The sequence below is a fragment of the Lissotriton vulgaris genome, chromosome 1_1, assembly GCF_964263255.1.
Source record: "Lissotriton vulgaris chromosome 1_1, aLisVul1.2, whole genome shotgun sequence".
In the NCBI taxonomy this organism is placed as follows: Eukaryota; Metazoa; Chordata; class Amphibia; order Caudata; family Salamandridae; genus Lissotriton; species Lissotriton vulgaris.
The window spans coordinates 31,601,775-31,673,863 of NC_141685.1; the positions used below are offsets into that span (position 1 = coordinate 31,601,775).

General features: G+C 44.6%; 1 protein-coding gene across 1 annotated transcript; it reads right to left on the minus strand.

Moving 5' to 3' along the window:
* Positions 1 to 34,608: 34,608 nt before the first annotated feature.
* Positions 34,609 to 37,166, minus strand: LOC147737054 (uncharacterized). The gene is made up of 2 exons (XM_086922684.1): positions 35,531 to 37,166; positions 34,609 to 34,745 (listed from the first exon to the last, which is right to left on the minus strand). Exons 1-2 carry the CDS (start codon positions 37,014 to 37,016, stop codon positions 34,609 to 34,611), a joined length of 1,623 nt encoding a protein of 540 aa, XP_086778810.1. The 5' UTR covers positions 37,017 to 37,166.
* Positions 37,167 to 72,089: the final 34,923 nt, after the last annotated feature.

The following is a 72,089-nucleotide window of genomic DNA, read 5'->3' on the forward strand; positions in this document are numbered from 1 at the left end:
TGTTGTTACAGCAAGCGTATCCGCCGCGTTCTAATCAGAATGCGTCTCAGCAGAATAGATCACAGTCGCAATCGAATCGATCGCAGTCGCGTAACGATTCCTCTTTTCAAAGATCTTCGCTGGGGTACAATCAATGTGCTTACTGTAGACAGGAGGGACACATTAAATTCAATTGTCCCGCTTTGAACGAACGTATGAGTGGTAATTCGTCTAGAGGAGGCCGTGGTGGTTCACAGAATGCATCACGTGGTAGAGGTCGTGGTGCTCAGAACGATCGTTCTGACAACTCATCAAATTCTAATAACTGTTTTGATCAACGTGGATCATCGCAAGGACGATCTGCGCAGTACAATGTAGACGATTATTACGTCGATCAGGGGACTGACGACAGTAATTACTAGGACAGCCGAAGACAAGGAGAGGGAGTGGTATCAGTTCCGGTTGATCAGAGAGGGCCTTACGTCGCAGTTGCTACATCGGGCGTCGTTGAGCCTTTTCTGTTGGACACTGGTGCAGCGAAAAGTTCCATCATGCATTCGAAACTCCCTGGCGCACCTTTGTCTGGCTTAACAAATGTATCCGTTGGATTCTCTGGCGCCCCCGTTAGCAATCCAGTCTCGCGCCCTTTGCCCCTTAAAATTGGGCCTCGTGAGCTTCAAGCTCCGTTGATTTTGACCACTGGTTGTGGCGAAAATCTTTTGGGTCTGGATTTTCTTAAGCGATTGTATGCAACTTTGTATTGTTCTCCTGCGGGTGTAAAGCTTACGTTCGGAGAGAGAGTAGTCTCTCCCATGTATTTGTCTCTCGATAAGCTTCCACCGGAATTGGATTCTCTTCCTGCGTCTTTGTGGGCGACGGGTCCAAATGATGTGGGCCTACTTGATATCTCCCCTTATGTTGTTCAGTTGAAATCGAATGTGCGATTGCCACGTATTCCCCAATACCGTATCTCCCTTGATGGCGAGCGAGCTTTGTTAGCGATCATCTATGACTTGATCGAGAAAGATGTTATTGAGGAGACTCGGGGAAACGTGTGCAATAGCCCTGTACTGCCCATTCTTAAACGTACTGATCCTACCAAACCGCCTGTTTATCGTTTTGTTATCGATTTACGGGAGGTAAATAAAATTGTGGTTCCTCAATTCCCTGTTGTGCCTGACATCACGGCGCTACTGACTCTGATTCCAGCTACTGCTTCATGGTTTTCGGTGATTGATTTGAAAAATGCGTTTTTCAGCATCCCGATTGCCGAAGAGAGCAGGGACCTTTTCGGTTTCTCTCTTGGTGGACGTAGCTTCCGGTTTAAACGCGCTCCTCAGGGCTACTGTGAAAGTCCATCGATTTACAGTCAAGCTTTGAAGGGTCAACTGGATGCGTTTAGGTTGCCGGTTGGTGCGGCTTTAATCCAATACGTCGACGACTTATTGGTGGCTGCTGATACTCAGGACATTTGCAAAATTGCTACGGTGTCGTTGCTGCAACATCTCTGTGAGTTAAATCACAAGGTGTCACCTTCTAAACTCCAATATTGTTGTCAAGAAGTAACCTATCTAGGTCACTTATTGTCAAAGGAGGGAAGGAGATTGACCCCAGAGAGAATTGCAGCGATTGCGCGAATGGCTGTGCCACAAACCCAAAGAGATGTGCGTGCCTTTCTAGGTATCACGTCGTACTGCAGGCAGTGGATTCCTAATTTTTCATTGCTAGCGAAACCATTGGTGGCTCTTACGTGCAAGGATGTTTCAACTCCTTTACCATGGACGGAAGAATGTCAGAAAAGTTTTTCTGAATTACGTGATTCATTGTGTTCGGCTCCTGTGTTAGGTACCCCTGATTACAGCAAGCCGTTCACGTTATATGTTCACGAGAGAGAAGGTTGTGCGTTGAGTGTCTTGACGCAACCTTTTGGTGGTAAGCAACGTCCATGTGCATACTTTTCCTCGACCTTAGACCCGGTAGCCTGAACACTTGATCTATTGTGCTGATTTTGGTTCTAAATCCCGCTTGGAATTTGGAAAGTACATTCCCTTCTTCGATCCATAGGTTAATTCTATTTAAAAGGTGCCTAGCGTATATGTTTTGCAGTATATCTATCAAACTGATAGGACGGTAATTTGCTGGGTCTCTCCTATCCCCCTTTTTGAAGATACAGATAATTACTGCCTCCCTCCATGAAGCAGGTATTTCAGCTCCCGCAGCTATAAAATTAAACAAGTGTTTAAGATACGGCCCCCAGATGCTCGGCTCGTGTTTATACAAATCTCCTGGAATGGAGTCTAAACCGGGGGCTTTACTTTTTTCACCATATTTATTGCTAAAATTGTTTCCTCCAGGTCAAACTCCAGGATACTCTTTTCCTGATTAGATACTGGGTGGCAGTCCCACTCGACCTCAGAATCCGGGGCTGCATATAGGGAAGTGAAGTGGTCTATCCACGTGTTTTCTTCCAGATATACTTCCCGGGTACCCTTTTCTTTGTGGTTTTTATTAGCCACTAATTTCCAAAATAAAAAAAGAATCTTTGTTCCTTGTTGCTGCGAACATGATTAAATCATCCCAGGCCATTTGGCGTTCACAAGAACTTTCTTATATCTTTGTCGCGCTTCCCTTACCTTTGAGCTTTTATCCTTGGTTTTAATTTAGTTTATTAGTTCAGATTTGGCCCTCCGGCAGGCTTTATTATACCATGGTTTCCCCATGGGCCGCCTATTTCCAGTTGCTGAATCTGCTTTAACTGTCTTTGTTAGCATTGGTACTATTGCACTAAAGAATCCCTTATGTAATTCCAGAAACAAATCCCTATCCATTGGAGCATCAGTATATGTAAGGGAGGAATAGGTTAAGACTAATAAGTTGTACATGTTGGCTAACTTAGTTCCATTGTCCAGAATCTGTACCCATTTGACTGCTCGACGGTTGTTGGAAACAATTACATTATCGGTTCTTGTAGGGTGGGGACTAATGGGGTCTGCAATATTAGGTATTATCGTACCTTTTAATAGTAATTCAATTTGTCGGTGGTCACTTTCCAATCTTAGCTCTACCTTGTAATCAATCGCATATTTCCAAAGGTCGAGGGACAAAACTATATAGTCTAACTTTCTATGGTAGTTATTGCTATAAAAGGTAGGAGCCATCATTTTATCCGAAGGGAGACGGCCACTACATGATCTTAGCCCATTGATCATCATTACACTCATTATTTGAAGTGCAAGAGATGTGCAAGAGACCGATTTTAAACTGGATATTTCAGGTATCTCGTTTACCATGTCTTCCTCCTCGTGAATATGTTCCAGTCCCTTTATTGGCTCATATTCGCATTTAAAATCAGCTCCAAATATTACACCTGCACCTTTACTATTCTCACTGATGATCTTTTCCAATTGGGCAAATACTAGCGATTCTTTTGATACCAGGCAAGGTCGGCTATAAACATTATATACATGCAGGGCCCAGTCACTATTTTAATGCCAAGTATGTCGGGAGAGTGCGTCTCTAGCTGCTGCACTGTTCCATAGATGGTGATTTTAGTCCAGATAACTAAGCCTCCGGATGGCCTACCTCTGGGTGAAGGGGTGGCTGCAATAAAAAAAACTCTTGTAACCCACACGGTGTACATTCTTAATAGCCCACGTGTCCTGTAATAGACATATATCAAATTTCTCAATGCATTTATTCCACCCCGGGTCTATAATGTTCTTCCTTAAACCAGCTATATTCCATGACATAATGTTTAAATAAGTGTCAATTGGCTCAGTAGATAAAGTGGAATTAATAATAGTATCTGGGATCATTTCAATTGAAATGGCTACATCTTTGCCATACATGTTATCCTTAGTCACTTCTTCCATTATTTACACATATGGTAGATTTATTGCCTATACCTGTATTAGATTCCACCCTTGCCTGATTCCCCTGGGTGTGTAGTGGATGCAGTCAATCCACTGCTTCCAACTGGGATAGCTCTTGGAACCTATTGGACAGAGCAATCAAACTTATAATATTGGGGAAGGCTATAGTTTTAATGTGATGAGGTTTGTAGAAATAACCCAATGGAAGAGCATGAATGTTTGTTTGAGGTGTGGAAGTTTCTTCTTGGGATCTTAACAGGGATCGAGCCAGATGTGGGTGTCTAAAGTTGATGACTATACAGTCCCCAGTGAAGTCTTTCAATGAGACTCCCACCCACCCTACCCTTCGTACCATTATGATATCGTTGGCTGCCCTATGATTAAAATTTTTATGTTTGGCTAGCAACTCGATGGTTTTATTTTTTAAATTACTCCAAGATTCCAGTTGGTTTCTTTTTAGTACCGGAACACCTGTCAACACTATGACATAGGGGCATGAGGCGGGAGGGAGGTCCAATACATCCATATTAGGGACCAAATCTGTCCCTTTAGGGCTGTATTGTATATCGCTACCTAATTTGTGTGGGACACAATATATATCCTTATCTATAATTGGAGTTGGTGGGATCCTCCTCTTAGGTGGAGACAGACCAACCAACTCCTTGGTGGCATTAGGGCATGGTCTATCTAGATTAGTAAAATTGATTTATAAACTGTGCACTGCTGGATAAATCAAAGATTAACTTCAGTAACGGAAGCGGGGCTGAATTTACTGACGTCCCGTGTGCGGTTCAAAGTTTCATATTGGGAACAACCCTAAGTGTCCAGCACAAGATTTCCCTGACGAAGCCCAAGGGGCGAAATGCATTGGAAATGTCAAGAATGGGAATGTTATGGATTGTACTTCATGATTGAATAATGAAGGGAACAGTTTATAAGAACGAAGAAGAAATAAACTTGAAAGCATGAATAAAAACATTTGAAAACGAATAACACGCAAAGTGTTTCATTATCTTTGTTTTTGAAAAAACTTTATTGACAAACTTCATTCATAAACTTTGCTGAAGATTTCAGCCCACAACCAGTGCCCTAGGAGCCACTCTCGCACGTGTTGCGCCAGTGCTATCTAGATTAGTCCCACCTATATCCTTTGTGTTACCCACTGGTGCTTGTACACCAATATGCCCCCCAATCTTTATTAGTGGAGCTTTTAGTGTAGTGATCAGCTCTTGACCTTTTGCTACTAGTGTTTTCCCTTCATCTATGCTCTTCCCCAAATGGATAACAGCGGTGTTAAGTTAGACAATTTCAGCATTCAATCAACAGAGTTTACTGTTCAGTGACTCTTCTTTTTGTTTATGAATTAAGGATAGAGCTGTTTTTAAAAAGACTGTCATTGACTGTTCAATGCCTTCTAATACTCCTGTATCCCTTAAAGAATCATTAAAGCAAATGCCTTCAGTTTGTGTACCCATGGTCCTAAATATGAGCCCTAAAGTTACAGTTTCCTTTGGTGTGACCCCCCCTTTGGTAACAGGTTTCTTTTTTTTCTGGCTGATTTCCTTCTCCCTGATCGAATTATCGCTCTTCTCACTATTAATTTGACCCCTAGCCCCTTGAGCCTTCGCAGTCCGTAATCTACTCGAAATGCCCGGGCTTGACGCTAAGTTGACTATAGCCTGATTTATGGTTGAAAAGGAATCGCAGAAGGGCTTTCATTATTAGGATTTTGCATAACTTGGGCCGTTTGAGATAATGGATGCTCCAATGTTGACGTGTCCATATGGGTAACATAGGTCGGCAATGTAGAAGGGTCCAAGGAAAATCTTCTCTGTACAAGGTCCATCTCACGTTCTACAAGTGCCTACGCTCTTGAAATAAAATCTTCCAAAGTACCATTACGTTTAGACACAGATATTTTACTCAGTGTAGGTCCAGACATAGTCAATGATTATAAACCGATAGCACAATATATAAGGGAGTAATGAGCAGGGCTATGAACGGCTCGCCAGCTCAATGAGGGGGATTAACGACAAACGCTCACGACCAATATGAAACAGTACCTTTACTCTGTTTAGATGAACTTCAAAAGGAGTGGGCCCAGCCCGGCCTCCTTTGGCCTGTGACGGAGTAGGACGGCCCGCCCTTTGCCCAGGCTTCGCCCGGCTCGTCCCGCGCGCGTTCCCGTGACGCGGGAGGCAAGTGGATTTTAAATCGCCTCCGGGCGCGGTGATTGGCAGGGGCGGCGTCAGCCGCTGAGGAGTCTGGATGCTGTAGTCCTCCTCACTACGGCTGCGGTGACCTGTGCGACGGTGGGAGGACAAGACAGAGCAGGGCAGCAGCGTCGGCTCAGGACCCTCCAAGATTCAGGAACCACAAAGTGAAGAAAGAATGCCCCAAGCGTTTACTTGCTCGGGAAATTACTTGAAAGAATGAAATCGGGGTCGCCCCTGGATCCCTGCACCTCTTAAGGTCTTGAAAGGAGCCAAGGGGGCCCTTGTCCCCTTTCTTACCATGGTCCTGAATCTAGCCATCTCACAGGGCCAGTATCCCTGAAGATGGAAGGCGGCTGTGGTCAGCCTCTTTTGAAAAAGCCTTCGTTAGACCCGTCTAACTTGAATTTGTTTTGCCCCATTTCCCTTCTGCCAGTTCTAAAACTCCTCGAAGTCCATCTGAACTCTCATTTGAGTGCCTCTCTGAGGGAACATCAGATTTTGGATAGCTCACAACATGGCTTTAGAAGGTTCCATAGCACGGAGACAGCCCTCACTGCAGTTGTGGATAAGATTCGAGTACAGGTGGATGCAGGGTACACCACCCTCCAGGTCTTACTTGACCTTACTGCAGCTTTCGATACCCAGTCTCCCCAGAGACTGGTGGAGCGTCTTAGGGAGATAGGGGTCGGGGGCTCGGCCTTGGATCTTCTAACTTCTTTCCAGGAGGAGCGGTCCCAAATAGTCAAATTGGGCAGCTTCCACTCGGAGTCCTCCCCTCTAGTCTGTGGGGTTCCTCAGGGCTCCACTCTGAGCCCCACTTTATTTAATATCTACGTGGCCCCTCTGGCAGGGGTGGTAAAGTCATTTGGGTTGGAAGTTTTGTCCTATGCAGACAACACCCAAGTTATGGTGTCTATCACGCGTAATGTCAGGGATTCCGCACAGAATTTTAAGAACTGCATGTTAGCAGTCTCGTCCTGGATGGTGCAAAACTATCTCAAATTGAACGGTGAGAAGACAGAGGTCTTGGTCTTTGGAGATAGCCTTAACATTTGGTCTAGGGAGTGGTGGCCTGATGCCCTGGGTGCCTGCCATATCCCGGTCTCCCAGGGGAAGAACCTGGGAGTTGTGGTAGATGATTCCCTTTCCATGAATCTACAGGTCTCCAGAACAGTGGCCACCTGTTTCGGGCTCATCCGTATCATAAGGAAGATCTCTCAGTTCCTCTCACTGAAAGCTCGTAAAAACGTGGTGGTTGCGTTAATACTGTCCAGACTGGATTATTGCAACGCCCTATATTTAGACATCAACAAAGGGCAGCTGCGACGTTTACAACTTGTGCAAAATGCGGCTGCCAGGTTGGTGATGGACATCCCTTCACTAAATACACAATTAACAAAGGGTCCAAGGGGAAAGTGATTAGAGACCAAGTAGTATTATATCCCCCATCCACAGTATGCCAAAACAAAAATGGATACTACTGGTCTAACAACAAAGTAAGATGCAACCAAAAACTGAATCTATAGTAGCTGAGCATGTGTTAAACAGGAAAAGAAACCCATCAGCCCAGATTCTTGGGCTTTATCGATTATAGTCCCAGTATTTAAAAAGGGAGATCGGGACAGTACCTATTGTTATAGGCCTATTTCTCTTCTGGACTCTATGGTGAAGGTGGTGGGCCACATGTATCCTGGGTTGATGAAAATAACTTTTTATCCGATTTCCAAAACAGCTTTCGCTCAGGTCGTTTAAACCTGTACATGGTTCTGAACAAATACACTGTGGCTCGTTCCAGCCCCATATACCTAGCCTTCATGGACCAGTTCTCAGCATTCGACTGTGTCAATAGGTTCAAGCTGTGGCAGCTGATGTCCTCCATTGGTATTGACAGTAACATAATTTTATTTCTGAGGGATCTTCACCGTGATTCAACTGTGGTTGTCCGCTATTCAAAGGATATGAAAGTGTCCAGTCAGCTTGACATCAAGAGAGGGGTGTGTCAGGGGTAATTTTAGCACCCTTTCTTTTTAACCTATATATTAATTCCTTAGAGAAGGCCCTTTTGGCCACAAATGCTGATTGTCCCCAGGTAGACGAGCGTAGCCTGCCAGTCCTATAGGAGGGAAGCTAGGGGCCTACAACTTCTTCTGAATTATTTTGCCCTTTTTATGGAGGACTTGGACCTTTCGTTTAATCATGCCAAGTTGTTCATTAAGCAGGTGGGACATCGTAAAGCTAAGCAGTTTACTTTTAAACTCGGACTTTCGTCAATGCCGAAGACAAATGTTTTCTCCTATTTGGGAGTTGTGTTTGACGATTCCCTCAGTTGGTGCCCTTTGCTTACTTGGAAGAAAGGGGATCTAGGGAAAGCTTTTGCAGCTGTTTTTAACTTTGCCAGCAAAGTAGGAGGGAAGCCAATGGGGTCTCTTTTGAAGATATATGAAGCCAAAAATATCTCAAAGGTTAGCTATGGGGGTGAGATATTGGGCCATATTGGGGTAGGGGCAGTACAAAGTGCTGAAAACTCTTTCCTGCAAAGGCCCTTTCTGTCCCACAAAGCACCCCATTTTATGTTGTGCACGAAGAATTGGGGATGCCTTCCCTATCAGATTTACTGGCTTTCGCCCCCTGGATTTGTGGCTTAATATTTGGGCTAAGCAAGAAAATACACTTAATAAAGACGTCCTATGGGAATGCCTTTCACTTGACCATGTCTCAAGCATCCGATGGCTCCAGTATATAAGAGTTGTGAGGAAATATAAATTTTATGGTCAAGTTGTGCTCCCTAGCGTGTACCCCACCGTCTCCATGTACCAGCTTAAAGTGCATGTAACTTCCCTCCTGAGCCAGCTATGAAGACGCAAATACATTTGCGTCCAACGTTAACATGTCCTCTTTCAGACCCACCCTGAATGGGTTGAATAGTCCGTTCCTAAGTATGCTATGCCAATGTCTTTCTGTAGTGTACTTTACACGTTTTTCAGCTCTGGCAAAGTAGGCCCTGAATTCTGCCATCGAGCCTTTTCCTTCTGCCTTCTGACTCTGAAAGCCTCAGCCCAGGCTGTCTCTGTAACCGTGACCTCTGACTTACTTCCAGCGCGGCCCACCGCGCTCAGCTCAGCCTGCTGCCTGCCAAGACTGACTTCAACCTTCGAATTATCTGTTCCGCTCCTCGAAAATACATTCCTGCCTACTAGTTTAAGTAAACATCCTTCCAGCTGCAGGGCGAAGGGCCCGGCCTCACTGTCTCCTTGCAAGTAATTCATAGCCCCTGTTACCATGGAAGGCCCATGCCCCTCGCATTCTCATGTAGACACTCAGGCGCTTATACACGTACTCACAGTCAGTATAGAATAGCTTCTGCCCCAGAGACCTTTTCCGTTTAGATAATATGGTTCCCAAACATCAGATATCAGATATGATAGAAGTACGAGTTGATCTGACATGCCAGACTTCTGTCTCTTTCCGCCAGTGTAAATGTCAAGTCCCCTGCACCCTCCAGTTTCCACGTCAATCACACGTCATGCAGCTGCGCGCGCATCCAAGCCTCAGATTTCTGCTGACATTGCAACATTTCTGCTTTGTGCCACCCACTCGTGACACTTACATGTGACGTTTCTAGCCCACACCTCTAGTTCACGCCTTCTGATTACGTATCACTACCACGTGAATGTTGTTATCTTGTCTTCTCTCAGCTGTTACGCCTACTATATTGGTTTCTATGATGTGATTTAAGTATATAAGCTATGTATTGTCAATAAAATATTGCTCTATCCCTTCCTGAACCCTCGTGGTTGCAGGAACATGATATCCAGTTCTAGAACGATTCCTTTTTAAGGAATAAAACCCCTAAGAACTCTAACACCACGGACTCTGTTTTTTTCTTTCCGATTGAGTTATTATTGATTAAGTACTTACCTGCATAGAAATTAAGACGGTAAATTAAATATTTACGACATTTTGGCGCCCGAATAGGGACCCCTCCCCCACCCCACGCGCCGGTTGGTGCGTTGCAAGCTCTGTCCCCTGCCATCAGTTAGACGGAAACTACGCGTACCGGCAGGATTTCCTGTATCTCCCTCTGGCCCACGGAGGTGACGAAGACTGCAATCAGCACCCAGACGAGGCGGTGAGGAGTGCGGAGGATCCCGACCAGAGCCTAGCCGAAAGAAGCAAGGTCCGAGGTGTCAAGAGGCCCACCAGTTTCCGAAGTATCCACGTGTCGAGTTGAGTCGAGTCCGGTCCAGTCCAGTCGAGTTTTCCGAGGCCTTCTGTTTCCGTGCTTCCCGGTGAGTACCATTGCTGGGACGTATCAAGACGGGTTTGGGTACACAAATTCGGTCTGCACTGTTTTAGACAGTGTATCTGTACTGTTTAGCAGTACATCAGTTATTCAAGTTTTTGCATTGTCTCTGACAGTGTATCTGTGCTGTTTAGCAGTACATCCGGTATAGGGGGGTAGTCATATATGTCTCAAATGTCTTTTATGTGATTAATGTCGTGGTATGAGTGTGACTGTTTTAATGTGCATTATTGTATTCTTGTATAACTAGCTGTATTCAGAATTTAGTAGCAAGGATTGAGCGTTCAGTATTAAGTAAACAAGATGCCGTTTTTCAACAAGTTAAAGCAGATAGGAACTAGGAAAGGGATACTAGAGGAAGAAATTCCTATCCCCCCTAAGGACACTCCTGGAAATTTTATGTACCACAAGCATGGCTTAGATGCCATATTGTATCTAGATTTATGGGCCGATTATACTAAGCATCTAGGCGAGAGACACAGATGGCCTGTTACCGGAACATGGGATGCAGAGTGCATCATGAAGGTAGAGGAAGCACTATGGAAAAAGAAAGCCAGACAATCTCAGAAGGACGCCATAGAATTTTGGCGTAAGGAATCACATAAGCGTGCTGAAAAAGCACTCCGTAGAGAGGACAGACTTAAAGAATCAGGTAAAGCCCAGGAAAACGAATTAGTTAATGAAGGGATCCGAGTAAAATCAGAACAAGTAGACTGCGCACGAAACAATCTTGTAAATGGTATGTATCTTGTGGCCGAGGGTTCGCCTGAGGCCACGTCAGAAATACCGAAAAATCTGCCGCCACCATTAGTTCCAACTAAAGTAAATCACAGGACTACTAAAGACATATTTCTGAATTCCTATCTAGAGGATGTAGCACCCGCTTACACTAATCTGCCTGTCCGCGTCCCGCCTACTGACGGTGACGGGGGTGGCAACCCGCCTCCAGACCCTATCCCGCCATTACCGCAATTAGGTTTCCCCGTTCGACAGCCCATCGCTCCTCCACCTCCACCACTTCCCGCACCTAAAATTGATATACCGAAACCGCTTCTACCTGATCCTACTAAAAGACAAGTTCAAGTACAGATACAGACTCCACAGAGAGATAATGTCCAAGCTTCCGCCTCAGGAGGTGCGATAGGGGGTCTTCGGACCCCGCCATTAACACACAGATTACACCTTAGGGATATGCAGAGTCCTTTCACGTTCAAATCACCCCGTCTCGACATACTCAAAGAACCGCTTGCAGTTTGCAGATATGATCCAGTACCCGGCAAAGACGATAGAATGATGATGGCATCACTACGCTTACGACATGCTGCAGATTACCTACTGTTATTCTCAGGAATGAAAGAGCACCTAGATAGAATATATCACTTTGTTCAGACTGGGAAAGACCCTGAAAGTATTAAGGATGCCATGGCACATCAGAAAGTTGACACTCAAGCATATATATTACGTTTTTTCATAAATTGCCTAATAAGAGAACGAGACAGGCCGGAGACAGAACAGGAGGAATTAGATGGACTAAACAAGTGGGGTCAAAATATATCCGAAGGAAAGCATGATAAAGGGGGTTGCATAGCCAGTATGTACAAGAGAATAAGAAAAGCAGTGATAGAAATACACGAAAAAGAGAAAGAAAGGGCCTCCTCCGAGGAGGAGGAAGAACCTGAAGAACCAGAAAGGACTACAGATACGATAGCGTATGTAGGTAAGGGGTCTTACCTTAGGAAAGGCATTCGTCCAGAAAGCAAGAGAGTTTTTCTCTCTGGCATAACAAAACCGAATTCTCCTGAACACCAGTTCCAAGAGACTGATAAAAGGCTCCGAGACCGAATAGGGTACCACGTACTCAATTCTATGGATGAACAAGAACTAGCTCGGTCAGCAGTATTATGGGCTGACAATCCGAACATATACAATGATGACACAGTAGCACAGACATTTCTGAACCTTTCCCCAGACGAGCAGAAATTAGCAGGTGTATACATGATTCAGCACCTTCTCACGTTATACAGAAACCAACATTCTGATCCAGGTCCCTTACACGATACGTTAGAAGCACTACTCATGGATAGATGGAGAGGTCACACTTCTCCACTCATGGTTGTGGAGAAGTGTGGCTCACGGTGTAGAGCAGGCAGACCCAGAAGCTGAGGTCAGACCCGGGACCAGGGTTCAATTCCCGTCGCGGCAGGGTCTTGAGCTCAAATGTCCACGGACTCGATAATTCTCGCTTCGGTGCCTGCTCTAGTCATGGGTTCTCACTCTGCAACTCTGGGCATCAGCTTGCTTAATCTCCACAACGGCCCCCCGCGGCGGGATGCCTGGCTTTCACCTTGGGGATGCCCTGTAGGGGCTATCTCACAGGGAAAAGCCAGGACGGGTTCCCAACGCAAAAGCGCCGGGACACCCCGTTAGGGGTAGCCGTGCGCTATATAAGTGTCGCGAAATTTAAATTTAAATTTTAAGTACCAAGTTAATACAAATAATTCTAGAACAACGACATAGATATAACACTTTCTTAAGTTCCGAATATGTTCCCGCTCCGCCCCCAGAAAGAAGTATGTATCATATGGAGCGTCTGAATGGCATTGAAAGTCAGAACCCCTTACGAGAAGTACATCCAGTTATGGGTGCCGATCACAACTTGAAACGTGTGTATGTACACACGCCTCTGACCAAGTTAGAACTGTTAGAAATGAAGAAATTAGTACCGTGTCATGACAAAGACCCTGCAGGTTTTCATAGAGAACTTAAAGACATGTTACTGATGGGGGATTACACATTTGAAGATATCATGAAAATGTTAAAGGTATTGTTGCCTACCGGCATCTACGAGAAACTCAAGGAAAAAGAATGGGAGGTGGGAGAGAAAAAGATTGTATGGGCAGAAATAGAAGACGAGGAGAACAAACGTACCCCAGGGGTAGGCCTTGGGGAGAAAACTAAAGCATTACCAGGTTTGATCGTACAGGTTCTGCCAAGATTATTGACAACTAGAAAGGAAGATTGGGATGCAATTTCGGCCTGTAAACAGAAACCAGATGAAGATACTAGTGACTTCTATTCAAGATTCGAGAAATGTTTTATTATTAATAGTGGTCTTAAACCAAGTAGCGAGTCGTACCCGCATCTTTTTGTATCAAAATTAGTGGGAAAATTCCCTGTTAGCAGTTAAAAACCGTGTATACAAGGTCGAGAGTACATGGCAAGCAAACACGCCATCACAGATGTTGCAGATGTTACAATACCATCAGAACAGAATTAGAGAAGAACAGGATCATGAACAGAAACGCATGAAAGACACGAAAATGAAAATGTTAGTGGCCCAATCGGTTCCAGCCGACGGCCAAAGAAAGGGTACGACCCAGACAAGTCACGCCACAGCTCCCGTTAAAGGGACATGCAACTATTGCAAGCAGCCAGGTCACTACGTACATGAATGTCCAGTTCTGAAACATAACATAGCAACAGGTAAAACTAAAGAGAGACCGCATCCACCGAGACAAGACCAGGCCCAGCAACAGACTTCACAGAACGTACAGCCCATGCAGAATACGCAGCCTATGCATGCTTCATCTCATACAGCACAGACAGTAGCGGTATCACAGCCACAGCCCATTGCCGCGACTCAGCAAGTTTCCCAACAGATGTACCAGTATGCCCAATCTATTTACCCCGATTATCCACGATACACATGAGACAGCCTAGAGAGGGAATTTGGCTTGCCTCTTATTGAAATTCCTGTAGATCAAGAGGGTCCTTACATACACAGTCAAGTATTGGGAAAAGACAGAAAGTTTTTAATTGACACAGGGGCAAGCCGCACAACAATCAGCCATGACGAAGCCCCAGGGGCACCCCTCTCAGGCTCACAGAATGTTTCCCTTGGTTTTTCAGGACAGCCTATTGTAAACGAGGTATCAGAACCCGTTCCCCTGGCTGTGGGTCCGTTATCACGTGTTATAGACCTGTTACTTACGAAATCATGTCCAGAAAATCTGTTAGGTATCAAAACATTGAAGGCTCTAGGAGCAGTGATATGTTGTTCCCCGGAGGGAGTTAGACTCTTTCTGCGAGATTTCAAAGGTCATTATGTATTACGAGAGTTTGATGTCAGATTGAAAAATGTACCAGATCACTTGTGGGCACAAGGCCCAACTGATGTAGGTTGTATGCATATCACGCCATACCGTGTTACACTCAAGCCAGGAGTTGTTCTACCCAGAATCAGACAATACAAGTTACCACCCGATGCTGTAGTGGCTTTACTGGAAATCATTGAAGAGCTCATCGCCAAAGGAGTGGTCGTAGAGACCGACTCCAATATCTGTAATTCACCCATCATTCCGATTCTTAAACGTACTGATCCCAATGCACCGCCAGTATATCGGCTGGTGATTGATTTAAGAGAACTGAATAAATGCATTGTTCCACAGTACCCTGTGGTTCCCGACATCTCTTCCCTATTGACTGCTGTTGATTCTGAAGCAACGTTCTTTACTGTAATTGACCTCAAGAACGCCTTCTTCAGTGTACCTATTGATCCAGAGAGCCAATATCTCTTCGGATTCAGTTTAAATGGACGAAGTTTCAAATTTTCACGCGCACCTCAAGGATTCACAGAAAGCCCCAGCATCTATAGTCTAGCACTGAAAAGACAACTAGACTGTATTCAAATGCCAGTTAACACCGCCTTACTGCAATACGTCAATGATCTGCTGATCACCGCACGAAGTGAGCCCGAATGTGAACAAGCATCACTGACAGTTTTACATTTTCTGGCCGACAAGGGACACAAGGTGTCTCCTTCGAAGCTACAATTCTGTGTTCAGCAAGTTGTGTACTTGGGTCACTTGCTGTCCAAAGTGGGGAGACAGCTCACTCCTGATCGCATCCAGTTGATTGTAAATATGCCGCAACCCCAGACACAAAAGGAAGTGCGGGCCTTTATAGGCCTCACCTCGTACTGTAGACAATGGATCCCTCAGTATGCATTTCTAGCCAAACCACTCATTCAGTTAACAACACAGGAGGCAGCGACTTCGACTGCCCTCCCTTGGACTCAGGAACACACACAAGCCTTTGAAGAATTAAAGAAAGCTTTATGCCAAGCACCAGTTTTAGCGACACCATGTTACAGCAAACCTTTTACACTTTTTGTTACAGAACGTGATGGTACAGCGTTGTCTGTCCTCACCCAAGACCAAGCAGGTTCACATAAGCCTTGCGCTTATTTTTCAAGTACATTGGATTCAGTAGCTCAGGCACTCCCTGCGTGCTTGAAGTCAGTAGCAGCAACAGCACTAGCAATCAGACAGAGCGATTCAATTGTTTTAGGACATCAATTAACAGTACAAGTTCCACATTCTGTAGAGGTTCTTTTAAACAGAACCCAGACTCAACACTTGACCATAGCACGACTGACAGGTTATGAATTAACACTATTCCAGCCACACATAGAAATCAGACGCTGCAGTATTCTGAACCCCGCAACATTGTTACCTTCCATTATGACAGATCCAGCCCCGCATGATTGTCTAGAAATCATTAATACAGTAACAAAGCCTCGACGAGACTTAACCGATGTTCCATTAACAAACCCAGACCTGACACTTTACGTGGATGGTTCATGTATGAGAACAAGTACAGGAGAATTAGTGGCCGCGTATGCAGTGACCACTGAAACTGAAGTTAAAGAAACACATGGCATTGACACACTGTCCGCTCAAGCGGCAGAGCTCATCGCTCTGACCCGAGCATGTATACTAGCCAAGAACAGAAATGTTAACATATACACTGATTCTTGTTATGCGTTCGGAGTTGTACACGACTTCGGAATGTTGTGGCAAGAACGAGGTTTTTTGACGTCTCATGGTGCCAAGATTCAACACGGTCCCCTCATTCAAGCACTGTTAGAAGCAATACATCTGCCTTCAGGCATATCCGTCATGAAGTGCAAAGCACATATTAAAGTTACAGATTCTGTTTCCCAGGGTAACGACCTGGCAGACCAGACAGCAAAACATACAGCACTGACTCACACTCAGACAACTGATGTGACAAAGACAATAGTACCGACACATTGTATGACAGTCAGGGATCCCGCCCTAGATGTAATCGATATTCAGACACATGCTACTGCAGATGAAATAAAGAAATGGACTGAACTAGGAGGGATCCAGACAGATCAAGGTTGGATGACGAAGGGAAAATCTACATGGTTTCTCCCCGACTCTATGGTTCAAGTCATAATCAATACAGCACATAGTCCTGCACATCTAGGAGAGAAAGCGATGTTAGACAGTTTACAGAATCTCTGGTATAACAAACACTTACGAGCAGCAGCAAAACAGAAAGTGCGTACTTGCATGATCTGTTGTCAGTTCAATCCAGGTAAAAGCGTCCCTGTAGAGCAAGGTGGATTTCATCCTCCCGATCACCCTTTTGAAGTCCTCCAGATGGATTATATCCAGATGGACCGTTGTCGAGGATTCAAATATGTCCTCGTAATTGTTTGCGCACTTTCCCGTTGGACCGAAGCATATCCAGTCCCAGATTACACTGCTCCGACCACTGCCAGGCAGCTGGTTCGAGAATTTTTCCCACGGTACGGCTTGCCTCGTGTCGTGTATTCAGATAACGGACAGCCATTCTCATCCGAATTAATGAAACAAGTTTCCTTGCTGCTAGGATATCAGTGGAAATTCCATTGTGTCCGACATCCCGAAGCCGCTGGCCTTGTAGAGAGGCATAACCAGACACTAAAGACACGCCTTGCTAAAGTTTGTAAAGAGAAGGGGGTCAACTGGATAGTCGCCCTGCCAGTTGCACTGTTCTACATGAGAATGGTTGCCCATTCGAGATCAGGACTATCCCCGTATGAAGTGGTCTTTGGCAGACCACCGAATATGTGGGGGACGCCCATTCCTAAGAAAATTACCGATGTCGATTGTAATATGCTGACAGATTACCTTGCCTCCTTGATGTCTGCACTCCAATCATGTCGTTCACAGGTTGCCGCAGCTTTCCCTGACAACACTGATGTAAAGCCGCACGATGTCCGTCCAGGAGATCTGGTCTTAATTAGGAACTTCGACAGGAAAAGTCCGCTGGAGCCCCGCTGGAAAGAGCCGAAGACCGTCCTTCTTACTACGAGGACAGCAGTAAAGGTGGAAGGCAGAAAGGGGTGGATACATACGAGTCATATTAAACAATGCAATGAACTGAAACCAGACCCAGACTCGTCCACCCCTTCCAAAGACTGTATTGAGCCAAGTGACTTTAAAGTTCCCGAACGAGAGAAAACTCCCCAAGAGGAGTATAAACTGAAACTTCGATCTAGCAAGTCAGACAGTTTAATTGTTTAAGTCCTCCCCTAGGTGAATCGGTTAAATAGTTTCTGACATGTATCCCCTAGATCGAGATAGAGAGAGAGAGAGACAACTCAAGAAACGTACATATTGCAAATCACTCCGCAGTCACTGTATAGTGACATTTTTGATTATGTTTTTCCTAAGTCTTCTGATTATTGTTGCCAGTATACTGCTTCCTATCTACTACCCTATTTTCAAGCGTGAACAATCTGCTTACAATGTCACTGCTGAGCATTCTTTTAGTGAATTACCTCCACACGAACTTTCTTACAGACTCGCGCTGCGCAACAACACATTCATTAGTATGTTACATCACTCCCATCAGACTAACAATGCTACAAACTGCTGGATATGTGGCCGACTCCCTCCCTACCAGAAATACAAGGGAGCTCTGCCCCTCTTTCCGTACCCGTTCACTCATAATGGCTCCTGTGGTGCATGGTTTAGAATAATTAATTCCTTAGATCCTGATATTGCTGTTTTCAAAGGGAGCTGGGTTTGGGGAAACTTGAACTTAGTTCTGCTTAATGTCTGTTACCCTGATAAGAAGGGACTCCCCACTAGAATAGGAACTGATCTAGAAAATGAAGTATATGGATTAGGTAATTACACAATTAACCTTATGATTCTTACTGTTGAATCTGAAGCTGCACCAGTTCTCCCTGCTATGTCAGTATTACCAGTCACTGGTGAATTATGTGTCAGTAAGAAAGGTTCAGTACACTTAGGTCATAGTAAATGTACTACTGTGGTCGAATTCAGTGATCAAGGTAAATCGTCCTTTAGAGCTACCCGTCATTCCTACTTCGTTTGTGGTCATACCGCATACATGCGCTTACCTCCAGATTGGGATGGTACCTGTTATATTGCATTCCTTCTGCCCCCTGTTTTTCTAGCCCCTCCTGATTATCACAGAAATACAAATCTAGTAAAGAATAGACTCCGAAGAGATCTCCCGATTATCGACTACACAGAAACGGCATGGGAACAATATACAGATTTTAATAAAGGATTCTTTTTCTTCTTAGGCCCCGTCCAGAATAGTAAACTAATACGCAGATTAACTAGAACACTTGAAGCAGTAGTGAATGAAACTGCCTCCGCCCTAGGTAACTTAACAGAAGAGCAGTCCGCCATGCGGGTTGTTGTTCTTCAGAATCGTCTTGTTATTGACGTCATCTTGGCAGATAGAGGCGGAGCTTGTAAGGTCATCGGGTCAAGTTGCTGTGTTTTCATTCCAGAAAACGCGCCATCTGTATACAAAGCTATTACACGTCTTCATAAGATTGCAAATCTGATACATCAGAATCCAGGCACCTGGACTTGGTCCGGTTGGTTCTGGACAACGTTAAATGCTTGGGGATGGAAGATCCTATCCTTCCTAGGCATTGGCCTAGTCCTAGTATTCAGTTGCTGCCTGTGCCTACAGTGTGGGCCAGTGATTTGTGGACTGTGTGCCACATCATGCATTGAACATTCCAGTTTTCTCTTAAAACGTGAAAGAAAGAAAGAAGAACAAATGATGTTACAAGAACAAACTGATCGATTCATGAGGATCGATATATCATGAAGGGTCCGTAGGGAACAAGGAGGGAATGAGGAAATATAAATTTTATGGTCAAGTTGTGTTCCCTAGCGTGTACCCCACCGTCTCCATGTACCAGCTTAAAGTGCATGTAACTTCCCTCCTGAGCCAGCTATGAAGACGCAAATACATTTGCGTCCAACGTTAACATGTCCTCTTTCAGACCCACCCTGAATGGGTTGAATAGTCCGTTCCTAAGTATGCTATGCCAATGTCTTTCTGTAGTGTACTTTACACATTTTTCAGCTCTGGCAAAGTAGGCCCTGAATTCTGCCATCGAGCCTTTTCCTTCTGCCTTCTGACTCTGAAAGCCTCAGCCCAGGCTGTCTCTGTAACCGTGACCTCTGACTTACTTCCAGCGCGGCCCACCGCGCTCAGCTCAGCCTGCTGCCTGCCAAGACTGACTTCAACCTTCGAATTATCTGTTCCGCTCCTCGAAAATACATTCCTGCCTACTAGTTTAAGTAAACATCCTTCCAGCTGCAGGGCGAAGGGCCCGGCCTCACTGTCTCCTTGCAAGTAATTCATAGCCCCTGTTACCATGGAAGGCCCATGCCCCTCGCATTCTCATGTAGACACTCAGGCGCTTATACACGTACTCACAGTCAGTATAGAATAGCTTCTGCCCCAGAGACCTTTTCCGTTTAGATAATATGGTTCCCAAACATCAGATATCAGATATGATAGAAGTACGAGTTGATCTGACATGCCAGACTTCTGTCTCTTTCCGCCAGTGTAAATGTCAAGTCCCCTGCACCCTCCAGTTTCCACGTCAATCACACGTCATGCAGCTGCGCGCGCATCCAAGCCTCAGATTTCTGCTGACATTGCAACATTTCTGCTTTGTGCCACCCACTCGTGACACTTACATGTGACGTTTCTAGCCCACACCTCTAGTTCACGCCTTCTGATTACGTATTACTACCACGTGAATGTTGTTATCTTGTCTTCTCTCAGCTGTTACGCCTACTATATTGGTTTCTATGATGTGATTTAAGTATATAAGCTATGTATTGTCAATAAAATATTGCTCTATCCCTTCCTGAACCCTCGTGGTTGCAGGAACATGATATCCAGTTCTAGAACGATTCCTTTTTAAGGAATAAAACCCCTAAGAACTCTTAACACCATGGACTCTGTTTTTTTCTTTCCGATTGAGTTATTATTGATTAAGTACTTACCTGCATAGAAATTAAGACGGTAAATTAAATATTTACGACAGTTGGCCTCTCCAGGGTAGGTAGGAACTATTCGTTAACCCTAAGCGCATATGTAAGAGGGACCTTTCTCTGGTCAAAGAGTGTTTTTTAAAGAATGAGCTGCTGTGATAGAGAGGGAAATGAGCTGTGTAAGCCTAGTGTGCGTAAGTACATTGTGTTAAAAACTGTACCAACCACCGAACCTTATCTTCTAGGGCTTAAAAGCATCCATGATCATTTTCTATTGACCCGGTTTCAGCTCAAGCTCTTCCATTACCTCATGGCACACCCTCGTGGCTCCCAGAGAGGCCAGTGACTCATGCCCTTTGGCTGCAACAGTGAGTCTCCTCACGACATGATGCACGTTATAATGTTTTGCAGTTTTAATGCTGTCCCTAGAAAGTTATTTATTATTCCCATTCTCAAAAAAGTGGGTTTTAGGCGGGTGAGACCAGCTCTTATCTTTTTACAACTCGTCTCTAATGACACTGTTTTGCATACGCTTAACTTTTTACGGGTCGCTGTTAGACTCAGGTACTTCTGTACTGTAATTCATGAATTTTTATCTTGTGTTCTGATTAACTTGGACATATTATATTTGTCAATCTGTAACTTGGAAGATGTTTTATCATTTTATGTATGACTTTTATGGTTTTCTTTTATAATACCGAATAAAGTTTGTTGATAATAATCACTAGGGGATTCATTTACAGGGTAGCATGATATCCCTCACAATAACTCCAGGAGTCACAGTCCACACAATGTACATGCTTTGTTCCCACTGCTCCAACCTAAAATATAACCCCAATCACCTGCCCAAACCTCTCCCTGCTGATGCCAATGTGGTCCTCCGTCAACCCGCAGACCATATTTTTGGCCCCTTTGAAAGCGCCCATACAATAAAAATGCTGCAGTTGTAAATGCATATCAACTACCATTTGTTGTGTTTGAAACATTTTATTGAATAATAAGACCTAATAAACATAAGCTGATTATTAAAGCAAAACAAAACATCAGTTGCTATGCACATAGGAGACAAAAGTTGTACATAAAAATCAACATACTGTAACACAGCAAAGTTATGTAGAGCACAATTCTTAATTTCGGGCACTCTTTAAAGTTCAACAACAGAAACGTTCATAAAAAACAGGAAAGGAAAGAAGGTGGGATACAGTGATTTCATTAATGTAATGCTTCCTACATATAGAAAAACAAATACTAATTATTTTTCTTAAGCAATAAAATCCTCACATTAAAATACTAAGAGAAATATATTGAACATCGAACATTTCATATGTAATTAGAATTCAATGTGAATATTTTAACCTCCTCAGCATTATTTGACTCATGATTACAACCTGAATGCTTTCTGGAAAGGAACCACCTCATGGGGCTCAAAATCATAAAATTTGCAACAATACGATTCAAATGATCAACTTGAATTTCAATTCAAGTTATTGATTTAGGCCTTTTTGGAGATCAACAATTTTAAAACTAAACAAAATCCATAAATTTTTGTGAAATTGTCACCTAAACTTTAATTCAATTCACCCTCTAATCAAACACTTCCCATTCCAGCAAGCATCACAGGACCACTTGTTGTAATTTTCCTAATTAGTGATAATTATACGGATGGCTGGGTGCACCCTGATGCCTCATTATGTACGAGGGCCTTTGGTGTTCGTCTGTACTAAGCGAGTGACAGAGTTAGTGGAGTGTTTATTGCTCTCTATGTCGCTCTACTTCTGAGCACCTAATACAGCTTGTACAGTGGTTACGGTCATCTGGTCACCTATATTATGCTTAATATAAATAGTGCACAATTTAGGTGTTTGTGTCGGCCTACAACGTGGACCTGATACGATTAGTAGTACCTACAAGGTGGATGGTACAATTCAACAAGAGTCTAAGATACTTCCGCACAACTGACTTTGCATCAACATTACATGGCATCAGTCTTGCTGGCAAGCCAACTTAAAACTTATCAGTATTGTATACATTATTATCAGAGACTATACTTGCCTCTTGGATACCACTTTACAACGGAATTTTATTAATTTTCGTACGGTTGTGTGTGTATAATAAAACAACCTACCCACCATAAATGATCTATCTATTCATCTTTTTGGATTCTGGAGTAGCATGCTACTTGCCGAAAAGCGCTTCAACAATTCATCAGGGGTAGCAGGCGCTATATAAATGCAAACCCTTTCCTCGTCTATCCCTCCACTATCTTTTTGAACCCAACTAACAGACCAACAGACCAACATGTCCAGCTCTCAAATTAATTTTATATTTCCTTACACTAATTCATCACTAACCATTTTTGGATCCTGGAGTAGCGTGCTACTTGCCGAAAAAGCGCCTCAATGTTCGTCAGGGGTAGTTAGCGTTATATAATTGCCAATACATTACAATTTCTGTTTGCATCGGGCTGCACTAACATGAGGATAGAAGTAGAGAGGGGCTTAGAGTTGGTCTGCCCAGAAAGTAGCATACAACAGAAAGTGTGTGAACAGTCTATATGTTGTGCGACTGGCAGAGAAAAACACAGCATACAATATCTATCGAAGAGTCTATTGGCTCAGTCAAGGCTTGTATTTTTAATACGATTAATGTTCGCAAGCACAAGGATAGGAAAAAAGCTTTCTAAATATACAAAAGAAAATTGGATGATTTTTACACTCCGGGCCAAACCCATCTCCCATGTAGCAGGAAGGATACACTGTGAATGCGATATCCTTTGTGGAAATGTGCGCCTCTACAGGAGTTACATCTGAATTATCAAAAACATACCTCCCCCCAAAAAGAAAATGTTACTGGGGCAACTGGAAAGTAAATGTAAAGGAATAAATAGGCACTGTATCAATACTGAAGGCATTTTGGACAAACCGTGGTTAAAAGTTTCAGATGGCAAATTTGAGGAACCAGGCTACCAAAGCACAGAAATGCGACGGGAGCCTCCAGCTCTGGGTCAGATTCCTGGAATGGTGCACGCGCCGCAGGGAACAGATTTAGGGGGCACACAGCTTTCTCTTAAACTATCTTGACTTATATGGTGCAAAACTCTAGGGGCTTTCATTATTTGGTATTAAAACTCATCGATATAGAAAACAGATCCCACGCTCCGGACTTCAAAAGAATGGATTCTTAGGCATTCTGAATTTTTTTTGTGCAATTCATGTTCGCAAGCACAAGGATAGGAAAAAAGCTTTCTAAATATACAAAAGAAAATTGGATGATTTTTACACTCCGGGTCAAACCCATCTCCCATGTAGCAGGAAGGATACACTGTGAATGCGATATCCTTTGTGGAAATGTGCGCCTCTACAGGAGTTACATCTGAATTATCAAAAACATACCTCCCCCAAAAAGAAAATGTTACTGGGGCAACTGGAAAGTAAATGTAAAGGAATAAATAGGCACTGTATCAATACTGAAGGCAAATTCGAGGAACCAGGCTACCAAAGCACAGAAATGCGGCGGGAGCCTCCAGCCCTGGGTCAGATTCCTGGAATGGTGCACGCGCCGCAGGGAACAGATTTAGGGGGCAGCCCACAGCTTTCTCTTAAACTATCTTGACTTATATGGTGCAAAAATCTAGGCGCTTTCATTATTTGGTATTACAACGCATAGATATAGAAAACAGATCCCACGCTCCGGACTTCAAAAGAATGGATTCTTAGGCATTCTGAATTTTTTTTGTGCAATTCATGTTCGCAAGCACAAGGATAGGAAAAAAGCTTTCTAAATATACAAAAGAAAATTGGATGGTTTTTACACTCCGGGCCAAACCCATCTCCCATGTAGCAGGAAGGATACACTGTGAATGCGATATCCTTTGTGGAAATGTGCGCCTCTACAGGAGTTACATCTGAATTATCAAAAACATACCTCCCCCCAAAAAGAAAATGTTACTGGGGCAACTGGAAAGTAAATGTAAAGGTATAAATAGGCACTGTATCAATACTGAAGGCATTTTGGACAAACCGTGGTTAAAAGTTTCAGAAGGCAAATTTGAGGAACCAGGCTACCAAAGCACAGAAATGCGGCGGGAGCCTCCAGCCCTGGGTCAGATTCCTGGAATGGTGCACGCGCCGCAGGGAACTGATTTAGGGGGCAGCACACAGCTTTCTCTTAAACTATCTTGACTTATATGGTGCAAAAATCTAGGCGCTTTCATTATTTGGTATTACAACGCATAGATATAGAAAACAGAACCCACGCTCCGGACTTCAAAAGAATGGATTCTTAGGCATTCTGAATTTTTTTTGTGCAAGGAGGGATTTAAAATTAAATATGTTGCCTGCAAAAGGTCAGAGGGCACGGCGTGCCCCGGAGTGTGCATGATTTGGTTCCCATAACTCCTTGCAGGAAGGAGCCCGTGAATTTGAGTCTCCACAGATCTGCAGTGGGATCTCTGACGGGTCAGTTTATCTCTCCAAGCTATCACGCAATTCATTTCTTCTTGGTTACTGCTCAGAAACCGTCAGACGAGGTCCATTTTTCATGGGTTTGCCGTACTCCAATCTGCCACAGCTTCCAGGCACATGGTGATAAAACAAAACGCCTTATTAAAAGAACAAAGATCGGTCAGCAGGTTTTACAGCTTTTTGTTAACCATTGAAAAGGTCCCAAATCAAGAGAGGGAAAGGCAGAAAAGGAGAAGGTGATAAAAAGAGACAGCAAGGATAAACAAGCACAAGCACAAACACAAGCATGTGTTCAGAGTTTAAAGCCCTTACTAAAAGCCTCGCAGAGCAGCGCATTCGGACTGGCTCAAGCGAGACCTAAAAATGGTGTTCGAACCAATATAAGTATAAAGAAGGGTTTTAATATACAAAACCATCCAGTGATCATATTAATCTTCATAGAGTGGTGAATTCACTGGTGGTACCTAAACGAATACATACATAGGAAATATAAGAATGGTTTGAAAAATCTAGGTCAGACATTTGAACAACTGTACTAGCGTTACATTTCAAAGCTATTCAGTCCAGGACATACAAACCTGTCCGAACGGGACACAACCATATAAGATTCACTACAATAACAATATACTGTAGAAAGTGTTAATCCGCTGACGTGGGGAAATGTGCCTCATCTCACAGTGGCAGGTGGCTCATGGTGACTCTCTGCCCAGTAAAAGAATTATATCAAGTGGAGCATGGTAAGAAAATAAGTCTTAAATATTTGGAATGGCTTTTGGTTGAATTTTATAAAATGTGCAGCAGGTGTCTTCAACCAGTCGATCGCGAGCTACCAGTAGCTCCCAGACGCCACTGGATTATCTCACAGCTTTGAGTTCATTTTTAAATAAGAACAAGGTCATATTTTCCTTTTAAAGTTAAGGGAAGGCTGTGTTTATTTTATATTATTATCATCAGGCTGCATCTAGCAGAGTCTGATAATGTAAATGTTAATTTTTTTACCAAGTGCACGATTACCAAAAAGGCATCTTGGCACTAGTGTCATTTGAAACCTGACAGTACGTGATATAAAATACCTAAACATTTGCCTAGCAGTTAGATGAGAACATTAAACTATGGCCTGAAAAGAAACGTCTTAAGTTCCTTCCTGAACTTCAATAGTTGAGGCTGACCACCATTTGGAGGTGGAGCAGGAGAAACATCTTCCTACCCAATGGACACTTTTTATTCTGGGTAAACATACCTGCCTAGTATTGCTGGACCATAGAGTACGAGAAGGGGCATGTCATTTGAGCATCTTGTAGGAAGCGAGGGCCAACCTGATGCAGTGCCTTGTGGGCACAGCATAAGGCTTTGAATTTAATTCCTGTCCTAATGGGCAGCCGATGGAGGTCTTAAATGGCTTCAAAGGCTGAGCAGAATTTGGGGAGGTTCTTCATCACTCTTGCTACCACATTTTGGACGGTTTGCAACCTATTGAGCCCATATAAAGATCAATGAAATAATCCATTTTTGATACGACAAGAGCCAGGATAACACTTTTCCTAAGCTTCATGGGAAGGAAGGGCAAGATTTTCATTGAGTGTTTTAACATAAGGAAACAGGAAGAGGTTACCTGATTGTAGTGGTCAATAAAAGTGAGGTTTGAGTCAAGACGACTACCCAAATTTCTAGCCTTCTGGACTGGGAGTGGAAGGGGCTCGAGACTGTGTGGCCACCAAAAGGTGATCCAGAAGGAGGAATCCTTACCAAATCGCATCCAATTAGCGATGCTAGTCATACTCGTTCTAAAATCTTTTGCCACTTTTTCAGGTTCTACAGTAACCAATACCACTATTTGGGTATCACTGGCATAAAAGAATGTAGAGAACCAACAGGATCGAACTAGTTAAATAAATTGAGTGTTGTATGCATTAGGCAAAGTCAGCCTTATTGAACATCCCCGAAACCCCACAATGAAGTGAAAATGGAGCAGATGTCAAATCTTCCAAAGATACCAATTGCTCTCTGTTTGACAAAAAGAACCTGGTCAGTTTGAGAGCAGTACCGTTGATGCTTACACTTTCTAAACGGCTTACCAAAGACAAATGGTTAACCGTATCAAATGTGGCCGAAAGATCCAATAGGATCAAGGCTGCATTAATTTCCTCTATCCACAATGGATCTGTTCTCTTCAGTTACCGCCGCTAAGGTTGACTCTGTACAGCAGTAGGGTCTAAACTCTACTGTTGAGTAGGATCTAGAAAGTCAGTATTTTCAAAAAAGGTGGTGATCTCCTGATTCATGGCCTTTTCTTTAATTTCATAAGGAAGAGGAAGGACCAATTTGGGTCTGTAGTTCTTTACATCTGAGGGATCGAGGGAAGGAGTCTTTAGAAGTGGCAAAATCAAAGCCTTTTTCCAAGCATCTGGAAATAAGACGGACTTGAGCACCATTGTCATAACAAAGGGAGATGAGCAGAAATGCTAGCTGAAACTGATTGTAGGGCAAGAATCTACAGGGCTCCAAATTTCATAGTGTTGATAAGATTAGAGACTTTCTCTTCAGAAAGTGGGGTGAATGTACTCATTACCAGGAAATGGTAAGTTAGTTTACTCACCATACGTTACTCCACTGTATCTGTCCCTAAAGATTATCAGGTGTTATCTTAAAATTCAGGAATATTTTATTTACTTTGGAAAAAAGAATTTGGTTAGTTCATCACAGCTTTTTGGCTGGGAGTTGCTAAATGTTTATAACCAAAGGATGAAAGTGATTTAACTGTGTTTGAACAATAGGCTGTAATTCTTCCTCCAAAATTGTTATTGGTGCCTACATTTTCTTTTACATTTCTTGAGATCATAGGAGTACCATGGCGCGGAAGGCGCAGACAGATCATTAGACCTCAATCTAAAAGGCCCAACTTGACAAACTGTCTGATAACAATGCGCGAGATGATTAGCCTTGAGTAGCTCAAGATTTTCACTGATCAGAAGTAGCTCTCACTACAGAAAAGGTTGAAGATTCCTGTTGTAAACACTTAATATCCCCAAAATCAAATAATTTGAAAAATGCAAAAAAAAAACCAGAAATGTGCTACAAAACAAAGAGTTTCCGTTGGGCCAGTCCTGTGAAAGGGGGCTCGTTTTTTACACTTGCAATAATTGTCTAGGATAGATAGGACAGGCATGATGCAAATTGTGAAAGGGAGATGGGCACACGTTACTTACACCCTTTTCAAGTGGGAGTTCAAAAATATGGATCCAGCCCACAAGGTTATGAGTTTCCCAGAAGTGTACTGAACCCCAGACCGACCGGAGCCTTAAAGCAGCAAGAGTATTTTGTAGATACCAGACAGCCCAAGAGCTCTAGAACCAGCAGAATCTACCCTCCAAGACTCTACACAAGAACAACAAGCATTGAAAATGCAATAGGTCTCGGATTTATTTGAGTTAGAGCAAATGGCATTGTAAATGGCAATGTCTTTTAGCCATGTGTTATGGAGTGTATGCATGTGGTGTGTAGTGAAATTATGTGGGTTGGATTGGAATTGTTAGTTGTGGAATTGTGTGGCGTGAAATTGGTTCATTGCGTACAAACCATTTCAGTATGGCATCTGTGTCCACAATTTTGATGAAGTGCAATTTGTATAAGCAGGTTAGTCAAAAAGTCCACACAGGTGTGGATATCCGATTATCAAGTAGTTACATTCCTAAAGGCAGGGGAGAGTTCACCCAGTGCAATGCAATAGGTCTCGCATTAAGTTTGAGCTATTGGCATTGCAAATGTGTATTTATTTTTGTAGCAATGGTGGCATGCTGCGCTTTAGATGAATATGTCTAAAAGTAAAGTGCGCCATACTGCGATTGCTACAATAGTTAATTGTGGATGTGTTAACAAATGATGTGTGCACGGATGGCTGGTGGTGGGTGTGCCTGTAGAAATTGTGCACTGATGGCTGGTGGTGTGTGTGCCTGGTGGAAGTGTGCACTGCCGGCTGGTGCTGTGTGTGCCTGGTGGAAGCGTGCACTGACGGCTGGTGGCGTGTGTGCCTGGTGAAAGCGAGCACTGACGGCTGGTGGTGTGTGTGCCAGGTGAAAGCGTGCATGGACGGCTGGTGGTGTGTGCCTGGTGGAACTGCACTGACGTGTGGTGGTGTTTGTGCCCGGTGAAAGCGTGCACTGGCGGCTGGTGGTATTTGTGCCCGATGAAAGCGTGCACTGACAACTGGTGGTGTGTATGTCTGGTGAAAGTGTGCACTGACGGCTGGAGGAGTGTGTCTGCTGAAAATGTGCACCGCCTAGAGCACCACTCAACCCCCAAAGCCTACATCACCACTCAACCCCGACCGCGTTCAGCACCGCTCAACTTCCAACACCTACAGCACCGCTCAACCCCACCGCATACAGCACCAGTCAACCCGCAACACCTACATCACCACTCAACCCGCAACGCCTACAGCGCCACTCAATCCCCACTGCGTACAGCACCACTCAACAAACAACGCCTACATCACCACTCAACCTGCCACGCCTACATCACCACTCAATCCCCACCGCGTACAGCACCACTCAACGCGCAACGCCTACATCACCACTCAACCCGCAACGCCTACATCACCACTCAACCCGCAACGCCAACAGCACCACTCAATCCCCACCGCGTACAGCACCACTCAACGCGCAACGCCTACATCACCACTCAACCCGCAACGCCTACATCACCACTCAACCCGCAAAGCCTACAGCACCACTCAATCCCCACCACGTACAGCACCACTCAACCCGCAACGCCTACATCACCACTCAACCCGACAGGCCTACATCACTACTCAATCCCTACCGCGTACAGCACCACTGACACTTTGGAGGACACCTGTTCTTTCCTGCCCGAGGGTCTGGACAAAACCAATACATCACTAGACAGCGTTTCTGGGCTGTTATCTTACACTGTGTACACAAAAATGAAAGCGGAATATTGGTTTCTCCCATGCTCTCCAGACGGCCATCTTTAGTTGGGTTACGTTTCAAATGCTGTTATGCTAAGATCAGAAACATGTTGAGCAAAACAATGAAGAGCAAAAAGATGGCACTGCGAAAGTCACATAATAAGGCACAGGGAGGCTATTCCTAGCTATGATTTGACTGCATTGCCCTCTCTGACTCCAACAGCTTAAACAACATTGCATCACTTGGCTAGCATCAGTCATTGAAGCTCTGCCCTGTATAATGTTAGGTTACAGTGATTCATACAGCACACATTCTGGTATTTTCAATTTAGGGAAACAACGGCTAATCTGTATCGAGAAGTGAACTGCTGTGATCCACAGACAATTAAAACCCAATAGCAAAGAATAACTAAACAGAGAATATATATATATATATTTTTTTTTCAGGGCTGAATAACGAACTTAAAACAATGAACTAAAATTGAGCAAATGTAAATGCTTTATTTATGGTTTGAATCATGTTTTCCACTGTGAATGTGTATATGATTAACAAAATGAATTATAACGTTAATGGTTTTTAAATGAGCACTATGCACTTTTACACAATCACCACGTATAAGCATTGGCTAATGTGATATATGCATGTTACAACATGGCGCCCACTACATTCAGAGAAAAATTGTCCTTTCTCTATTTCTATTTCTATTGTTAATGCAAATGGACCAATGACTTTAAAATGGTGGTTTCAATTCATTCACAAACGTTGCACTGACGAAGCCTGCAAAGGCGAAACGCGTCTGCGAGGGGTGAGGGGGGTTCTGGTGATTAAAAATTTTGCAAACGGATACCAGTGTGCTGGCCCCTTCTTCCTTCTGAAAACCGCATGGTACCAGGAGTTGTGTAGTTATATATATATATATATATATATATATATATATTCCCTACTGGCGATCGCCAGTAGGTAGTTATAGTTAGGATCTACTTTCCATAGGAAATCCGCAACATTCTATTGGGAATAACTTTGGCACCGGTGGACGAATCTTAGCGAATTTCTCAAAGTAGGTGGCCCGCTCCGCTCCGCTCCGCTCCTTCCCTGAAAATGTGGGGGGGATTCGTCAAGCGGGGGCCGAGATAAAAGGGGGGTCACAAAACGTGTTTTCTCCATGTTAATTTCCATAGGGCGGTCGAACTCACTTTTAGCCCGAATGGCTGAATGGATTTCCACCAAACTTGGCAAAATTGTAGGGACTGGTAGCCCGATGTACCTTTGCTATGTCTCAAGATATATGCTCCAGTGGTTTTTACGAAAATTTACTTTGAAAAAATATATATTGGGCTACATTGGGCTATATATATGTTAGAGCCCAAATGTAGCCCAATGTAGCCCAAAGATGGTCACCAGAGACAAAAAAAAACAAATGTAGCCCAAATATCAGCCATATGTAGCCCAACTATAGCCCAATGACAGAATGTCCCAGAGTGTTCTAAAGACCAACTAGAGCGCTAACAGTCTTACTTATAAAGTGAGACTTATAGTTAGGAATTAGCATTTAAAAAACCTTTGAAATTCACTGAAAAAACCATAGGTTTCACACCAGTTATAGTTAGGAATTAGCATTTAAAAAACCTATTAAATTCACTGAAAAAACCATAGGTTTCACACCAGTTATAGTTACCTGGAAATTTTACTGACATAAAACCATTGAAATTCCCACGTTATAGTTAGTTGGACTCACTATAACTTGCGCGCCTGCAATGCACTGCTGATGACGTCACATATTACATGACTCATGAAATGGTCAGTGACATCACTCATGACATCACTGATGACACCATCCTTGTGAGAAAGTGACAGATATCCTTTCAGTGTAATGTAACCCTTGAAACACATATTCAAAAATAGAAACTAACATTTTCAAAAAAATGGAGATACCCATACCAGTTACAACAACCAATTCAGTAATTCCACCATCTATATACACATCCACTCATTCACCAACAGTTCTATATAGTCACTCATACATATACTCACTCATCATATGTAGTGATACACCTATACATCCTGTTACACACCGACAGTCATCCAAAAGTTACTCACACATGCAAATAAACTATTGAACATCCATTTATTTGCATATACAACTATACACACACTACCACCTTACTTCTAAGGAAACTTACACATACTTACTCACTTAAACAATCACTTATAGAAACACATACTTATTTAAACAGGAACTCTTACAATCTCTCACTCTCTCATATACTCCCTTATATACATCAATACTCACATATACTAGATTAAAACATATCTTGTTACTGATAAAGACACTAGTGAGACAGTCATTCACTCACTAACACACACATATACACACTCATCCACCCATACAGTCCTGCACATATGCTGTCTTCAAAACACATACAAACAGTGAGTCAGTCACCAACCCATGCAGCTACTTATACACAAAGTGAAACACTGATACATATATTACAATATTTAAACGTTACTCGCTAATATATGTATTCACTAAGATACACTTAATAAGGCAGTTAACCAATCAATTCTTTAAAAAAAAACCATCCATTTACACACTTATTTAACCATTTATTCTTCCATCGTCCTTTACAAATACATATATAAAACATATTTATTTTTCAAAAAGACACACATTCACTGGATGGTGTCATGAGTGATGTCATGAGTGATGTCACTGACCATGTCATGAGTGATGTAATATCTGACGTCATCAGCAGTGCATTGCAGGCGCGCAAGTTATAGTGAGTCCAACTAACTATAACGTGGGAATTTCAATGGTTTTATGTCAGTAAAATTTCCAGGTAACTATAACTGGTGTGAAACCTATGGTTTTTTCAGTGAATTTAATAGGTTTTTTAAATGCTAATTCCTAACTATAACTGGTGTGAAACCTATGGTTTTTTCAGTGAATTTCTTAGGTTTTTTAAAGGCTAATTCCTAACTATAACTGGTGTGAAACCTATGTTTTTTCAGTGAATATATATATATATATATATATATATATATATATATATATATATATATATATATATATATATATATATATATATATGTATATTGAAAAATTGGTGTCTGCTGTGAAGAGTGCTGAAAATAACATGTCACACAAATAGATATATTTTATGAAACACAGATGCCACATTCACAACCACGTGGTGCTCTGATTTCAAAGTCGAAGATAAAAAATAGTTAACTACTAAAACGCTTTGTGAATCAACAAACCTGAAGAGTGTTATTTTCAGCTTCGTTATAACTTAAAGAGTTTTTAAAGGGTACTGAATTAAAGAAGGCAGGGCACAAGGATATGGGTTCCTTTCTCAACATAGCAAATTGTTGTGTGCCACAAACCCATACAAAACCGGGGGGAGGAATTTCCGAAGTACACGCTTAGTAACATTTTCACAGAATGTTTCAAAAAATGACAGGCCAGTAGGCAAGTTTCATGTTCTATGACAGTCCACACCACACTGGATGATGAAAAGATATTTTGAATCGGCACGGGTTTGTTTACAAAAATGTAAATAAACTGATGCCCTGATCTGGTTTCAGGGACCGAGGAATGCTGACAGACCCCTACAGGTGAGCAATAGATTTGCAAATCATGGTGGGACCCACGAAACCTGCACCTGCTACACCGAAGACAAGATTCCCATCACTCCTCCCCCCAACCCACCCAGCGCAGTTGGATCCGAACTATTTTGTTACAGCCAGAATTGACAAGTCTCTCATTATTATCATATATATGCCTTGGTAGAATAAACTAATGTATACACTACTAAATACAATAATACATCTGTAACCATAAAACGGATATTTAAAATCAAATAGCAGCCCTTCCGTTCATTTGATGTCAACAGGTTCCATAATTCAGAATACAGGTTCAGCCACCTACAAAAGCTTTCAAATACAAAAGGCAACACTTCCGCTGATTACATGACAATATACGGGACAATGGGCGTATGCCTGGGGCAGGGAAGAGTCAGCATAATGTGGGTTACTGTCCCCCGCCCTCCGAACTCACAATCACAGAAATCAGTCCTACGGCGGCAGCTAGCAGCACACTTGGCCAGGAGCACTCTGGTAGGGAGTATGCCCAAGCAAAAAAGCAGCTAGCAGTCGGAACCGAAAAGAGCCTGGACCCTAGCAAACCAGGAACAGGTACAGTAGTTTTATCTCTGCAGTGGGAGGGGCTATCTTCCAAAACCCACGGGTTCAAATCTAGTCGGGTGGTGCGGACCCTGCAGTGTTTTTGCTATTTCGGTTTCATCCCATAGTATATATTCCAATTGCACATCAGGCACGTGACATCCTTTGCAGTGACACTGTACTAGCATGATGTAAAATCTAAAACGCATTTTTAAGTCCTATAACGCACAAAAGAATCTCTCACTTTGAGCGACGGACAGAAGCTGCCACCCAGCACGGCCGGAGTGGAGAAGCTCACACGAGTCAGCCCAAGCCGGGCCTCCGCCTCCCTCCAGCGCAGCAGCTATCTGAACCCATCAAACCTCGTACACTCACAGCAGCTTAATAAACACAGACAGGCAGTAAAAGCCACCATCTTGGCTGCCAGCAGCTGCCATCAAGACAGAACTGTTTGTTTAACCCGGCTGGGACCCCCGAGAGCTCTGACAGCCCGCTTTAGATCAGAGCCACTGCACTCCCTGCACTGCTTTTATGGCATAAGGATTTTCTCCAGTGTGGAGTTTCTCATGGTGAGATAACGTTTTTCTCTGCAGCTGTTCTGGCATTCAGAACACTCATGAGATTTTTCATCAGTATGGAGCCGCTTATGGTTAGTGAGGCTGTGCCAATTAAATAGGAATTTCTGGCATTCACAACAGAAATTGAACATGAACAAAAATTAAACAAGGCAATAAAATCATTACAAATGGTGAAGCGTCCTGTGAGGAAGGAAATGCGTATCAGTTTGATACAATCGACAATACGGGATGGGGGGGAAGCAAGGGGAATTGCAAGCCAGGAAACATTATAGCTGAAACATTAGTAGGAATGTCGGTTCAGGGGGAAGGTGGAGTATCCGAGACGTCTGTGAAGGGAGGTGTACATATTTCACCACGATAGGAGTTCCACTGGCCCCAGACTTTCCCCCATTTTTTGGGTCTGCCGCGCGCCACATATACTGTCTTCTCTCCATACATGCACCAGTCCATATTCACCTTCCATGCCAAGATCGTGGGCGGTCTCTGAGATCCCCACAACTGTGCAATATCTCTCTTGGCAATCATATTCCCGAGGGTCACCCACTGAGTCTGCGCCACATCATAATCAGTCGGCTCCCAAACATTCAACAAACAACGCCTAGCTTCAGGCAACAACGCAACACCCGTGACCTCCTTCATCACAGCATGCACTCGACTCCAGAACCGCACAACCGCCGGGCACTCCCAGAGTATATGGAGGAAAGTGCCCGTTAGGCCGCATCCAAGCTTACACAACCCATCCAAAGAGTATCCCATACGAATCAGGCGAGAACCAGTCACATAAATCCGGTGGAGGACTTTAAGCTGTACGAGCCGGAGACAGCACTGAATAATTTTGATGGTGTATTTTCTTATGGCGCTTGTAACCATCTCTACCTCTGAAACTTTTCTGGCATTCAGAGCACTGATAAGGTTTTTCCCCAGTGTGGGTTCTTATATGCTGAGTGAGTCTCTTTCTTTCACTGTAACATTTGTGGCATTCAGAACACTGATAAGGTTTTTCCCCAGTGTGGGTTCTTATATGCTGAATGAGACAGCTTTTGTCACTGAAACATTTCTGGCATTCAGAGCACTGATAAGGTTTTTCCCCAGTGTGGGTTCGTATATGATGAATGAGACTGTATTTTAGACTGAAACATTTGTGGCATTCAGAGCACTGATAAGGTTTTTCCCCAGTGTGGGTTCTTATATGATGAATGAGACTGTTTTTCTGACTGAAACATTTGTCGCATTCAGAGCACTGATAACGTTTTACCCTAGTGTGGAATCTGATATGTGCAGTTAGAAGTGATTTAAGTTTGAACTCTTTTGGGCATTCAGAGCACTGATAAGGTTTTTCCTCAGTGTGGGTTATTGTATGTTGAGAAAGACTTCTTTTGTCTCGGAAACATTTCTGGCATTCAGAGCACTGAAAACGGTTTTCCCCAGTGTGGATCTTCATATGATATGTGAGACTCCTTTTTTCACTGAAACATTTGTGGCATTCAGTGCACTGATAACGGTTTTCCCCAGTGTGGATCTTTATATGATGTGTGAGACTCCTTTTTTCACTGAAACATTTGTGGCATTCAGTGCACTGGTAACGGTTTTCCCCAGTGTGGATCTTTATATGATGTGTGAGACTCCTTTTTGTACTGAAACATTTGTGGCATTCAGAGCACTGATAAGGTTTTTCCCCAGTGTGGAATCTCAAATGTTCAGTTAGAAGTGATTTACAATTGAAATGTTTTGGGCATTCAGAGCACTGATAAGGGTTTTCCCCAGAGTGGATTCTTCTATGCAGAGTGAGATTGTGTTTGTAAATGAAAGATTTCTGGCATTCAGAGCACTGGTAAGGTTTATCCCCAGTGTGGGCTCTTCTATGCTGAGTGAGAATGTTTTTTTGACTGAAACATTTCTGGCATTCAGAGCACTGGTAAGATTTTTTGCCAGAGTGGGTTATTACATGTCGAGAAAGACTTGGTTTGTTCCAAAACCTTTTCTGGCATTCAGAGCACTGATAAGGTTTTTCCCCAGTGTGGATTCTCATATGAATAGTGAGATAAGATTTACGGCTGAAACTTTTTTGGCATTCAGCGCACTGGTAAAGTTTTTCCACAGAGTGGGTTAATGCATGTCGATATAGACTCGCTTTGATACTAAACTTTTTCTGGCATTCAGAGCACTGATAAGGTTTTTCCCCTGTGTGGATTCTCATATGCTCAGTGAGATAAGATTTACGCCTGAAACTTTTTTGGCATACTTTGCACGGAGAGTGATTTCCCCCAGTGTGGATTCTCATATGCTCAGTGAGATAAGATTTACGCCTGAAACTTTTTTGGCATACATTGCACTGAGAGTGGTTTCCCCCAGTGTGCATTCTGTCAAATTCTGTGAGATAAGATTTATAGCTGTATCTTTTTTGGCACAAGTAACTTTTTTCCCCAATTTCAGTTATTTTGCCTTGATTGAGGCGGGTTTGAACACTGAATTTGTTCTAACAGTGTTTTTAGAAGGTGTATTCCTAGGGTTAATATCTCTATGTTTAGTTTTCTCTTACTATTATGCCACGGTAAGAGTGAACCTGATTTTAGAGTCGGGCTTGTTTAGATATTGTTCAGCATTTGTCTCTAAAAGAAATTGCGTGTAATCTTCTTAACACTTGAATTGAGCAAAATATGCCTGGAAGCAGCCCTGTAATACCTGTTGAAATTGTTCTAGTAGATAATAGTCTTTAGGTAATAGCCTCTCCGGCAGTAAATTATTTTGTGACTGATGTTTCTCTCCAATCTATTTGTATAGGTTCTTAGCAATGCAGTAATGAGGTGTTGGTCTGATATTTAATGATTAAACTGATAAGTACCTTTTTGCACTGACGTAATGGCAGTAACTGAGGGTGTTAGAACATGCACAGTACTATTGTGGATCACCAGTCGCAGAACATCAGTTCCTTTTATCCTTTCTATGTTTGGTGTAAGGTTAAGGTTTGTAGTTCCGAAGACGAGGATTTATTTACATTACCTATAGCGCAACGGTGCTCATGTAATCCATTTTTATAATTAACAGTTTTACATATCACTCATGCACAGCAGATAATGTTGAGGCGATTTACATAGAATTACAGAACAGTACACAATAAAAAGGAAACAATCTGAGATGGTCATGAACACAATAAAGTGGTGAATTTTTAAGGTTTTCGCAAGAGTGAGCAGAGTGGGCCGTGGTGTTCTATCCAGAGGCAGATAGTCTCAAACTTGTGTAACTAGTTAACAATGGTTGTTGAACAAAGGTGATTTTTCAATCTTTTGCTTGTCAATGTGTCAGCTTCAGAGTCTTCTTTCAGCGTCTTTTCTTTGATGGTATGCAGAAGATACCTTTTGTTATAACTTTCTTTTATGCAATGTGTGCTTCCTCTCTAGAATTACAAGATGCTTTAGATGAACGTTATTCTGCCATGCTGAGGCAATTTGTCTTTCTGATAATATTTCAGATGAGGATGCTGAAGTGGTCTTTCTACATTATTTCTGATGCTGTGTGCACAGATATGGTTTTGCTCTGGGTTAATGAAATGCAAAATTAGAGACTTCACTTACAGGTATAGTACTTTCATCGCCACACCTAGATTTTCGGAAATTATTTAAACGTAGAATGCTGGATGCCCTTCAATTTTTCAAAATAATCCTTCTTATGGCACTGACATTCAGTTGCTTATTGCTAAATCTTGCTTTCTTCGTCCGTAATTTCAATCACCTAGAGTATTAAAATGAAATAGTTAATACATGTACATTTCCAAAAATATAATTTACAAGCCAAATTAATGCAGAATTTGGAAAATGTTGAGCTGTTTTTCCAGACAGAGCAGAGTGTAGAATGGTAGCATGAAAGTACTTGGATGTAGGAGGGAGGATTTGTAGAATTTTCAACATTTTATTAAGCTCACAAAGGATACATGTACCCTATGAAGTTGTAACATAGAACCCCAAAGGCAGATATTAAAGTCATATGGACTGGCACCAAACAGCTAATATAAAAATATATACTATTAATTAATTTGTAATGCAGATTTCTGGGACTGGAATGACTCCCCCACGGACAACAGGCAGTTTCCCCTGCCCTGAGTTACCACCTACTTGTATCTGGTATCCTGACTTTTGAGTTTTGGCCTCAGCCTCAAGCAAACCTATTATGGGCTGCGAGGACTATGCCTAGACCAATCCCTCAAATATGGTCCAGAGTATGAATCAATAGCAATGAAATGAACCCGTACTTTCATGTGTTCATTTTATTCCACCTGATTATCAGTTGTTAGGTTTTTCTGCACCTGGATTTACTGGGTGCAGAAAACCAGGACAATTTTTTTCCAGACAGAAAAATTTGACTGCAAAGACGCATAAGACTCTGGGTGCAGCAGAAGCAGCCAAGACTTATGCTGTGTTTTTTTACTAACTGGGAGAAACACACAATTCTTCCCTCTGTTGGTGTTCACAGTCGTTGCCGGCCTGTGATTCGGCATTGAGTGCAAAGGGTACCGAGTATTGCTGAGGGGCCGAGCCGAGGGGGAGTTGACGAGCAAGCGGAGCGGAGCCTGGGACGACTGCCCGCATTTGTTTTTGTGACCGGTTCCTGCTCCCGAAGATTTCTCCCGCTTCATGCGCGTCCTGTTATGCGGGCGCTTTAAGTTCTATGGATCTGCTGTGGGGGCAGGAACGGCCGCTGCCGGCACCGCGGTGCTAAGGCGCTGCTAGTGCTGCGGGTGCGGCGGCCGCTGCAGAGGTCAAAGGAGCCTTGGCCTGCGGTGCTGCTGGTGCGGTGGCTGCAGAAGGGCACAGAGGAGAATAGAGGAGCACAGAGGAGAATAGAGGAGCACAGAGAAGCCTTGGCCTGCCGCCTGATTTTACGTATTTACTAAGCATTGAGCAGAGCAGACAGAGCTGAGCCGAGGAGTGGAGGGAAGTGCCCACATCTGCCGTCTGTAGTGGGACTAGCTCTGGATTCCGCTCTTGCTCCTGAACGATTGCCAGCATTCTCCCTTGTACTCTTGTCAGAGATGAATAGCAACGAACAAGCAATGAACAGTGAGTGGTGAGTAACAAGTGGCAAGAGGTGTGTGGCGTGTGACGAGTAGCTAAGATTGATCGGTCCCTAAGTCGCTGAGCCATTGGAGTCTGTAATAAGTCTGTAATACAAAATCTTAGAAATTATGGAAAGGGGAAAGTGACAATAGACTTAGACCCTCTTGAAGCACCCCTCGGCTACCCGGTGCCCGGATGTTAATCAATCGGTTAATTAATTAATTAATTAATTAATTAAGTAACCAGCAGTACCGGCGGATTCTGTACACAGGTGTGCTTTGTGGGTGTTTTCCCTTGGAGGTGTTTGGTGGTGTTTTTGTCCTATCAGAGCACCCTTTGGTCTTGTCACTGGCCCGTTTGATTCTCTGAAAGGAGCAAGACTTCTTCTCCTTAGAGGGTGTATTATGAGCTCAGGAAAGGAGCGGCCACCTTTCCCTCCTATCAAAAGGAAAAGAAAAATACAACAAACACCGATATTAGATACGTTTAAAATAAAACAGGCAGGTGACATATAGTCCTTTAAATCATCTAAGGTCCGTACATTTGGGAAACTGGGAAAGTCGCTGTCAAAGTTTGATTTTATGAAAGATCCAACTGATGCTATGCTAACATTGCTAACTAAGGAGTTGTTATCCTTGTGCACTCTGATTTTTACACAGTTTTTAATGTGTTGTTCTTGAATTAACAGTTAGCGCGACTCATGTCACAAGGCGTCCTGCCCTTGTCTTGCAAAACCAAATAAGTAGTGTGGAAGGAAACTCCCTCCTACAAATGAGTGCGCTAGTTTACAATGAAACTCACTGGTTCCTTCACCACGTTTTTCAAAGTTTCGTCCATATTTATTCCTTATTTCCTGTTTCTTTTCATTTTATAGTCCCCTGACGAAGTGTCTATTCCTTTGGACCCGAAATGCATTGGGTGCTAAAGAGGTTTTGACTATTGGCAAGATAACCTGTAAAAAACTGTGAAATAAAAACAACAATAATCAAATGGATAACTAAAATGGATTATTGATTTGAAAATATAAGGAATAAATATGGACGAAGCTTTGAAAAACGTGGTGACGGAACCAGTGAGTTTCATTGTAAACTAGCGCACTCATTTGTAGGAGGGAGTTTCCTTCCACACTACTTATTTAACATTGCTAACTAACCCATGTGATCTTCAAACTCCAATTAAACCACTGAGTAGAACAAATATTATATCCCCTAAGCAAGGAGTAAGTGAACTAGGCCACCCTAAATGTAAATGTAAATGTAAATGTACAGGAATTTATATAGCGCAAATCACCGAGCGGTTTCTAAGCGCTTGCTTAGGGAACCCGTCCTGGTATTCCCCTGTGAGATAACCCTGGCAGGGTATCCGCAGGGTGAAAGCCAGGCATCCGCCGCGAGGGGCCGTTGTGGAGATTAAGCAAGCTATTGCCCAGAGTCGCAGAGTGTGAACCTGTGAATCGAGTAGGCACCGGAGCGAGAATTGTCGAGTCCATGGACATTTTTAGGACTCAAGACCCCGCCGAGCTGGGAATTGAACCCTGGTCCCGGGCTGACCTCTGCTTCCAGGTCTGCCTCCTCTAACCAGTGAGCCACACTTCTCCACTAAAGCTGAAGTCGAACAAATGTCAAATTAAACTAAGGACCAAGTCAACCATTGGGGTCAAATAACGGACCTAGAGATGTTAACTATTCCACTTACTGGTCGTTCACAACAAAAGGACCCAAAATACACAAATCTAACAATGGGAGATACGCAGCAATTACTACCAACTTAGGCAGCCAATGCCAATAGAAGTGCAAGTAAAAATCAGAAAAGCTAACGGTATAGGGGAACCATCTAATTTGGGCCAAATAAATCAACCAGACCAAGAAGCTCCAAATGAACTAGATGGTGGGGTGAAAATCATAAGGGAAGCCAATACCCCACTGAAATCGGATCTTACTCTGTCTAAAATGAATTCAGTTCAAAAACAGGACCAGCCGAAATGTAATCAAAATAACCGATCTCCAATTAATAAGGATGAATACACCAGCAACCCAGAAACTCTGCAGCGTTGAAGTACTACGTATGAAAAAGACGTTTTGAATAGTAGTCCACAATTCATTAATTCTTGTGACGAGGGACATGATTTTCAAGGACCACAAAAAGAGAAGTATAAGGACCTATCATTCATAAATGGGCAACACCATAACCCAGGTACTCAGGTACCAGGAAGTGGGAACGCAGCAGCAATTTGGTATTTATTCTTCACAATCTCGCAATCAACTCTGGAAGCTTTAACATATCAGTCCAACAAAAAGGAGGTCCAAATAGATCTCTTGAGCGCTACGGCATCCTCTGTTGCTGGAACTGAGCAGAAGATAACAACACAAAATAATCTAATAGTAAGGGCACAATCTCAGCCAATATCTACGTATGCAGAGTGTAGTTGTGCCCCACTAATTAAACTGGCTACCATTCCGGATATTTAAAAAACAATAATTGACGATGTAAAAGTGAATTTTCCTAATGTGGGAATTCAACCCATCAAGACCGACTGCCCCTCTAAAGATACAATAAAATGTAAAGACAATACTGTTGTTGTTAAAGAAAAAATAGATGATAAAACAAAAGATCAAGAAGTGATAAACCTATGCTCGACACAATCAACAATGACAGACGCAGCCCCGGAAGTTCATCTATCAAAAAGACAGAGGAAAAAACAACAGAAAGCAAGAAATAAAGCTTCTAAAAGTTTTTAAAAAAACAAATGCATCAGATATAGTGAGATTGAACACTGGAAACAACCTTGACTAAATATCATATTGTGAAGGTGAGGGTAAACACATGTCTCCAACAAAACCCTTTTACCCTCTATTTAATAAGGATCTATCGGAGGTACAAGCAGTTATGAAAAATAAATGCCTAAACAAGCAAGCTGATAGTATAAAAATTATAGAGAATGGGAACATTCAGTCCTTAGAAAAGCTGCAAGTGGAGGAATGTAATAAACAGGTGGAGAATAAGCCATCACAATTGGAAACAAATAGAGCAAAGAGTGAGAGTATCAGAGGGGATGAAACGAATAGAGATTTGTTAAAAACCTGGAAGGATATTAAATTACCACAAGATCTGGGAATCGAAACAAAGCAGTTACATAAACATTGACAATTATGGTCTCAAACTGTTAGTAATCATTATGGAAGGTTAATTGAGCATGCTGAAGCTGAAAATAGCCTGGAACAAATTAAATTTAATAACCCAGATCAAAAAGAAGGAGTGGTGCAGGTAATTTTTGCGATGGAATTTAAATCTAGGGGTAATAATGATATCTTGACTCGTGGAAACATATTAAAATTGTGTAATGCAGTACCCTCATTAAAGGAAATTAAATGTACCGACATAGAATCAATTGAATTCCTCACAATCAAGAATAATCGTGAATCGACATTAGTAATTTGGACATCTTCTACTGCCGCCAGCCTTATTATGCAAGAACATAATCGCTTTCAGGACTGGGGAATAAAAATAACAACTCCCCCTGCAACGTCCTTTTGTTTCAACAAAATTACAAAATCATAACCAAATGAGAACCGAGAATAATAAGAAATACTCAATATTAAAAAAAAACATAGGTATGACCAACGGTCATCTTTTAAAATCATTAGAGGAACAAATAGGAGACCTATTATTTGACACTGTCAAATTAGGTTGGCTACAGCAGCCCTCCATAATATCAGGCAGGATTGACATCTACAATCTGAAGTTCCTTTAAGGGGGCCAACAATTGTGAATGAAAGGGTCAGATTATGTTCGTGGAATATAAATGGGGTTCAAGCAAAGATTCAGAATAACCAACTAGCTACTTTGTGCTGTCTTCAAATCATTTGTTTACAAGAGACTTGGGCTTTAGTTCCTTTTAGATTGGAAGGGTATAGGGTTATTACTCATTAGCTAAGAGAACAAGTAACTATGGCAGACCTTGTGGGGGTTTGGCTATTTTTATATCAACTGAGCTAAAAATGGAAAGTGAAATGGACGTCCCAAGTCAAAACGATTATCTAATTGTCAAAATATGATACAAAGAACAAAATATAATTAAATCTCTTGTAGTAATCAACATATATAATTACAAAGAACAATGGCGACCAATTTGATAATTATAATTTTGCAGCAACTGGACAATGACATCCAACCTGAGATTATTATTACCAGTGATTATAACATGAATATGCTATGATCTTACGATAGAGATGTTGAAATACAATGGCAAAATTACTTATGGTCAATTCCAAGTTTTTTATCAACTATGGGTATGAGGGAACAAAAGATGAAAACATCGGGAAGACTCTTGTAAAAGAATGAGAAACCATTGGTCTAAGAGTCCTAAATGGGCGATTTTCTCAAGATTCGCCACCAGCATGGACTTTTCAAGCAGGGGATCATAGGTCTAGAATAGATTATACCATAGCATCGTTGAATCATTTTCATTTTATTTCTATCAAGGAAATCAACCTGACACTGGCAAATAATGCAAATGTTTGGATTTTACTGCAATAGTATCCTAAACAGACACACGAGTTGAGCTTACCTTGCGCACGATCTGTAGCACACCTCTGGCATACCGCAGGCACTCATTGAAATAAACCCGAGCCACTTTAAAAACGGCATTAAAAACTCACAAGCAAATATTCCAAGCTTTCTAAAATTATGAAATTTACAAGTTTTATACAGCTCCTGTTACAAAATGCAACAATATTCACTGTCCACGTCCATCTATTTGCCCTTTAAAGCCCACAGCTCTGACACATAGATAGTCTGAAAGAACCGCAATCAAACAACATGGAGGAGGTAACAAAGCAGTTGTAGTGAACAGATTAATGTAATGTTAGGAGTCCCTTTGGGAACGAGCAAACTCTCCTTTAAAAAATACAAATACAAATTAAATTCCAGTGCTTCAAATCAACTTGTTACAAAGAGAAAACCCACAGTGTTCTGGCAAACTCAAATCTTTCATTTTATGATAAACAGAAAGTACAAACCTGATTCACTCTAATACAGTCAACATTACACACATTTTTTATTCAAATAGTTTGTTGACTTGAAATTTTTAACCAGTGGTTTCAATCTCAACCATGTGTAAGAACCAGAGTTCAACAGAATCATTTTATATTTTTTATCATACTCCGATGTGTGTCCAACTTGTTATCAGACTTCATGAATAATGTTTTTGTAAGCTCCTTGGCATGTTTATATTCCATATAAATCCTTGGTTATTGAAGTACCCTAATTTTATGGAAGTTACAACTATGGTGAGTGAAAGGATATCGCTAGTACACTGTGGACACTGATGGAAATCCCATTTTATTTGTTTTTAATATTTTCACCTCTACCCATTACAACATACGTTATAATCTAAAGCTGAAACACATTTTAGAAACTGAAACAGAAATTTGAGGAATAGAAACCAAATAAAATATACATTATATCAAATATTTCAGTTCATGGCGGCTAAGGCTGCGGTGACACTTGAGCCTTTCTCATAGACCTCAAGGCCTTTTCTCGCAGGTGTTATTCTAAATCATCAAGCTTTTCCTCACCATCACTTACAGAACCCTTTATAGGTAAACTATCATCGTCCATTTCTCCTCTTTCCAAAAATGAAGCAGGAGGGCTAGGTGCCCCCTCTGCATTAGAACCCCTTTCTTTCTTGTGTTTCTTGTGCTTTTTAACCTTCTTTTTCTTCCTGCCACCTTCTTGTTCAGAAGTCCTTACAGGAGACAGACTTGGTGAAGCACTTTGAGCTTTCTTTGCTGGTGGTGCGGGTGACCACGTTGGCGAGGGAGATCGGGATCTGGATGGTGATGGGGGTGGGAGCATGATTTTAGGTGGTGGCTCTGGTGATCCTGAGACGGATCTAGACGAAGACACTCTCCTCACAGGCAGCGGACTAGAAGAAGCCCTTTTAATTTTCTTAGGTTCATGTGTCCATGACACTCTCCTGATGAGCCTAGTGATTGGAGATGGTGATTGCTGTCTTCTTGGGGGTGAAGGTGAAGGTCCTCTGCGAAGAGGGGGAGGAGGAGTTGGACAGATACGGGGAGGTCTTGACCGAGGGGAAGGCAAATGCCTTTTGTTCTGCAGTGGGGATCGCATTTCACGGTTTGACCTGCTTGGAGGGGATCCTTTTCTATGTTTTGAAGATAACGAAGGAGAGTGTCTCTTTGCCACTAGAGAAATTCTTTGTTTTGGAGGTGGAGATCGAGAAATGCTATGTTTTGGAAGTGGAGATGAAGATAGTCTTCTTTTAAGAAGTGGTGGAGGTGGGGGTGTAACAGTTCTTCTTTTGGGAGGCGGTGAAGGAGTATACCTTCTCTGTATTGGTGGGGAGCACCTCCGTGGAGGAGGAAATGGTGTCCTGCAACTGAGAGGTGAAGCTGATCGACGTCGTCGTGGAGGAGGTGGAGGTGAAGGAGTTTGGTGCCTTCTTACTGGAGGTGGGGATGGGCTTCTTCGTCTTTTAGGCACAGGAGACTGACACCTCTTTGCCATTTGCTGCATTGTTGGAGAGAACTCTTTTTGACATCTTCGTGAAGGTGATGAAGTCCTTGAGCCTGAATGACGTCTGCGATGTGCCATTTCACAATTTTTCACATTTCTTTTAGGTCTCTCTTCAGAAGAGGATGATGAACCAGAATCTGTACCAGGTGAAGACTGCCTATTTTGTCATTTATACTGCCGTCTTTGTCACAGAATCTGCTGCTGCCATTCTACTCCCTTCGTCATCTTCAGATTCTGACAATTCCACTCTTTTCGTTTTTGGAGCTTGGGGTGGTGAAGATCTTTTTTCTAGGATTTTGTGTTTTGGTCCTGGAGACACTGAGCTGCGACCTTTCCTTTGATAACTGGATTGCTGAGACGAGGGAGATCTGGGTTCTTTTTGAGGGGGGCTAGGAGGTGGAGATGGCCTGTGCAGCCTTCTAGGGGGGCATCCAGAAGGAGACCCGCGGGGCTTCTGAGGAGGACATGATGAAATTCGCTTTGATGGTTTCTTTGGAGGAGGCGGAGTCTTTGAACGTGAAGAAGAGGAAGACGAACTGCTGCCAGATAAAGAAGCTGATGAATGGCGTCTTCTTCTGACTGAGGTTCTACTTCTCCTGTGTTTAGGAGGAGGTGGAGGGCGCCTGGGAGGACTACGTTGGCGAGGAGACGACCTTCGCCTTGGGCTTGAGCGCCTCCTCGGTGAATAGGACCTGGAGCGTGACCTGTGGTGCCGCTGAGATCTGGAATGAGGAGGTGAATGTGACCTTGACCGGGACTTAGAACGTGATCGAGAACAGTCCCGGGGCTTCTTCTCCATCTCTATTTTAATACTTTGCTCTGGGGATGGTTCTTGCTTGATGTCTGGGGTAGGTTCATGTTGCATAACTTTAATAATGTCACTGGTTGAAGTTGCTTCCTGAACAGAAGGCTCCCTTATTAACATAGAAGGCTCAGGTTCGGGAGGTTCTGGTTCTCTCTTTTCAGGCATAGGACTAGGACTGCGACTCTTTGATCTGTGCCGAGGAGATCGTGAATGGCTGTGTTTTCGCTCTCTTCTTCCAGGAGATCTTCTCCGCGGGGAAGACAACCTGGATTTGCGTCTTCTCGGACTTCTGGTTCTTCTGTCCCAACCCCTCATTTCTCGATCTTCTTTGTCCTTTTTATCTTTCTCTTCATCTTGCTTCTTTAAAAACGCCAGCTTTTCTTGCTCAATCTCTCTCTGTTTAATTTCCTCTTTCTTCAGTTACAGAAAAGCAGTGGGTATGCCAGCAATATTTTCTTGAGCACTCAAAAGAAGCGGCCAAAGCTCTCCCATGAATTCTCTGGCATTCTTACCATTTAAAAACCCAGTAAATTAACACATTGTCTTCGAATCCCAGAATTTCAGTAATTCGCTTAGTTATTAATGGCTTGATAACTTCCATATTAACCTTGACCATGTCTACCTTTGTTTCCAGGCATTCTGCAAATTTTAGCTGTTTCAAAAGCTTCTTCTGTTTGTTGCTGAAACGATTCTCTTGCTCGGCACTTGTACCGCGGAAGAAGCCCGCGTCCATCTTGCCTCTCTAGGAGAGCTCTCGAGGTCCCACATGCAGCGTGAGCAGGAGGCAATTTCATAATCTATTTCATAAAATTTTGTCTTATCAGATAGAGGGAATAAATATAAGCGACCACGATCAACAAATAATTGATTTAAACCTAAATGGCCTAAGATATGAAAACTATACAACACTTCCGGGTGAAATAACAACAGTAAAATATAAGAAACTTAATTGGTCAGATAACAACAAAGATTCTATTACAAACACTGCGCAGGCAATTGTTGATTTTCACTTCGAAGGAGATTATTCGAATGCTGTCGAAAAATGGTCTCTCTTCACAAAGCAATTAATTACCAGTCAATCTCAATATTATGCTAATAAATGTCGGTGGAGGAAAAAAACCAGTATGTTCATTGGTGAAAATGTTGTTTGAAAGCCATCAATTCAAAATAAAATGTAACAGAATCCTGAGATTGGTAAAAAAGTTCCCAGTTAATTTAATTTACAGAGTAAAGCTTAAAAAGATAAATACAGGAGAAGGAGAATGGTCTGGAAGGACAAAATGAAAGAAAAGCAATAGTTGTGGGCAAAAGCTATATATGCTTGCAAAAGGAGTCATTCAAGTGCCGCTTGTGTGGAGGGAGGAGAGGGACCAGGGGAGTGACAAGAAGCACTCTGCCAGCCTCGACCCAGAATGTGACGTAGGTGGTCCGCCGACCCATGTGGCGCCGCCAGGGCTGATGGACCTCCGTCGAGGCAGCCGCCTGCGTGGAGGGCCGAGAGGGGAACAAAGGGTCCCCGTCCAGCCTCGACCCAGAGCGGGACGTGGGGGGTCTACTGACACCTGTGGCGCAGCTCAGCCGTGGACAAGGCCGTCCCCTGTCTAGAGGGCCGAGTGGGGCTCGGGAATGCGACCCGAGCCCCGCGGACCTCCCGCGACACTACAAGGAATCCCGCAGGAGTTTGAGGCGAGGCAGAGGTGCCGTGGTCTGAAGGACGGACCCCCGAAGGAGCCGAGCCAGTTGGCACTGGGGCGAAGCGGAGGGCCCGCGCAATGCAAGGGATTCGCCGACGTCCCAGAAGGGGAAGGAGGAGGAGACGCCAACGAGGCCTGCAAAGCCGCTGTATATGTCTCCATCTGGGTTCTCGACGCCCCCCTCACCGGGAAACGGTGGATAGGAGAACGACACGCGGGCCGCATCACCAGCGGAGAGCCCACGCCCCCGGCAGGCCGAACACCAGCCCCCGGGGACAAGCTGCGACACTTACCCCCCGAGGAGCGACGGCTCGTGCGACATCGGAGAGGGTTGAGGATGCCGACGAGGACGGCCGCTTCTGAAACCGTCTGCGGAGGCTGATCGAGGGGATGAAGCCGATCTTGCGAGATGCTGCCGAGAGTAGTTGCTTCCAGCGCTCCAGCCGCGACTTCTGCTTCAACAGTTGGCACGCCTCACAATCAGTGGTGCTGTGATCTTCCCCTAACTCCACATGCACCCTCAGCCTCCTAAAGCATTTTATTCATTCATTTGTATTTCTTTTTTCCTGTCATGGGGATGACTGCTCAGATATCTTACAAGTAGGATCTTTTGAATTCTGCATGAACCGATTTACTAATTTCCTAGTTGAAAATGTAATTTAGAAGTTAAATATATGTTTCTAATGTGAGGTAGGGTGGGTGTGTGAGAATGCATGCGAGAGAGAGTGTGTGTGTCTGTGTCTGTCTGTCTATGTCTGAGTGTGTGTGAGTACTTGAGCGTGGGGAGCCGGCTCTCACTATACTATACCAAAAAGAGGTATAGTGTGCAGAGTGTCCAGTGGATCCCCAGAGATTTTACAGAGGCTAAAGTAGATAATATTAATGCTCTTTTGTGGTAGTGTGGGGGAGCAGTTAGACCTATATGAGGGTAGTTTTAAGCATTTGTTGTACACACTGTGGCAATAAATGACACACACTGTTGTACACACAGTGGTAATAAATGACACACACTCAATTAATAAATTGACACTTGGTTAGATTCATTTTGCGGAACCACAGAATTTAATCTTGAGTAAATACGTTTTGCAATAGAAATTCTGTTCAATATAAAAAGTGTACAAATAGTGCAATTTCCAGACTTTGCAATGTTATCCTATGGGGTGAAGAAAACATTCAACATAAATACAGGCAACATCTACTTCACAGCTTTCCAAACTTTTCATGTTGGTGACACATTTTTTGGAGATGTATAATTTTGGGACACAGTAAGGCAGTGTAGCGAGCGAGCGTAGCGAGCGAGCCCAAAGCACTTAACGGGGGCTCGAGGGGTTCCTCTGCGGAAGAAAATTTTGAAATAAAAGTGGGCAAATGGTGCATTTTCAAGCTAATTTGAGACCATGAGGTTGAACACAGGCCCCTGCAGCGGATGCCTTTTGTCCACTGAGCCACCAGACCCGGCATACACACATCTTTCTCTCTCTCTGTCTCCCTCCCTCTCTCTATCTCTCCCTCCCTCTCTCTCTCCCCCTCTCTCTATATCTCTCTCCCTCCCTCTTTCCCTCTCTCTGTCTCCCTCTGTCTCACTCACTCTGTCTGTCTCTCTCTCTCCCTCCCTCCCTTTGTCTCCCTCTGTCTCACTCACTCTGTCTGTCTCCCTCTCCCTCCCTCTGTCTACCTCCGTCTCTCTCCCTCTGTCTCACTCTGACTCCCTCCATCTCTCTCCCTCTGTCTGTCTCCCTCTGTCTGTCTCCCTCTCCCTCTCTGTCTCTCTGCCTCTGTCTGTCCCTGTCTACCCCTCTATCTGGCTCTGTCTGTCCCTGTCTCTCCCTCTGTCTACCCCTCTATCTGTCTGTCTGTCCCTGTCTCTGCCTCTATCTGTCTCTGTCTGTCCCTATCTCTGTCTGTCTCCCTCCCTATGTCTCCCTCTGTCTCCTTCCCTCTGTCTCCTTCTCTCTGTCTCCTTCTCTCTGCCTCCCTTTCCCTCTGTCTCCCTCTCCCTCAGTCTCCCTCCCTCTGTCTCCCTCTCTCTCTGTCTCCCTCTCCTACCCTCTGTCTACCCCAGACTCCCTCCCTCTGTCTCTCTCCCCCTGTCTCCTTCTGTCTACCATGGTTTCCCTCTCTGTCTCTCTCCCTCTGTCTCCTTCTGTCTACCACGGTTTCCCTCTCTGTCTCCCTCCCTCTGTTTGTCTCCCTCCCTCTGTCTGTCTCCTGCCATCCGTCGCCCTCCTCCCTCTGTCTCTCTCCCTCTGTCTCCGGCCCTCTGTCTCCTGCCCTCTGTCTCCGGCCCTCTGTCTCCGGCCCTCTGTCTCCGGCCCTCTGTCTCCTTCCCTCTCTCCTTCTCTGTCTCCCTCTGTCTCCCTCCCTCTGTTCCCCCCTCTCTCTGTCTCCCTCCGTCTCTCTCCCTCTGTTTCCCTCCCTCTGTCTGTCTGCCTGCTTCCCTCTCTCTGTCTTCCTCCATCGGTTTCCCTCCCTCTGTCGCCCTCCTCCCTCTGTCTGTCTCCCTCTGTCGCCCCTTGCCCCTCCCTCCGTCTCCCTCCCTCTGCTTCTCTCCCTCTGTCTCCCTCCCTCTGTTTCTCTCCCTCTGTCTCCCTCCCTCCATCTCTCTCTGTCAACCTCTGTCACCTCACCCCAGCTTTCCGGGCACACACACATCCCACCTCAGTACTTCACAGGTCTTTAAAAGACCATTCACTTTTTAATGAGGCTTGGTTGTGAATCGCCCAGCCCCCATAGAACAGAGTGTCTAGGAATGCCTCTTAATTAGCAGCAGTGCTAAGTGCCCGCGACACACCCACCATTTGCAGGCGACACAGTACTGTGTCGGGACACACAGTTTGGAAAGCTCTGACCTACTTACAAGACCATTCTTCGGAAGTTAAGGTTAGTATTGGACAAGGTTCAGTTCAGAACCAACAGTGCACCACCAGCGGCACGTGGGTGCCCGGGTGCTGGTGCAAGTTCAAGGTTGGAAACCCAATACAAATTAAGGGGGACTGGGGCAATCAGACAGAGGCTGCTTACAGGTAGGTAACAGCGGCTTGGGGGAACTAGTCTCTGGGGGTTGAGGCCAACACTGGACATGGCCCAAGGCAGCAACATCACTACACCACACCACCAGCGGCACAGGGACACAGGGTGCAAGATGCCAACACAGCATCAAAGACAGGCCAAGTTGGAAAAGATCTGCAGGCTCAGGCCAGGAGGCTGGTCGAAGGAAACCAAAAGCTGTCATGGTAAGTTTCGAATCTCGGGAACGTAGCAACACCCTTTGTCCTCTTCACCAAAGCCCAGGACGGATGGTTGCAAGGGTGCATTTTGGTGTCAGAAAAGGCATACCAGAGCACGTCAAGGTTGAGGGGGTCTCCTTGCAGAGGCTGCAGGTAACGTTGAGTCCAGACGAGGTCCGCTCATGGTGGACTCTCGCTCTAGACTGACTGGGAGCGATCCTCTAGAAAGGAGCTAATCTAACTGAGGGCTGAGCCCTGAATGCCAGCCTTCTTGACATGGTCCAATAAGATCCCATGGTTGACCCTGTCAAAGGTGACCGAGAGATCCAACAGCACCAGGGCCTATGGAGTACCCCTGTCAGCCCTCTCTCGCAGCGAGTCCAATACCGCCAGTATTACAGTCTCCGTTGAGTGGGCAGGCCGAAAACCAGCTTGGTGTGAGTCGAGATAGTTGGATTGTTCAATAAAATTGGACAGGCACTTCACCACATGAGCCTCCAGTACCTTTGCCAGGTACAGGAGCAAAGAGATTGGGCGGCAATTCAACACGATCTGGGGATCTGCCCCTGATTTCTTCATAAGGGGAATCACAATTGCCTCTTTAAAGGCCTTAGGGACACAACCCTAGAATAGGGACTCATTCAGAAGAGAGAGGGCTGGAACTGGGAGGCCGGTGAAGGCTTCTTTTAGGAGGTGTGGTGGGCAGCAGTCCGAAGGGGATCCAGATTTTACTTTAGACAAAAGGTCCTGGAACACCTGTGTACAGTAGTTCTCTGCAATCTTCTCTGCTGGTGCACATCGGTAGTGCCCGGCTCTTCTTAGTTCATCAGGAACTGAAGTTCAGAGACTGGGGATGCTGCCTGAAAACTAGATTTAAGGGCGTTACAAGGGAGTGACAGGCAGTGTCCAATAGGCCCTTTGCCTGGGGTGTCTACGCCCTCTAACATGCCCACCTTCTGTGAGAGGAGGACACAGTCCTAGCCCTAACTGGATAAGACCCCCCATCTTCAAGATGGTGGGCACTGAAAAGCGTACTTGACCTAGCTTCCAGCACCCGAAGGCTGGAGTTGGCAGAGGGGGGCACATCTCCTCTTTTATCAAAGGTTTCCCACCTGTTCTGCCACCAAAAAGGGGGTGAGGACAGGATGGAGGCCAGCTCCTTCGAACAGGAGAGGCGGGGGTTGCATTACAAAGGAGGAAAGGCCTTTGAAGCTCCCCACCACGATGGCTCTTTCTGTCCAGGGGAGACGTGAACACCTCCACCCAAGAAAGGCATTGTTCTCAGCCTCAGAGTGCGCAGGCACTCTCCCCTGAGGTCAGAACACACTCTGGTGGTAGCAGGCTGGCTCGGGCCAGTCAATGACCACACTAAGGATTGGTAGGTTTCAGGGGACCCCTCTAAGGGGCCCTCTGTGTGCAAATTATAGTAAAATCTACACTGGAATCAGTGCAAGTTTATTATGTTGAGATGCTTGGTGCCAAACATCACATATTTCAGTGAAGCCATCATGGAGCTGGCGAACTCTTAATGACGAGTGTCCAGCCTATGTACTTACTATGACTTCCCAGGTCACTCACAATATCCAGGAATCGACTAGGACAGTGATTCCCAAACTGTGGTCCGAGGACCCCCAGGGGTCCGTGACACAATCCCTGGGGGGCCTCAGGCTGTAATTTTAAAAGCACAACAAAGTTCCTTGTATAATTTGCAGTTTTCCAGCAACAATAAAAGTGTCAAGATAACGTCTGTGATTAATGTACCTCCTGGAGCGAGATCTAGTGTCCTGAGGGCGAGATGAGAGTTTTGTCAAGTGGCAGCTTTGACTTATCTAAGAGGGTTAATATGCCTACTGCAAAGAATGTGTACCAAGCATTTAAAAAAACTGTTTTTTATGTGCATAGGTTAGTGGGTTACTGCTTTTGTAACCGAGATTCTTTTGTTATTGTGCAGTTTATAAGTGATGATCGTAATCTAGCACAGTAACCTAAAAACTGTCATCAAAGAGCTGCTTGCAACCTGCATGGTACAAGTTAGAAACATATGTTTGTTCCAAGTCTTTCATTATCCTGATGCTGCTAAAAAGGTCTATTTGGGTGGAAAAACATTTTTATTGTTAAAGTCAATGCTAACCACTGTGTTATGTTCTGAATTCTGAGTTTGTGCTTCTCCGCTTCTCCAGACCAAGGACTCTTTAAAATGCCTACCAGTATGAATGTGAATCCTACACCTTGTACTCGCATTTGCCTTATGTAACATTTTCTATACACTGGTTTACACGTATGAATCATTGTCTCTATGGGGCAGATTTACAATGAAAGTGACTCAGTGTGTGCCGCAAGCCATTTGGCTGCGCTGCACTGAGTCACTTTCAAAGCACAGGGATGTGACATATTTACAAGAATATGTCACATCTCTGTGCTTCCCGCTGTGCTGGCGCACAAACGGCTGCCATGTGGTGCATGGATGCCTGCGTTGTAGGGAGATTTTTTATTTGCAGGTAGTGCTCCCTTCCTGCACATAAACAATCAGAAATGGCGTTTTTCAACTTATATGTGTGCTGCATTAGCACACATAGAACTTGCAAAACATCATTGTTTTCCTGATTGTTTATGTGCAGGAAGGGATACCTTCCTATACATAAACAATCACCAGAGGTGATATGCTTTTTCTAAGCGTGCTGCAGAATGCAACACACATCGAAGTGTGGCTCAATGGTTAGAGTGGCAGACCCTGATGCAGAGGTCTGGCCCGGGACCAGGGTTCAATTCCCCGCCTCGGCGGCTCTTGGGCTCAATTTCCCCGGACCTGATAATTCTTGCCTCGGTGCTTATTCCAATCATGGGTCCCACTCTGCAACTCTGGGCAATAGCTTGCTTAATCTCCACAACGGCCCCAACAACTCTAGGATGCCTGGCTTCACCTTGGGGGTGCCCAGAAGTGGGCACTTCACAGGGAAAGGCCAGGAAGGGTTCCTCAGCGGTATTCGTACATGCGCCGAGATGCCTCATGGTGATTCGTGCACTATACAAGTACCACTACATTACATTACATAGAAAGAGGAAAAATACAAGGAGAAATGAATACATATTCTCGTTGCACCTCCCTACGCCTTCGCTGGGGAGCATAGCATTCAGACACATTTGCAGATTTACAATTTCTAGTAAATCTGGAAATGTGTCTGGGTTCATGGGTGTTGCGTGGGAACACCCACAGCAACACCCATGGAACACCCCTTTCACGCAAAGTGCTTTGTGCAAATGGTCCATATTTAGAAGACCAGTAAAATCACGCAGGTTGGCTTTTCCTGGCTTGGAAATATGGGGCACTAAAATGCGCCACTGGTGCGTCACGTTTTGTGACGCACCCGTGGTGCAAGGAGCTTGTGTGTGTGATGTAAAGTGCTCTGACATCCTTCAATGGTATGAGAGATGCTATAAAGCAAATGAAATACATGTGACTGAGGGGCTATGGAGAGATGAGAGGCACTAATGGAGGGTGACAATAAGGGAATCATTGAAGAATCCCAACAAAGATTGTCATATCCTGGTGCATAGTAAGGTCATCATTTACTATTCTTTTTTTTTTTTTTGTGAAAAACTTTATTGTGCAAAAATATCATTACAAGTATGGGCCTACAACCACAGGGGCCGGCCGCTAGGACATGTGAAGCAGTTGTATAAACTCACAAAGCAGCGACCGATCTCTAGAGGTCCAGCAGAGTCCAGGATACATTTTCGGCAACACAGGATGTAGGCAGGATATAGATGTTTTTAATTTTTAGAAAGAGAACAGAAAGGGAAACAAAGAAACAAAACTCAAGGCGGAAAGCGTTCTAGACAATGTCATGCTCAGATGGGGGGGACCTACAGTACCGGATGACGAAACAGGAGGGCAATAAAGATGATCAGGGGGGGAGGCAGTGGGGAAGTCAGACAATCAGGAAAAAGGAGTAAATCGTCTCAGGAACCTCAGGATCAGGGGGACAGAGAAATGTCCGGAGTGTCTTCGAAGGGAGGTGTGCAGATGTTCCCTCGGTAAGCGTTCCATTGACCCCAAATTTTACTCCACGCCCTAGGCTTGCCCCTAGCCAAATATACCGTCTTCTCTCTAAACATGCACCAGTCCATATTCTCCTTCCATACCGACACGGTGGGAGGCAGTTGGGAACCCCACAGCTGCGCAATATCTCTTTTTGCGATCATGTTCCCAAGTGCCGCCCACCGGGACTGGGCAACGTTGTAATCATTCGGCTCCCACACATTCAACAAACATCTACGAGCCTCAGGCTGCAGAGCGACCCCGGTGACTCATTCCATGACCGCATGCACACGCTGCCAATACGCCGCCACCTCACGACACTCCCAGAGGATATGAAGAAAGGTGGCACTCATTCCACATCCGCGCTTGCACAACCCGTCAGAGGAAAAACCCATAGCAACCAAATGAGGACCCGTAACATACACACGATGAAGAATTTTGAGCTGTATGAGACGGAGACGGGCAGGAATGGCGACCTCTTTCGGGGAGGATAGGGCGGACTGCCAGTCCTCGTCATCCAACTCCAACCCGTCTCCGGTCCAGACCTCCCTGAGACGCACAAGGAGATCTGCTAGATTGTTAATTAGTTTCTTATAGATCAAGGAGATCGTACTATCGGGCAGATGACCGTCAAGTATACGATCCTCGAGTGGGGAAGATTCAGGAACCGTAACACCAGCTGTGAAGACAGACAGCAAAGCGTGGCAAACCTGCGCATACCTGAAGAACTCCCGATCCCCCAACTCGTACTCACTTTGAAGCATCGCAAAGGTCTTCACCGCGCCCTTCACCCAGAGATCACCCACTCTGCTGATACCAATCATATCCCAGTTCTCAAAACCTTTCGTTGTCCAGGGGCATCCCAATTGTTCAGAAGCATACAAGGGGGTGGCTTACTATTCTTTAAAAGCTGATACAATTCAATATATAATGATAAATTTGTTGTAGAATGAACCATTATTTCCTAATTTTTCTTGGGGGCAGAGCCTCCCAAAGCCCCCTTTGCAGAGGTCGGGCTCATTCGCTGCACATGGTGTGCACTGTATTTGCCAGGGCTGCTTTGGGTTTCAAGTCTGGCCCTGGAAGGAACCTCGTACTGCGAAATAAAACCAACCATTTAAAGGTTAGTCACTGAGATGCAGCACTAACCTTTTGAGAATTCTTTCAATATAAAATACCAAAATCCTTAGTAATGTGAGTATTTGTTTTGTGTGCACGGTTGTGTTTATTGTTTTTGAATTACTGTTTTAATGTTTGAAATTTAAATAATACAAATTGCTTGGTGGTCCCGGCTTCCAGTGGTGACTCAATGGGGGTCCTCAGGAGTCAAAGGTTTGGGAACCACTGGACTAGGATATTGCAGGGGCATCAAGGGCCTTTCATGCAGATATGCCCTCACAGGGGGGAGAGGATGCGGTGCAGCAGTCAGAGCTGTCGCCTCGGGAACTGGGGATCCGGGTTCAAGTCTCCGCTTCAGTGCAACATCCTGTGATTCTGGGAAAATCACTGTCTCTCCCAGTGCCCATAGACAGCGTCTGTAAACCCACACAGGTGATGAGCTGCACTATATAAATCTGCGAACTTTAACTCACTGCCTGAGATATGTGTAAGACACCCCTCTAGCAGTGTTCATGGCAATGGCACACAGGGATGTGTCAAGAATAGAAGTCCCCTTAGACAGCGTCTGTAAACCCTCACAGGTGATGAGCCGCACTATATAAATCTGCGAACTTTAACTCACTGCCTGAGATATGTGTAAGACACCCCTCTAGCAGCGTTCATGGGAATGGCACTCAGGGATGTGTCAAGAATAGAAGTCCCCTTAGACAGCGTCTGTAAACCCTCACAGGTGATGAGCCGCACTATATAAATCTGCGAGCTTTAACTCACTGCCTGAGATATGTGTAAGGCACCCCTCTAGCAGTGTTCATGGCAATGGCACACAGGGATGTGTCAAGAATAGAAGTCCCCTTGGGCAGCGTCTGTAAACCCACACAGGTGATGAGCCGCACTATATAAATCTGCGAACTTTAACTCACTGCCTGAGATATGTGTAAGACACCCCTCTAGCAGTGTTCATGGCAATGGCACACAGGGATGTGTCAAGAATAGAAGTCCCCTTAGACAGCGTCTGTAAACCCTCACAGGTGATGAGCCGCACTATATAAATCTGCGCACTTTAACTCACTGCCAGAGATATGTGTAAGACACCCTCTAGCAGTGTTCAAGGGAATGGCACACAGGGATGTGTCAAGAAATAGAAGTCCCCTTGGGCAGCGTCTGTAAACCCACACAGGTGATGAGCCGCACTATATAAATCTGCGCACTTTAACTCACTGCCTGAGATATGTGTAAGACACCCCTATAGCAGCGTTCATGGGAATGGCACTCGGGGATGTGTCAAGAATAGAAGTCCCCATAGACAGCGTCTGTAAACCCTCACAGGTGATGAGCCGCACTATATAAATCTGCGCACTTTAACTCACTGCCAGAGATATGTGTAAGACACCCCTTTAGCAGTGTTCATGGGAAAGGCACACAGGGATGTGTCAAGAAATAGAAGTCCCCATAGACAGCGTCTGTAAACCCTCACAGGTGATGAGCCGCACTATATAAATCTGCGCACTTTAACTCACTGCCTGAGATATGTGTAAGACACCCCTTTAGCAGTGTTCATGGCGATGGCACTCAGGGATGTGTCAAGAATAGAAGTCCCCATAGACAGCGTCTGTAAACCCTCGCAGGTGATGAGCCGCACTATATAAATCTGCGCACTTTAACTCACTGCCTGAGATATGTGTAAGACACCCCTCTAGCAGTGTTCATGGGAATGGCACTCAGGGATGTGTCAAGAATAGAAGTCCCCATAGACAGCGTCTGTAAACCCTTGCAGGTGATGAGCCGCACTATATAAATCTGAGCACTTTAACTCACTGCCTGAGATATGTGTAAGACACCCCTCTAGCAGTGTTCAAGGGAATGGCACTCAGGGATGTGTCAAGAATAGAAGTCCCCATAGACAGCGTCTGTAAACCCTCGCAGGTGATGAGCCGCACTATATAAATCTGCGCACTTTAACTCACTGCCTGAGATATGTGTAAGACACCCCTCTAGCAGTGTTCATGGGAATGGCACTCAGGGATGTGTCAAGAATAGAAGTCCCCATAGACAGCGTCTGTAAACCCTCGCAGGTGATGAGCCGCACTATATAAATCTGCGAACTTTAACTCACTGCCTGAGATATGTGTAAGACACCCCTCTAGCAGTGTTCATGGGAATGGCACTCAGGGATGTGTCAAGAATAGAAGTCCCCATAGACAGCGTCTGTAAACCCTCGCAGGTGATGAGCCGCACTATATAAATCTGCGCACTTTAACTCACTGCCTGAGATATGTGTAAGACACCCCTTTAGCAGTGTTCATGGCGATGGCACTCAGGGATGTGTCAAGAATAGAAGTCCCCTTAGACAGCGTCTGTAAACCCTCACAGGTGATGAGCCGCACTATATAAATCTGCGCACTTTAACTCACTGCCTGAGATATGTGTAAGACACCCCTCTAGCAGTGTTCATGGCAATGGCACTCAGGGATGTGTCAAGAATAGAAGTCCCCTTGGGCATATGAATCGGAGTAAAAATACTCAAGCAACTTACAAAACACACTTCACTAGGTCTATACGCAGCAATCAAACAAGGGCCATGCAAACAAGTAAAATTCAATCAATGCGTGTCACAAATTTATCAAACAAGGTAAACATTAAAAATGACCAATATGGTCCAAGTCAAGAAAACATATTTCATAATAAAATAAAACACAGTTTGATCATAAAAACATATTAGAACGGGACAGAAATACAAGGAAAAGTTTAGTTCCTATTAGCAAAAAAGGAAACACAGGGAAATGATGAGCACAGTTAAGCTTTGCGTCAAAAAACTGTGGTCTCTCAAAATGTCATGTGCTTTTCCTTAAGCATCGACGCCCAAGGGGACTTCTATTTTTGACATTTGTCTTTTAGTGCCCACTCCCTTTGGTGTTTGGGTCCCTCTCTTTTATTAGAGACACAGGGATGTGTGCCAGGTCGGCTCTTCAGTTTTGTCAGTAGGTGATGGAGTCTGAATTTAATAATTGTCCCACTCAGTAAGGAGGGATCAATCACCCACTCCCCTTCTTCTCTGTTGTGGTCAGTTGTATGTGCGTCCTCCGGGTGATGAGACATCAATGCCACTGAAGAGGGCGGCCTGATGATCGATGAAGGCAGAGGAAGAGGCATCTGTGGGACAGATGAGGCCGATTCTGAGGGAGGAAATCGGCGGTAGTAGTCATCAAGCACATGTTGCAAATTAGAGATGAGAGACATGGGCATCTGCACAGTTGGATTCTCAAGTGGTGGTTGAGTATTAGGCTCAGGGTAATAATCATATCCTTGGTCATCATCAATATCTTGGCATTTGATAAGAAGCTCGGAAGGAGTACGAGCAGCACGGAACCGGTCATCCTCTTCCGAAACCTCCTCATTAGCCCCATAGTCAAAAAGCTCCACAGAAAGATTTGGAGATGGTTGAATTGGCAATAGATCCAAAGAAGAGTTCCTACGTTGACATTGAAGGAGGTAAACATCTGTCGTTCCTGAAGGCGGCAAAAGTGTTGCTGAAGATTTCAAGGGGACTAGAGACATCAAAGCTGAAGGTGAAATCAAGGATGCTGCCGCGGACTCAGCGGTCAAAGACGAAGAACGTGGTTGAAGTTCCGTAAGGAAAGGCTTCTGTGCTGTCGACGAGGCAACCGTCAACGAAGCAGGTGGAGCCTTGAGAGCCATCGACTGTCTCGTCAGCGAGGAGGCATCCGCCGATGACTGACCGGAGACAGGCCTCTTTTTTGTCGTCGACGAAGTGAGGGAGGTGGCAGACGAGTGAGGCTTCACCGACACCATGACAAACGTTGACGGAGAGGACACTGACGACATAATCATTGTAGGTTGAGGAGAAGAGAAGGTGGAAGTCGTCGTTGTAGCAGTGGCGACGGAAGTCATCATCGACGAGGAACCCATTTTTTAGGCAACTTTGTCACAGGAAGAGACGACGCCTGAGACTTAGAGGCAGATCTCAGAGGCGTAGAGGGCATAAGTAGTCCCTTAGAAGGAGGAGGAGCCCTTTTTGAGGAAAAAGTCTGGCCTTCATTTTTTTTATTTTTTTTAGGCGATTTATTGAGCGCTCAACTACCTGTGGGTGTCTCGGCGCTGAGTGAAAGAACTGGTTCATGAGGAGTTATTGCTTGAACAGCCAGGTTTTTATCTGTCTGCGGAAGGAGAGCAGAGAAGTGGAGGTTTTAATGAAAGATGGAAGACTATTCCAAAGTTTAGTGGTGGTAACTATGAAGGATCTGTCTCCCCAGGAGACTTTCTTAGTCCTAGGGACTTGCAGTAGTCCAGCGGTTGAAGATCGTAGGGATCTGGTAGGTTCGTAGGGACAGAAGGAGTTTTTCAGATACGTTGGTCCTTGATCATAAATTGCCTTATAGGCAATGCAGAGAGCTTTAAACTTGGCTCTCTTCTTCACTGGCAACCAGTGGAGCTCTCGGAGTGTTCCGGAGATAGAGGCGTACTTAGGACATCCAGTAATCAATCTGGCCGCCGCATTCTGCACCAGTTGCAATTTCTTTAAGACACCTTCTTGAGCGTTGACTAGCAGGCCATTACAATAGTCAATGCGGGCCATGATAAGTGCGCTGTTTAGAGTTTTCCTCATATTCATTGGAAGGTAAGGTAAGAGTTTTTTTATCATTCTCAAAGTGTAGAATGAGGAAGATACTACCGCGTTGACGTGATACATAAAGGTGAGTTTGGTGTCCAGTATAACTCCCAGATTCCTGGCTTTGGTTACGGGGGGTGGGGGGGGGGGAGGTCCCAGGGCATCAGGCCACCATGTGGGAGACCAGGCAGGGGAAAGATTGCCGAACAGCATCACCTCCGTTTTATCGGAATTCAATTTCAAACAGTTTCGTGTCATCCAATTGCTTATTGCCAGCATTCCCAGATTGAAGTTGGAGGCCACTTCGTCTCCGTTTTTATTTATGGCTAGGACAATCTGGGTATCGTCGGCATAGGATGTAACCGCCAGGTGATGGATTTTTATGGTCCTCGCCAAGTCCGACACATAGATGTTGAATAATGTCGGATCCCTGGGGTACACCACAAGGAAGGGTAAAAGAAGGTGAGTTGAAGTTGCCGAAGGCGACAGATTGAACTCGATTAGTAAGAAATGAGGCAATGAGATCCCTCGCTGAACCTTTGATGCCTGCCGATTCGACACGGTCGATCAAGGTGGAGTGATCGACCGTGTCGAAGGCTGCAGACAGGTCCAGTAGAATAAGCACCGCAGAACCTCCCCCATCCAAAGACTTCCTAATTTCCTCCGTGGCTTTGATAAGCGCAGTTTCCGTCCCGTGTCCTTTTCGGAAGCCAAATTGTGTTTCGTCGAGACAGTTGTTTTGCTCTATGAAGTCGGAGATTTGTCTGTTCATGATTTTCTCTACAATCTTGGCGGGGAACGGGAGGCAATCTATTGGACGGTAGTTGGCAACTATCGTAGGATCAAGTGAACTTTTTTTGATTAGAGGCTTGACAATGGCTCTTTTCCAGATGGAGGGAAAGGTAGTGGACAGGAACATAGCATTAAATATCTCGGTGAGTTTAGGGCTTAAGATTTCAGGGAAGTTTTTGAGAATGGAGGGGGGGCATGGGTCTTCTGGGGATCCGGAGTTTGTGGTGCCTATGAGATGAGACACCAGTTCAGAGGAGATCTGAGAGAACTCCTGGAAGGAGTTAGAAGGGATTGTTCGAGGGGGATTGGTGGAGTTCGAGGCAGAAGGAGGTTGGTCGTTAGAGACGGGGTGAGAATGTCCAGAGTCACTAACATGAGCTTCAAATTGGGAGAAGATGTCAGTGACTTTTTTTTGGAAATGATTTGCCAAGGAGTTACATAGTTCTTGAGTATACGTGACCGGGGTAGATGTTGTTTGTCCGGAGAGACGCGTCACTACCTGGAAAAGTTGTTTGGTCAAGTCTTGAGCAAGATTAATTTGATTGGTATAGAAATTACTTTTCTCTGTAATGATTAGTTGTTTGTATTTCAGCAACATGGATTTATAGAGGGCTTTTTGTTCTGGGTCGTAATCACGTCTCCATTTGCGTTCTTGGCGCCTGCACTGTTGTCTTTCAAGTCTAAGAGTATCATTGAACCAGGGTGAGGACTTGGTGGTTCTGCTGAAGGATTGTCTCTTGAGTGGGACTGTCTGATCGACAGTGTTTCGAATCCAAGTTGTATAGTTATTGGCGGCTGATTCAGGGTCATCCGTCATGGGTGGTAGGGATGCCAGGAGTGAGGACTGGGAGGCAGGAATATCGATGCTTTTCCAGGCTCTAAATGTATTCACTGGTGGTGTAGTATGGGCTCTGGGGGGAATAGGTTGAAGTGAAAAGTTAAAAAGAATGGCAGAATGGTCCGTCCAGGTGAAGGGAAGGAGATCCTTTATCACTAGGGATTTCTCACTGGAAAATAGGCCGTCCAGGAGATGGCCCGCAGTGTGCGAGGAACCGGTAACCAATTGAGGGTGACCTATATTAGTTAGTTCAGATAACAGAGCAGAGGTATCGGGGTTGTCCAAAAGCTCGAGATGAAAGTTAAAATCACCCAAAATGGTGTAATGACTTTCACCTGCCAGTGGTTCTAGGAGCATGGGCAGACTAGTGAGGAAAGGGCTGCGAGGTCCTGGTGGGCGGTAGATAAGTATACCTTTGAACGAAGGCGCGTTTGGTACAGCAATCAGGAAGGACAGAGCTTCACAGCTAGAGGTGGGGATGGTTTCTGTTCGTACAGTTAGGTTTGAACGGTATATGATGGCTAGTCCGCCTCCCTTTTTTGGAGGAGGTCTGTCCAGTCTAACAATAGAATATCCTTCAGGAGTGGCCGTGGCGAAATCAGGTCCAAAGGAGAGATCGCCCCACGTTTCAGTAATGAATATGAGGTCGATATTGTGGGTCTCGATGAAATTGGAAATTTCATATTTATGTTTTGGGAGAGAGCGCACATTTAGCAAAGCGGCTAGATATGGTTCAGGTGATACCTTTTTGGTTGTGATTGTCGTAGGTATAGGTCGATAATTATTAATGACAAACGAACATTTTGGGCAGATGTACGGAAGGTGGAGTGGTTGATTTGCTAGATTGATACGCTGGCACTGATGGGAGGTGGAGTTTAGCGCACGAAGGCACAGGGAGTTGTATCTAATGTCGGTTCCCGGGTTGTGAGTGGTAAAACGGGCATGGGAGATGGCCCTAGGCCCGGTCCAGGCGCGGACGGGCGCAGACGGGCTTGCCTTAGGCGCGCTGACGGCGCGCCCGCTGCGCTCGTCCGCTGCGCGTCCGGGGGTTGCACATAGTATATGGGGGAGGCGAGGGGGCGTGTCCAGATCAATGGGCGTCGCCTAGCTGGCGAAATGGCGGCAGTTTACAAACCGCTGCAGCGCTCAATCAGCTGCGCGGGGAAGTCCTGACCCTTGGATTGAGTGGGCGGAGAGCGAGCACCACAAGTAAATACAGAGTATCACACAACAAGATTTTTAAAATGATTTTAGCAATAAAAGCGGAGTGCTCCCGGCTGTGCCTCAGGAGTTCTAAGCAACACTGTCAATTACGCTATCATGATTAGAGGTGTGGTGTTTCTTGAGCATCTTAACCTTAGCAGATACCGTCTCCGCCTCACAAGCCCTCTTCTTAGGGATGACAGTCCTGAGAGAGGAATCACTCTCAACATCTGATAAGGGATTATCCTTGGTCTTGAGTTTCTGTAACCACAGAAGTTGACCTCCCTCTCTGTCTCTTAAAGTCTTTTGAAGAAAAGTCCTTCAGATTTTACAATCTCTCACCTGATGTTCAGGGTGGAGGCAGTAGATACACTTTTTGTGGGGGTCTTCAGAATGAAGCCGGAATTTCCCACAAGACTCACAGTGTCTGATGAGTGACCTCTTTGTAGTAGACAAAGCAGTGAAGATATTCTGAAGAGTTTCTGAAGGGAAAAGGTAGAGGTACTGAGCAGAGCTCAGGGTGACTCCCTTCACACGACGTGCAGTAGAAAATCTGAGAGCCTGAGCCTCAGAGGAGAAGGTTCCAGAGGGTGCTGTAGCCTGATTGGCTGGAGTTTGTACCATATCTAATGACTTGGACAAGTTATTAAAGTGACAAGTTTTTTCCTATTAACGTCCATGTTGCAATACTTCCTATTGCTCTTTTAGCTATGCTTTCGCTATGCTATTGCTATATTGCTATTCTATGTACCGTGGGAATCACACTTCAACGACGGGGAATGATTCAAGCATGTGAATCTCTGAAAGATACCCCATTACTGGAGAACAGCAGTTTTCTCACTACTGAAGCTCTTACCCAAGTTGTTTTAGCCTTTGTCGTCTCTCACATTGACTACACTAACTCTTTACTTTGGCATTCCAGCATATCAATCTAAAAGACTACAACTAGTACCAAACCAGGCTGCTAGATTAATCTGTCGCCAGCCAAGAATGCAGTATGTCACCCCTCTTATGAAAAAGTTACATTGACTTCTGGTAGTCGAACGCAGTGCATTCAAGTTGGGATGCCTCCTCTTTAAAGCGCTCCATGGCAACTGCCCAGTGTCTGTATCTACTCGGTCCAGAGATATATCCACACTCGGGATCTTAGGTCTTCCCATTTAAATCCCCTAGCTACTCCGTACTTTAAATGCTAGAAATTGGGGGGGGGGGGGGACTAAGATTTGCGTTCCTGGCTCCTAAATTTTGGAATTCTCTCCCTCAGGACACTAGATAGATGATATCATATCCTCAATTTTGGAAACTCTTAAAGACCTGGCTATTTCGCCAGGCTTATGAATGAATCACTTAGTGGCAGGACTCCCTTGTCCGCAGCGCCATGAAACCTTGTGGAGTTCGTGCGCATTATAAGTATTTTTAACATAGCATTTAATGTCGAACAGGAGGTAAAGCAGCTCACCACTCAGCCATTCTCAGGAAAGTAAGAGTAGCATAGTAAGGAGCTGACATTTGAGTAGCTGCACCCTCCCGCAGCAGGCAATCGAATTATGATCAACCACCCAAAACCCACCATCATAGGTCCATAAAACAGTTATGCCTGCCAACTTATGCACTAGGACATAGACCATCTGAATAAAGGAAAGACACAGTTAACAGTGTGCACAATGGAAATGTTGCCCCACCAAGCCAGTGGGGCCACCGATTTGAAGTACACAACAACACAGGGCCCATGTACTTCTCACAGTTTACTCATCAACGTCAGACGTGGGAGTTGGCCCTTTGCAGCGCTTCTGTAGGGATCTTGCATGTTCCATCTCCATGCTCCATTGCCTGCCTCCCCAATGCGTAGCTTCGCTGGGTAAAGCATGGCATATGGTATCTGTTCTTGGAGTAGCACCTTTTTGACATTCTGAAACTCCTTCTGGGCCGCCTGCACCTGTGCCGTAAAATCTGGATAGAACGAGAGGGTATTGTTTTGGTGCGTGATCGTTCCCTTCTGGTGAGTGATCCGTAAGACAGTGTCCCGGTCTCTAAAATTGAGTAATCGAGCGATTATGGGGCGGGGTGTAGCACCTGGAGGAGGGTGCGCCGCCAAGGAGCGATTAGCCCGCTCCACCGCAGACATAGGTGACAAGTCATCTGCGCCGCATATCTCCCGCAGCATCGCCTCCATGTATTCTTCAAGGCGGCCCACATTTGTTGATTCCGGCAGACCCAAAACTCGAATATTATTGCGCCTCGATCTCGCCTTGATATCTGTAGTCATCGCCGCTACATGTTGCAGCCCATCCTCTGCGTCTGATATTCTCTGTTCCGCTTCCCCAATGCGTTCCGCATGTTTGTTGATTTTGGCCGAAAAGTGATCCATTCTCCCATTGAAGGCCTCGATCTTACCGTCATTAGCTTGAAGACTGGCCTGAATGGCAGCTAGCGATTTCTCCAGTGTTGGGGGTCCCTGGGAGGCCAATTCCAGCTCTGTGTCAGAGGCCGCGTTTTGAGTAGGTTTGCCCCCCTTACGCAGCTCAAAGGTGAGGCGTGGTTGAATCTTCTCTGGTTTTCCCATTATGGCCTCACCCTTCAACAGTCGGCAATTTGCAGACCACAAGTACTACCCCTAGTTGTATTTAAACGAGTCACTCCTAGGGGCCGGTCAGAGGGAGTAGTGATGCAACCCAGTTGGCCCCAACTACTAACTGCCCCACAATCAGTCCACAACAGCAGGGAATGTTCAGCAGGAGACTGTGAGTGAGACACTTGAAAACTGCGCACCACACAAACAGGCCAGAAGGGTGTAAGGAATCCAACAGTCAGGTGCCTTGCGGCCCAGTACGGAGCGCTCGCCCGCAGTGCAAAGCCACAACAACAATCCAGCTGTCTGAAGCAGTGTCTGTTATTCAATACCGCGAGGAGAACCGCAAGAGGGGACCCGCTCCCAGGGGGCCAGCGCCGTGTCACCATATCCTCGTGCAAGTCCCAGCACCACTAGCCACTCCGCGTCCCCCAAGAGGTCCGGATAATGAAGGCGCCACCTCCGCTGCACAGAAATCGGTCTCCGAGGGCGACAACTGGGCAAAGGTGAACGCGTGCAGCGTTGCTTGTATATAACACCGGGGAGAGATGTAGATGTGGGTGGGGGCTAATTGTCTGAGCGCCTCAGCAACGAACAGCCGCTCTGACATGGCCGCCCCTCATGAGGCCTAGGCGCGGCCTAATCCGCCAGCTTGCGCCAGCCGCAAGCATGTATCCGCAGCCAAGCACGGCCGGCCGAACCCAGGTACAGCACACACTAGTGTCCGCAGCCCCCTGGCAGGTCACTTATCTGCGGTCATGGCACCGCTGCAGTCTGCAGATACTCCGTTGTGTCCCAAGTGAATCTCCGCCTTCCCAGATCGCTGCCACGGGCAGTAAGGGACCACAGCACGGCTGAGCCAGGAGAGTCATGGTGCCATTACACCCGTGCAGACGGCTCACCCCTCTCACTGCCTAACGCTCCTCCGGGCATTCGTGACGATCAAAAACCACCTCAGCCGATCAGTCGCTACATCAGCTACACAGCTCCAGCGATACAGAAAAATGGTCCAAGACCTCTATGTTTTTACAATACCTGAATTAGTCAGTAAATTTTACAGTTCAACAAACTCCGAGGCTTGTCATTACGGATCAGCTCAACTCAATAAATGTATCTCATTCTACAAGACATGAGAAATTCAAAACAATTCGAAGAAAGCGGCAGAAAAAATTGTATTTGACCCAGAGTAATATTTAATATTTCTAAGTCAACAAGTTCATCATTTTGAACATTATTATAGTTAATAACAGTGGTTGCCCCAATTAGAGAGTGTAGATAGAAAAAGTTATAGGTGATAAAGTGTGTGAGAGATTAAGATGGAAAGGAATTCACAGAGAGTATTTGTGACATAAAATAATCATAACAATTTCCTATATAACATACAAAAAAATGAATTGATCGTACTGTTCAACCTGGCCAAAATAAAAATCAATTTGCTCAAATGTTTTTTCTTAAATGTTCATGACTCATCAGTGTCAACAGTAAAGTCTGCACATCAATATAGAGAAACAAAATGGTCCAGGTTTTTTATTACTAGGGGTGTCGACGTTTCGGCTCGTCTTTACGGCCTGTCGGTCAGTTAAGCCTTGGCCATGCGAGTCTTCATCAGGACAAAAAACTGGAGGGGCAACCGGGGGTGATAGATGACCCTACAACAAAAGACAATAGTTCTATAAACTGCTGCCGCAACTGCTATAAAATAAGACCCTAATCATGTCTCAAAACACAGCTCCAGCGGCAAAAGCCATGGATGGCGTGGTGAAGGCAGGATAAGTGAAGGATATTTATCGGCGGCCGGCAGAGCAACACTATAGTGCGGCCATCTTGCAGATCGCCAGGCCACACCCCCCCTCCCTGGGGATTAGCCTTTTACTGATGGGATAGCACTGTTCCTATACCATGTTCCGAGGCATCAGTCTGCACAATGAATTGCTTGACATAATCTGCAGATTTCAGAACAGCTGCAGAGCACATTGCTTCCTTCAGTGTGTCAAAAGCCTTTAGACAGCTCACAGTCCAGTTCACTATTTTTGGGCATTCTTTTGGAAGTCAGTTCTGTGAGGGGTGCCACAATGGTGCCATAATCCCTCACAAACCTCATAGTACCAGGGAAGCAAAGGAAGGCCCTCACTTGAGTCTGGGTAGTTGGACCAACCCAGTCCAGAATGGGCTAGATCTTGGGTTGTAAGGGTGAACCTGGCCTCCACGCACAAGGTGATCCAAGTATGCAACCTTTCCTTGTCCTGTCTGGCACTTGCAGGCCTTGATAATGAGGCCTGCACTTCTCAGAGCCTCCAGTCCTTTCCTAAGGTGGATCATGCGCTCCAGCCAGATGGAGCTAAAGACAGCAATATTGTATAGCTATGCTGCAGTCAAGGATTCCAATACAGCAAGATGCATTTTTCAAACCAAAGGGCATTACAGTGAACTGATAATACCCATTTGAGATTGAAAATGCAGATATTTATTTTTCTCCTGGAGTCGTCAGACCTATCTGGAGAGAGGTCAAAAAGAAGAGCTCAGCAAACTGATTTAGGACTTGCCTGCAATCAGTCTCCTGATGGGCAAGTAGGTTGTCTGACAAGACCACACCTTCCACTGACCCATCTTTTGGATTGTTGGACAGGTCAGGGACAGGTTCACTCTTTGCTTCCCGATCCTCATCTGTAACCATGAGCATGGTCACATCTGCCATGTTATAGTAGGGTGTAAGGCGGTTGAGATGGACGACCTCTTATGGTTTCTGTCAGAGCCATGGTCTACCAGATAGGTGACCTCCCTTTTTCTTTCTAGGATAGGGTAGGGTCCACTCCACTTATCTAGCAGAGCCCTAGGAGCCACAGGACCCAAACCCCACACCATCTGCCCTGGCTGAAACTCAACCATCGCAGCCTTTTGGCATTACCAGAGCTTCTTGAGCACTAGGCTGTCCTCAATGTTTTTGCTTGCTTTTTCCGTGTACTCATACATCCTGGAGCAAAAGCCAAACACACAGTCTACTATATCTTGCTAAGGTTCTACACGAGGTTTCTCCAATCCCTCCTTCACAAGGCACAGTGGTCCCGACAGGGAATCCCAAACAGAAGCTAAAATAAGAAGGACCCCACTCCTTTCTGTGACCCTTCCCAATAGGCAAACAGCAGGCATGGAAGTAAGACATCCCATCTTCTTTTGAGTTTTTCAGGAAGTCCACCGATCAAGTCCTTCGTGGTCTTGTTAAATCTTTCAACAAGGCCATTACACATAGCAGAGTGGCTTTGGCCACACTGACCAGGACGTATGCTGCGGGGGATTGCAGGTCCCACATTTCGACCCCTAATAATATGCCGTTCAATTGCAACACGCAGCTCGATGGCTCAACACAGACCCTAGTTGGGAAATGCGGCTCTCGGCGGGAATGGTGGACGCTGGTTGTCTTCCAGAGCTGTTAATGGAGGAATCAGGTACACTGAGAGAGACTTCATATATTGTGCGACAGATGGCCAGAGTATCATTTTGGAACACAAGGAAACCCGAAAGGGGCCTTCGGACCATGGGTCGTTTACTTATTAGGACAAGGGTCCTAAGGAGTTACAATTTGGCAAAAGATAGCAATATAGACCGCAATCAGTACTGTATTTTTCCAAAGCCCAGCCGGGCGAGGAGGAATTTATTCAGGAATAACACAAAATTTAATTGACCTGAAGGGGGTCAAATATGAACATAAAGATAGGGTACAATCCTGTACCTATCCCAAGAAGGTAGAAAAACCAAAAGAATCAAGAAAGGTAGAAGGAAGGAAAGAGGTTTTGCCGGCAAGTAAAAAATTCTTTGGAGCCAAAGAGTGGCTTGCGATTTAAGTAAACAATTCCGCAAATCACACTTAACAGTGTCAACAATTGAATATGTGCAATAGGTTACATGTTACACTGTTTTAAAGCGTCAACGTTTCGATCCCTAAAGCTCCTAGTGAAACGGGATCATCATCAGGACAATTTTAGATCACTGCCTGTTTACAATATGAACGCCTGTGAAAAAAAGAAGGGGAAAAATGGAGAAACAAGGTAAGGCATCCGCCTGAAATGATAAGGTTTAAAAACCATTCAGCAGGGTCCATAAGAAAGTTACGGGCCATTCTCAACTTGCCTGCAAAACCTCTTTCCTTACTTCTACCTTTCTTGATTCTTTTGGTTTTTCTACCTTCTTGGGGGATGAGAGCAATAGGGTGAATTGTACCTAGATGAGACTTATCGCCTTTAACATGCCCGCAAAGAGTTTGGTCTAAGCCAGGGGCAATTTTTACAACATGCGGGCTTGCCTGACGTAACTAAGTACACCTGGCCATGCTATCCGACAGCTCCATCGCATACTCAAACCCTCGAGATACTGCTAACCTATGGAGCGTGTAGACACCTAATTATGCATCTTTACAGAACAATGCGATCAGATACAGTAGGCACTACACACGGGCCCAAGAGGCCTGGAATTTAGACTTTGACATTCCAATGGAAGATCAAGACTGGCAGCGGGCCTGTGAACTAACATGCATGATTTCTAGTAATGCCCATTTTCGACTGATACATCATAATTTTCTGCAAAGAACCTACTTAACGCCACAAGACCTTCATCGAATGGTCGGGTCTTGCCCAGATATATGCCTGTGCTGCAACACTGTGGGGGCCGATTTCTTACATGAACCATGGCCCTGCGATGCAAAATACTCCTTCTGGCATGTAGCTGTCGAAGAAATGGTGCATTCCACACAACTAAGTATTGAGCTGACACCCAAATGCTGTTTATTAGGCCTGTTTAGATGCTATAAGGGCGCAAGATAACCTACACATTTGGTCAGTCGTCTATGGTACTGGCATGACGTAGAATTGCAATCACATGGCTGCCCCGGCATGCCCCAACGATTGCGCTCTGGCAAAGAGATGGGCCTCTTCTTCTTC

Bases quoted from the DNA above. Each gene is read 5' to 3' on its own strand.
- LOC147737054 (XM_086922684.1), bottom strand. From the start codon at position 37,016: ATGCACACTGGGGGAAACCACTCTCAGTGCAATGTATGCCAAAAAAGT. The intron at 34,746-35,530 runs GAGATGGTTACA...TCCTATTTAATT, and splicing joins CCAGAAAAGTTTCAGAGGTA to GGCACAGCCTCACTAACCAT.